Raw genomic sequence first — 71,039 nt, 5'->3', positions numbered from 1 at the left:
AACAGCAGCAAGTCGCGAAAAAGGAATGTTTGCTGAATGTTAAAATTAACTGTGATTGGCGTAGGCGTAGCCCATTTGGACATTTTCCTGGCTTTAATCAACTTCTCTTTATCCCTAGCAGTGCCATTATTTTTGCTGATATTAGAGGTCTTTTATTGATATCTGCAAAGCAACATAAAACGTAGCTGAACTAGATTCCTTTGCACGAGCAACGTAAGTTGTCTAATCAACCAATCCAGACAAACCTAAAGAAACCAAAACAATCACATCAAACCCATCTCGAAAGCTACCAGTAGTAGCCCTTAATTGTTACTACAAAAGAATGGACAGAGTAACACGCACAAACCAACATGCACTTCAAGAAACAAAACCAATCAAACCCAAACAAAATACGAACTGAACAAAACCTTAATTTAATAAAACCACTTAACTGCAGTTTGGGGGTTAATGTAGAAAGAGATAGAATCAAACCACTGGGGACGGGTAAGTTCAACCAACAGGAGTGGTTAAATCCTTCATTTTTGTCTGTTTGTTTTTATTTTGGTAACATTTGAACTATAGTCTTGTTTCGTGCCCAGCAAATTCGTAAAAAGTTGAACACAATTCAACTTAGGCGAAATTTCGAAGCAAAAAACTTTTGTGATGTCAAATTCGCTTCGTTTTTGCATTTACAAAAAGTACATATATATTACATGAACCGGCCTTTAGTAAAATGTGTGGGCATAACTCCTCCTAGTTGTATTGATTGCACTGAAACATGGCAGCGGCAAGAGAAAACCCTTTTATTGAAGGCGCAGACCACGAAAATGGAGCAATGATGAATTATATCAATAGAGTTATAGACCGAGGCTGCCATGGGCAGAGAGTGCCCTAACCCCGGAACACAAAGTGTGAAATTCTGTTCCTCGGACCGTTTGTATGCAGACGGCTTTTCCTCTGATAGCAAACCTTTTCAAAGTTGATATGTTTATTTAACTAAGACATTGGAAATTTTTATTAAAACTTCAAAACTGGGACCATGGAAATAATCGCAAACACAGCACCGGGACGATGGGGAGTAATTTGGGAGTGATTTCAATGCGACCTATTGCAATACCAGAATAACCTCCAATTAAAGGCCTCTTCAGACTACAGATGAATGTTAAAGCAAAGTAAATTTGACGTCCGGAAAGATTTGCAGAAAAAATTCGGCTGAGTTGAAATATGTTCTACGAATGTTTGATATGGCCTCACAATTTTGCATCCTTGTTAGCATTAGCGCCGAATATAAACCGGCCTTATCTTACTGGTGCCGCCTTGAAATTGGCCCCATTGCGAAATTGAACCCGGTCGCAAATTGAAGGAGACAAGATTCTTCGTGATAGCTGCATGTTTATTCGCCGCTGGCTTGTGCGACGGTACCCGGTGCTTCTTGCACTGATGAGTCACATATCAGCCACGCATCGATTGTATGAGAGGAAGGTTAACATCAAAGAGCTTTTTGCTACGTTTGCCCGACCAGTATTAAGTGTACTTGAGACTCCATGAGGAGTTTTAGGTCGGTCTCCATATACAAACATACAAACTCAACGACAGATCCAGAGACTGAGACCATAGGGGACCATGCACCCCCCATGAGATACGTTGGAAGACATGAAAAGGCATTTTTTATTAAGTGCTATTGGCGTGGAAAAGGTCCCCAAATGCAACCTCACCCTAGAGAAAAGCTGTGAAAGAAAAAGAAGTTGTCCCCCCCCCGAAACAATATGGAGCATAGGAAACAACTGTTACAGCAGCTATCTCTCCAATGATATTAGAGTGTTGCTGCAATTAGTTTTTAGCCCTGAGATTTTCTGCAATTTTATACTCTTCTTCAATGTCTGAAAATTACACACACGTCTAATTTAACTTATGCACGCTCGATCTCCTTGACAGCTGAGGGTGCTGATGCTGTGACGTCATCTTTGAAGACATTGTTCAGTGCACAGATTTTTCTGATCAGATTGTGAATACATATTGACTAAACATAAGTTTGAGAAAGGGTTGATCATTATTGCTTTCATTTTGTTTTATTCACAAGGATCCCCAAAGAAGAGAACATTCGACAGCAAAATCTTTAAAACATGTATCCTTGACCATCAGCTGAAAATTCTACCATTTACTTTCATCTTAACACCTAAAGGCAACCTGACTTTGGGTCTGCATGCAGATTTTCGCACACTGAAGCCGTCCTGTGAGTCCCCCCGTAACAAAAGTTTCACTCTTGCGAGAATTGGGTTCAAATTTTGAGCCTTCGCAGCGAAAATGAAACGCAGACTTAAACCTTGTACCAAGTATGAAGAAAATTTGCTCAAATCACCCAACCTTGTTTTCTCATAAGGTAATCACGATTGTTTCACGGTGAATCTAAGATCATTGCAATGAGGATTTCAACTAAAAAGAAAATGCAGGACCATCTACCGTACAAGACAATGACAACTGCCAACGCAAGATAGAGGAACTGGCATCGAGTTACGACAGCTTATACGCGTAGCTCCAAATAAATGCATCATGTTCTTGAAACTTAACTGGAGCAGAGGCCAGTTATCTGGCAGGTACAAATTAGAACGTCTGACTGCAAGTATGAAGCTGGTGAAGAGACTTTCTCTGTCCAAAATGTCATTGTTTTTAAAAGGAAACGCGCATAACAATGCTTCTTCGATTGACTGAACCGCTCTTGAATACGCTAATCACATTAATTCGTTCCACAATTATCTGCCTCAATGCATGCTTACTTTCATTGTTCCACTTTTGGACCCCCTTTCAAAAACAAATCTACCAAGAGAGCCATAGGGACTTGATATATTATTCGTTTAGATATATACATGTATGCATATTTTTGTTGTGGTCTTAAGTCGACTATTGAAAAAATCAAATCAGCTAGACCCTGGGTTAAAACAAATACACTGAAGGAAAAAAGCGCCCGTCCAAGTACCCGCCGCTACTTATGAAGTGACGCCTGCAAGAACTGTGATACTAATATATTATTGCATATAATGCAATACAGTGGCATACTTATAAGTGAGGCTAGTCGGTGTCAAACAATGTGCAAGCAGAAGGCTCGAGCAAGCCTCACTTATAAGTTTGCTTAATGTTGTTAGCATCGATCACCGTTAGAGCATGGCTGTTTTGCTGCACAGGCCTCACTTACAAGTAGCGGTGGGTAGTTGGAACGGGTGAAAAGAGAGACAAGGATTACAGGAACAGACGTTCAGAGCCGTAAAACATGCCACAAAAAGCATCATTTATCATTCTATTGCAATGAAACTAGAGGTGTGGAAAGGGATGCCGTATTTACCCACAGTTCACTTTCATCTTATTTCCACTTCGGTCTGCTTTGGGTTTTTTTTTTTCTTTAATAAAACCGTACCATATTAAGGTGGCAGCTTGTTTTGTTTTGTTTGTTTTAAAATAGTTGAAAAATGCATTTTGTTCCCATTTACAAACTTATGAAGCTGCAAGGGTAACCCTTGAAGCGTTAGAGCAGCATGACCCAATCCAAGCTTAAAAAAGTGACCACTACAGGTGAAGAGGGGGGTCTGGAAAGAAGGAGCTAAATGGAAACAGAGGAAAAGAGTTCACTCCTATAATCATGTACATGCACTTTATTAGGCAAAGTTGACAGTCGCTGGCCCCCAATCTGTGATGCTGCATTCTTATTTTTAATGACATTTTATTGAATGTGGTTCAACTTTTCGACAAACTCCATACTTCTATTTTAAAACTAGGGTCAAAGGTAAACTGTATTGTAAAAACATGCATATTAGGTGAAATATAACTGCTTTTGTACGTATTCGGTCAGATATGACGGCCATTTTGAACTCAGGAGTTCAAGGCATTTTCAGTCCAAAAGCACAATAGGTCTTCTTCAGAAATGGAAATGGGAAAGTTTTACCGTTATCCTTTTGAGGAATCTTGGAGATATTGTTTAATCACATCTGCTTAATAGCCTCACCCAAATATCATTAGAGTATACAGCTTTTTTTCAGAAATGTCCAAGACAGGATGTAACATGGGCCTTTTCCTAATGCTCCCCTTCTCCATGGTCATTTTTGCCCCTAGGTTTCACTTTCACAGATGTCTACGCCTAATTCACAGACCATGGAAATTTACACTGTTAGCTGCATAGCATATCATAGGTCAAGCTGACCATTTACTCTGCTCCTTCGTTTTTTTCTCTTCATTTATGTGAACATAAATACAACCACAGCTGCGTCATTGATTGGTACTACCTTTAATTCTGTCACAGCTTTGTCAAAAAAATTCAGACAGTCCTCATTAATTCTGCAATACGGTCGTTTCACAGTGGTTCGCCGCCGAGTGTTTGCAACACGTTGGCCAATCACAATGAGCGAAATTTGTCGACCCAATGCGCGTTTGGAGTGGGTCGACAAATTTCGCGCGTTATGATTGGCCAAAGTGCTGCAAACTCTTGGTAGTGCACTATTTTGAATCGCCCCATTTGGGCGATAGCTCCTACAACACCAAATATGGCAAATATTAAATGTCTCTAAAAACCTTTTATTACATCTTGCGGTGCAAATTCAATTGCTGTTATACACCTTTAATTTGCCGGCATAGCCCCACTAATTCTTTTCTTGTTCAGCGTTAACTTGTATTCCACCAAACACAGTAAAAATCAAATGCCCCTTCATTCTCGGGCAGTCTTTTGTTGCACCCTGCACCCTTAATTTGTACAGACACCTTTGATCTACTGGTATAATCTGTAGTGGCTTTTTGTTGTGACTAGAACATGGCCCCACGAATTATGTACAACTTTTACCCCACCAACAATGCATAAGATCAATGTCTCTTCAGTTCTCTAGGAAACTCTTTATTGATGCATCTTTGATTTTCTGGTACTGCCAATGAACCCCTCCCCAATAAATACATTTGAACATTGCTTTGTAAATACGAAATAAGTCACTGTATTTGCCTCGCTTTGAATGAATCTCTCATCTGACTTCATTGTGAAGCACGTAAACACTTCAAAATAATTGGAGCCGTGTTCACCTTTAAAGCCTGGGCTTCTACGTAGCTACAGCCAAAACGTACCGTACAAGTTTGGTGTCTGGGGGCACTCATATCTAGATTCAGAACCCTCGAATTATCTTATACTCTCTACTTTCAACTTGCCTAGAATTTTTAAAACGAAAGTCATTTTCTGGGCGTCCTAAAATTTTCGGCTGACAGCCTAATGAAATGGTTTGTGAACAAACCAATGTAGCACTGCTAGTGCATATATATACTCATTAGCATAAAAGCAAAAGGCAGTGTCCTTTGAAATAGTGAAAACGTTAAGTGAAAATGAGGTGACAACTGAGACACAAAACTGAATTTTGGGGTTTCATTGTTTTAGCTTCCCTTTAACATGCATAGAGCGAAATTTATGGGGAGATTTGCCATCGGTGTCCCCTCTCTGAGCTGAGCCTATATAATGTTGGAGCTTTTTCGTGGAGTGTAATTAAGATAGTCCTACACATTTTTTTTCTGAACAGACCGTGAACGCTAAATTTACATATCGAAAAAGGCTATCCACAGGCTTCATGTCATTGACTTTCACAAACTACAAGCTAAAAGAGATTAGGGTACAGAAACAAATCCTGTCGTTTTGGTGCACGAATCAGTACTGCAACATTAATTGACATTTCTCCCTAAGAAAAAAAATAAACAAGGTAAACTGAAGTACAAACGAGGGTTGTGGGACACAACGCACTGCTTGCACCGCAAGAATTTGAAATTTACATCGACTGGTCCATTTTAGCGTTGCCATCCATCACCTCCCTTCGTGCCGGCATGGATTTAAGCCGCGCCATGGGCCAAACAATTATGTTAATGTAGTGCTACCTAATGGTAGGCAATGGCGTCTGCTGCCAGGGTGGCCATTCGCTATACACACGCAGTAGCCCTGCACATTATTATGTTGCTATCACACTGAGGGTATAAACGCAAGCCTCGTGAGTAATTCGTGAATATTACTTTGCCTTCCTCGGAGAAAAAAAAAAGTCGCTTGTGAGCCTGCGTGTGATATTGATCTTGCACACGAAGGAAGCTGAACGGACAGGGTTTCTATCCGGTCAATAATCGCTCATAACGAGTGCAGTTCAACCCTTAAATACTTCATCAGTACGTAAAATGAAATAGGGATGGGCCGACTTACCCATTTCGGGATCTGAATTCCGCCAACGACGTCAGGAAAGTTAAATTTTGGGCACTGATTTTACGAACAATATCTTGCGTCCAGTAATTTCAGTCACAGCCAACGAATTGGGGTAGTCTGGCTCCCAGACTAAAAGATTCCGACTAATTGAGATACCTCTAGGACGGTGGACTTTTTCCTGACAGAATTTGACAAAGGCAAGCGTTTCAACCCAGTGTGGACATGCATGAGTCCTATTTTTTCTATATTTATAGCAATGACGTTACACTGTTGCCCATATGTCCGCTGCTTATGAGAAAAAGAGTAATCTAAAAAAGGGTAAAAATTAAACACACATCCCAGGACCGAGGTTCGTCTCCATTAGTCCAACCAGTGGCGTAAATCTGTGCCGGAATTTGGGGGATGGCGAAAGGTGGTGGGAATGACTTGCCCAGTCATGAAAAATAGAAAAGCGCGTGGGGGGGGTGACACCTTATGACCCTATGCGATCGATATCATAAAAGATATCATGTACGTTGTAAGATATTGATGTGCATCTGTACTATTTTATTGCTTTTAAAGATTGTTTTTCCATTTTTGAGTGATACAGAATGCATTTAGTAGTTGTCAGAAGTCTGAAACATTCTTCACAATCCGCTTTAACACTTCGAGGTGGCAGTGTGTCATTTTTGCTCACCACAAAAATGGGTCGATGATTCAATAGCCCATCCCTTCCCGCCCCCCAAAAAAGTGGGGGATATTGAACCCTATCCCAACCAGGATTTACGCCCGTCGATCTTGCTGCCGCCATTGGTTTCATACCAGGCCTAACGTAATTTTGCAGAATTTGATAAGGATTGTAACCAAATACTTTAAGGTAATACATTGCTCGTTCTTCGTGAAATGTTATGTTATTTCATGTTTTCTCTGCATATGCGAGAGTAAAATCATGAGTTTGCGCTAACATGTGACGTGCGCTACGTACATGGGCGTAAATCCCTGGGGAATGGGCGGGATTTATCCCCCACCATTTATTATTTTTTGGGGGGTGGCTATTTAATCATACCCAACTTTTTGTGGTGAGCAAAAAATTAAAGCGGATTGTGAAGACCTGTTCACACCTTCTACGACTAAAAATGCATTCAGTATCACTTATACAAAGGAAAATATTTTTTAAAGGCATAAATATGCCAATCTGAATGAACAGTCCAGATTTACATCAATATCGAGAACATTTACCATATAGAGTCATATGTTGTGACCCACCCCTCGCTTTTCATACTTTCAAAGCTTTTCAAAACTCTTTGGGGGCGATTTTCATGATAAAGATGCACATCAGGAAACGTGTATCAAATTCATGCAGAATCCTACATCAGAATGGCCCATTATGGCTTTTAAACTTGTTTTCCCTTTTTAGTGATATTGCAAACATTGAGAAATCCAAAAATAATCTTTAATCTTTTACTCATCACAAAAGGTAATGTCAACGATGAGTTCATTTCTTAAAACTAATTTTACAACATCTTAAAAGATAAACATTTTCGAAAATGATATTGTTACTGTCGGCACGAATTTGGAGATTCAGAAATGCGTACTCCATCATCCCGCACAAAACATCGGGCAAAAAACGCACGCGTTGGTCTAGTCACAGTTGTTTGATAAACATAGACAAGTTTCCCTGCCATAACAACTGTTTGTCATCCATCACACACGCTACATGTAGATCGTTTGGGTCTGGTAAGCAGACTTGTGTAGAGTACTGCGTGTAGTCTACACTACCACGTGCTGGGCCAATTTCAGGAAGCTGCTAAGCACAAAATTTGCTTAGCTACAGTATTGTCAAGCTCAGGCGGAAAGGTTACCAGCCAAAAATCTATGTCATTTTTATGATAAGCGAACATTAGCAATATACAAATGAACATTGGCATCCATGAACTGCAACAGAAGCTAACCATGTGTTGTTTCGAACATTGAGGTGGGAAATTGTGGAAATGAACGACATCTTCATCAAACTGCTCACCTGTAAATTCGGGCGCTGTCTTCCCATGTTTCCGCCATGAAGGTCCACCTTTGCTCCACCAACGTCGCTCTTTGCTGCTGCCGAGAAACCATCTTCGCCGTCGTCTGTACCGCTGGCTATCATCAGAGGACGACGTATCGTACTCGCTACCGGCAAACAATTCCTGCAAAATGTCTTCGTTTTCCATGTTTTGGCCGTGATTGCTAATTCAGTAGCTGTGTGCCACCCAGATGGGTGAAAAAAGTAGTAATGCATCGCGTATTTATACCGCAGCGAACGATGCCCCCCCCCCGCTCCGCGCAGTCGAGCAACGAATCAGAAGTGGGTGTTCAAATGAGGTCCTTACGCTTCAGACAACATGCTAGTCTTGGCTCAAGACGTTCTTTCGCGATACGGACTTAAATTGCCCGCTGCCAGCTCCCTATCTGCAAGCACAGATCAAACACTTAGTTTTCTGTACGTACGGTCAACGTACGGTCAACGAACCCGACCGATTTATTTATTGAGCAGCCGGTTGCCCAGAGCTGTAATATGGTGCGCATCTGGCGGGCACTGGCTAGTTGACTGCATACACTGTCCACAGACCCCACTTGCCACACAAACCTGACTTACCCAAGAACTGCTCCCCGCGAAGATGCACCGCCGGTGAAAGCCCTCTTTTGGTGGTTTGTGTACGTGCATGCGCGTTGTACAAACATCCCAACAACACCGTCTTGTACCAAGACTAACAACCTGCCGGTTAGATTGTTCCTGAATGGCACGTCGGTAACCAAAGGGGTTGCAGTTTTTTTGTGCTCGTCTGGCACTTTGGTATGCAAAGGATGTTTTATTTGTGCCTTTTTGGAATGGTGCTAAAAGTGTTAATTTATTGTCACAGGTTGGCACTCGATTGTCATAGTGGAGACCTGTGCCGGTTCAATAAATTGTTTTACAAGGAAAATCTGCTCGAAAGAATCCAAACCGACAGCTTCTTATGTTGATCCTCAAATAATCTTATTGCAAGAATACATTCAAAATACAATCACTCAAAGTACATGGCGACTATACAACAAAATACCAACAATGGATGGACAGGCAATTTAAAAGATACACTTGGATTGAAAACAGGATTCAAGCAACCCAATCAAAAGGAAAGGAACTAAAATGACTTATACAGAAAAAATGCAATCTCTTATACAATCAAGAAATTAAACAAAAAAAAACCTAAATCAGGCTTCGCGGTGATCTTGAGCTTGCTTGATCCAACTTGACCAGTGGATATGGGGGCAGCTCCAAATCCTTGGTAGTCCTTCGCTAGGTCAAGAGACTCACAGATCCAGCATGATGATGGGGAAAAGGGGCAAAGTGAAGACGGCAGAGAGACGAACCGGGTCGGCTCCCCAAAGCCACATGACCTATGGGCAAGTAGCCTGCACCAACACAGCACTGACACAGGTCAGTGATGAGAAGGAGTTTCAATAACTTTTGTCTAACAAGCAAAGTGCAGACAGCGCTTGGAGACAGCCTTCTCATTAGGTCTCAGATCGCTTCTTCTAATTAATTAATTAAAGATCAACAGTCTTGTTTAGTTACACCAAAACTAATATATAATCTTAACTACATAATAGGAATAAAACTAAGATACAATGAAACCAACCGAATAAGACATGCGAATGAATGAACAAGATTATGATTAAGTAACGCATAACTAATATGTTCACCCAGAACACCTTATTTAAAAATACACTAAATAATATCAGGGAAAGTTCGCTAAAACTTCATAGGCAATCATAGGCGAGCTGGTCAATGCCAAATACATGTAGAATAAGCTTAAGTTAAGCAACGTATAAATAGTTAAAGGTGGCTGGCCTTACTCAAGGTCAGTCTAGGGTAGAATTACACATGGGACACTTACTTCCATGCACATGGCAACAACAGGTGGCCAGGAGCCATGGCATGTGATAAGGCTTGAATGGACTAAATTGTGTGGGCCTACGTAACAGTGACTAATCTGGAATTCTCATTTTCCTTGAAGCACCAATGACGAAAAGTTGGCGAGTAGGGCAAGACGAATATAGCAATAAAAATACACGCTTATCAAGTTGCGCAAGTTCTTCAACAAAAAGCAGTGATGCAGTAAAATACTCCTAAAACACAAGTAAACTATTCCACAAAGATTCTTTCCTAATAGTAAGATAGTGAAACATAAAGAGTACAAAAATATCTCTACTAAATGATCTAAATGGAATATATTATAGGAACTGAAAAATTTTAAAAAGTGCGGATGTTACAGGATGATTAACGTCTGAACATTTATTCTTCGATCGTGATGTGTCCTACCAATTTACCTAGGCAAAGTACATCAAGATGTTTAATAAGAATCTATGTACAAGAAACAACAAGGATTCAAGCTTACTTGCACCAACAGAGCACACAGGTCAGTGAAGAGAACTTAAGGAGAAAAGTTTCAACAACTTTTGTCTAACAAGCAAAGGGCAGACAGCACTTGGACACAGCCTTCTCATCAGGTCTCAGATCGCTTCTGATGAAGACAGGGCGACCTGGGTCTCTTATAACGGATGGGGCATGTGCTCGGAACAATTGATGCAGTATGGTCTTTAGTCACTAAGTTTTCTTGGACAAGGAATGATCTCATCTTTCGTAATTAAGACTTTCTCAAGATCACGTACCAGGATGTGGTCTCAATTTTTATATTCAGTCTAAGGAAAACATATGGTCAGTCGGAAAAGGAAAAACCACGGGAAAGTGAAAGCATATAGATGACTAATTAGGCAGATGGTTTCTCCTACTCTACTTCCGTGGGAATGACACTTAGTCGGACCCACCATCTTCAAGTGGAATTCTAACAGGGTCCGACATTATTTTCTTCACTTGTTCTAACCAAGAGTGGATTATGCGCTAATGCGCATGGACAATTAGCATACCATAGCTGCATGCCATAGTACACACATTTCAATTCAAGTCAGAACTTTAACTCGCCCCATAGTACCCTAGTAAGGTCAATCGGAGGACGCCCCCGTGAGAATCTGAGAAGACAATGTACCACTCCTATAATGTTATTGTCTGGTGGCAAAGGAAATCTTGCAGGTAACGAATGACTACCAAATTGAATTTTACCTGACATTCGTGGTAACTTACGATTTTAGTCAAACACTTTGATCGGTAGCTTGTACATGCAGCTTCGTTTGTCTAAAAATAAAATCTGATTTTGCCCTTTTTTTAAAAGTGAAATCAGTAGCACTTGACAAAAACGAATATTAAAAACATTTCTGTTGAAGGAGTTTGATCAAATGGTGTATTTCTTGTTTTTATGCATGATGCACAGGAGGCACCTATGTCAATTTATTACACAGTTCGGCACCATGTGACCAAACTAGGTTCAAATCTGATTGCAGTTCAACGATCCCATGATTAAATGTCCTTTTCTGTTTCTTTCAAAATAAATCAGACGGAGGCCTTCCCAGGAAGACTTCTCAGTATGCTTTGTGGGGGAAGTATCCTTTTTGGGGTCGTGGTCTGCAGTGGGGGCGCTGAATTCAACAATGCGGAAATACACCGGCGATACTAAAAATACAAGGGAAATTCCCGCCATACACGCTTGATTCACCGTGACTCACTCATCCAGGGCCGTTTTATCAACTGCTGGGCCTCGACAGTGTAAAATAATTCCACGCGGCCAACCTCTCCAAACCCAGGCTTGGTCCTGTCAATCACAAGGGCTTATCCAGGACTCCAGGTCAACACATTATCTGTTTACAGTGCTGGCGCCAACCACAAGCTTCCAGACACATGGGCAAGTATGACAGACAGTGGCCGGATACATTTTTCAAAGGGGGGAGGAGTATTTTAGAGGGGAGTAGGTTTGCATGTATTAACATAATGCAGTAGTGTTTTGTGCACAAACATACGAGGGTGGATATCCCCCCCCCCGTTTCAGTCATTGCCAGGGCGATCCCATGATTGCCATCCTTTCAAAAGGTAGGTGGGGGGAAGTTAGGAAAAGTCATGAGAGTTCGGTCAGGTGATGCGTGGCAGTTGGTAGAAAATCTTGATCAGATCACGTGATTTCTGAGGCTGTTTGGTCAAACGCTCCCACCTCGAAGTGAAAAGCAGAAAACCCTTTTCAGACTACCTTCGAACCCCTTTATCGTTTAGCTCGTAGCCAAATTAAAGGTTTTTGTAATTGATATTTTCGACAAGATGTAGACATATTGCGTCCACGTCTTCTGAAAATGTACCTTGACCCACATCTGGGAATCTACCGTGTCTAGCCCAATACATAGGACCCTTTCAGACCGTCTAATACGCTTCATCTGAATACATTGAATTCGGTCTGGGTAATTCAACTTTACGAACATTATTAACCATACACAAAGATGAAATACGAAACTTAGCCAATACAAATACTTTCAGTAATAATTGCAGTTGCTATTTACACGCAGTTGTATGAAGTATATAGTACTGGGCTCGAGGGAGTACAGTCACCGTGTAATTTTTCTAAACAGTATCTTTTCATATGATTTATAGTTCAATTGTGAAGAACTTAGTCGCACGATTAAATCACTTATTACAAGCAAATAGCAAATCACATTTCAAGCTACATGTCATCACCAGACATGAATAATTCAAGATCTATGCGCATTACATCCCTGACAGACAACGATATTGAATTGAAAGCAGTTGATTCAGTCTTTGAATTCATAGTGGTATCAAAACTGAGTTCGTGTGACATAAAGATTGCTGAATCCTTAACTGTCAACATACCGTCTGTATTAAGAAGCCGGGCTTTCCGTGATGGATCCATCATCAGACTCGCTGTCTGATTCCTCCTCTAGCTGGCTAGATGCCCAACACTTTTTGTACTTGCTGTATCTTCTCTCTAAATGCTTGATCCACTCAAATCACCTTCCTTCAGTTTCTGGCACAATCTATTCACATCCTCTCGTGGATCGACACATTTGTACACCAACACATACACTATCCCTGTTTCGCGTTTTTCCCCGTGGAATGTACCATTGAGACACTGTTCCTGTTTCTCCTTCTTCCATTTCTTGATGAATGCGTCTTCGGTTAGGGTTCCATCCAGCTTGGTGAAGTATGTATGAATTTTGACCGGGGCCTGACCTGCGCCGCCGCACTGTTGCTCCCAGTTCTCACTTTTAGGGCACGTAGTCCACAGATAAGTTGAATCTTCAATGGCTTTGGTGTAGCCAATGTAGAAGAAGCAAGATTCCGGAAGACTACTGATTTTTTCCGAGAGTTCTTGGGGGCTTTTCAGTAGTTCCATGCTTTTGCATTGCAGAAAAAGCTCCACATACCTGTTAAGATCACTGCGGAGCATCTCTTTTAGGTTGTTCAGCAATTCATCACCTTCCGGGATTTCCCATTTCTCCACTTGTTTCACAAATGCCTCGATTTTGTCACTTTGTTCCTCGGCAGCCATTTCGATGTCTTCGTTAGGAAGATGGAAACTTGCAATTGTACCGGCGATATTCGGTTATCGACACACGCAATAGCAATGGTCCACAAACCTACCACCACGGCGCAATACTCTGGCGGGAATGACTGTGTATGCGAAGTTCTCCGACAAAACACCACCCTCTAGTCTACAGCAGGGATTTTGATGCAAAAGATAATGCCTCCTTCGTCTGCAGTCCTCTATATTTCTAAGGATTATACTTGCTGTCTTATTTTCCCCCGGAATAGGTTAAGGATATCGAGGTTTTCTCTTGGTGTCCCTCTGTATTATGCTGTAGTAGTTCTGTTTTTTCAATTGCCTACCCTTTGTAGTATTTCTCACGGGTGGCATTGCATCAGATGGGAATTTCCAGAGGCGTACGCAATCGACAAAAAGGGTACAGAGGCCAACTGTTGACTATGGTGTGCAAATTTTCTTCCCGATGTGTATATATCCGCATTACATTGTACCACAATGACAGCAAGAAGTAGATTTGTATAGTCTGGTTCCTGTCTCTTTCGATTAAGGGTCTGGTATCACCAGTGTCGCGTGACAAAACGGAGGTATTTCTTGATTTGATTTCCGAAGTCAACTGAAATATTCCGAAGTCGTTGTGGATAGTATTGTTGATGGTCGGTCATTTTTGGCCATTATTATTTTAGAGACTATTTGCATGGCTCCCATCTTGCAGGTGCGAGTGTTTTTGTTCCAACGACAACGTTGGTGAGTCTAGGGGAGGACTCCGCCACAATATTGTAATGTGTGAAGTACAGGTATATCGAGAAAATAAAATAACTCCCAAACCTGATGGAGCTTCCTTGAAACCGTGTTACCTCATAAATTATAGTCAATCATGGGCGATACCCGACCTTATTACTCACCACAGTGAATATGGGTTTATTTTTAGTTCCAGTCATGCATGTTTTAGTTGTTTTGGTCCAGTGATGGCAAGCAAATCAAATTAATAATTATCTGGTTCTTGAGTGTGAACTCACTTCAGTTTGAACCACGCCCACTGCACATGCACTGCGCATAGAGTTACCTGCATTGATCATAGGGTGCGTTCAATTAGCTTCCCTTAATATAGCAGTGTTGCACTCAAGGGAAGCCTCGAAATGAGAGTAATCGAACGCTGTAGTGTATTCGCCAAGGCATTCTGGGAAAAAGGTCAAGTCCCCGCCACATTCCATCATGTACGTCCATGCACGAACAGTCCCGTGACGTCATTACACTCTGGCAGCCTCCAGAGACCCGCTCACCAGCCGGGGTGATTGTGGCTGACACCAGGGCAGGCACGAAGATCCATTGTAAACTATGGGTGCGTTCGATTAGCTTACGCGTGGAAGTCAAACTTTCACTGAGCGTTCGCTTAGCCATTATGTGATCTTTGTGCCTGCCCTGGTGTCAGCCACCACGACCCTAGCTGGCGAGCGGTCTCTGGAGGCTGCCTGAGTGTAATGTCGTCACGGACGGACTGTCCGAGCGCTAGCATGGTCATGGACATGATGGAACGTGGCGGGGACTTGAACTTTTTCCCAGAATGCCTTTGCGAATACACTGCAGCGTTTGATTAGCCTCATTTCGAGGATTCCCTTGCGTGTAACACTGGTGTGTTCAGGGAAGCTAATCGAACGCACTCATCGTTTACAATGGGTGCGTTCGATTAGCTTATTAGCAAAATATTTTAATGGTATGTAAGATAAGGCCTTTTCCTAACGTGTTTTGTGAAAATAGTAGACCTACCAGAGTGGTCAAAACTAGTGATATTTGTGAAAAGCTCTTTTCTTAAGCGGTAGTTTAATTGATGCGATTACGTCGGATGCGATTTTTGAAGGCTCGAAACAAACTTTCGAAGTTTTCCTGAAGTTTTCAAAAGTGGGCTGTGGTAGAGGAAGGTGTGATGGTTTTAGATTTGCTGACGGTTTTGCGCTTTTTCTCTTCCCTATCGGACGCGTATGCATATCAGTCGACCTACTTGAACTCAGCACCGATTCCATTCATCCCACATAATTATAATCATACGAAGTTCCAGCCTTGTGAGCGTAAGAATTCAGTGACTCAGCAGGAACGAAAGACAAATACAAAAGTACAGTAAGTTAACATGAAGTTAATTACTGAAACAGAGGTCTATCAGTCATTAGAAAATTGCCAGGAAGATGTCGAAATTCACGGAATATTTCCCCACTTTTACATGTACTATACACGCATGAACAGTCGAAAATTTCCATGTACTTGTACATGCACATGCATAATTCATATACACGTCATTAGCCGCGGTACGCGTGTAGGGCGCAGTTTACCATACACAGTGGCCATGCAGGTGGCTTTGGATCGGTTCTGTGCATTTAAAACGCTTGTAGATCGCGCTCAGCTGCAGTGCAGTGTGCACAAGTGTCAAATGTAACTCATGGAAGTCGAACAATAACTCATAGAAAATGATCGTATTGTGAAGTTAGGATTCTGGCATGTCGTATGCAGTGTTTCACTGTTCTGGGATAACTTCTGAAACTGAGAAATTTAATGGAAAAAAAGACTAGTGATTGATTGAAAACGGAAATAATTTATCATCTTAGCAACCACTCTGAGGCTAAATTTCATATTTATCTAGCATTTCTTTTCATGATTCTGTAGTGCTTTATTCGGTTTATCCCATCATCTGACAAAGCACATACAAGAGTTTCAATGTGATCGTTTGTTAACTTTGTGGAAGGCTTCAAACCGAGAAGGCTCAACACGGAGGATCGGCATGTTGCTATAAGGACGTTTCCATATGGTTCAAGGGGTCCAGTCATGGTCCGGTCAAGTAATTCTGCCGCCAGCGCACTGTCACTGGTTGAAGTCGTTAATTTTCCAACAGTTGAATTGGGGTGAAACATGTTCGGTGTCTGAACCTTCGAAGTTTGACGCCGGGAGTCGAAATCGAGACTAACTTACAACAGATTGCAAAATTTGTTCCAAAACTCCCATTCTAGTTTCTAATTATTAGAAATGTTCATAAAGTTACACATTTTTGTTAATAGGCAATAGATTGGTTGCTGGATTTCCATTCAAACTCCCTTCTTTTGGAGTGAAAACAAAATTGTCCATCGACCGTTTTTGGACTCTTTGGTCTAGAGCTCGAGTGGAGAGCTCAGTTATCGCAAGCAGCCACGATACGTACAGCAAACCGAAGTTTGAAAAACACTACAATTTCAAGATGGCGGCGGCCATGCCAGAGAGCATTGAAAGGATGGAGAGTGTGGGGGGAACGGAATCGGCCGAATGTTCAACGACTCCAGCGGGAATGCATAACACGGATACAAAACCACCGTGCTTAATTGTGCTAGGAATGGCAGGCTCTGGAAAGACAACCTTTGTTCAGGTAATCACGTCCAAAAAAGGCGCGTGCAAGTTGATTCTGTCAGACTGGTCAACAAGCAACGACCATGATGAGTCGGTGTGAAGTTGGTTCCTCGTTCCTCGTTTGACGTTCGACATTCAACGTTGAACAAGTAACTGTTCCATATTCGAACGTTGAATAAGTAACCGTTTGACATTCAGGGTGCACTCGCCTAAATGGCTATGGAGTGCAACAGGGACAAAAAACAAACTGTTTCCAATATATGTTGATTTGAAGCTTTGCATGGTGAAGTCATGAGATGTATAGTACAATAGGCTTGCCGTTGCAGCATGGACTAAGTCTCTGAGAAGATGTGTGGTTATTAAAAGAACCAGTAAGTGCTGACTCGACTTTTCGGTCAGGATACTCTCGCTGTCCTTTGGAGAGGGTGCTAGACTCAAGACCTTAATTTCAAACAGGGAAAAACCTATTTCGACTCTGAATAGGGGTCTCACAACCTTTTGTCATGTTGGAGCATTTCTTTGTCTTTAAACCAGAGTAAAAAACGAATGAATTAAACCAAACTTTTGTACAATGAATATAAAACACCTAAACCCCATGCCCCGCCCAGAGATGATGTCATTGGTCTTTTGAATCGGGGAGGGACTCCTTCCATCTCGGCGTATGTGGTTCTTTGGTGTGGAACAATCCCCGGACACAAGACTTGCCGTTTAATAGATAGAACTAGAGGTTAATACTAAAAACGTCCTTTCTTTCATGAAACTATTTCACAGCATAGTGAAAACAGCTGTGATGAAAGTCTTGTCTCGGCGGTAGACTTCTCCGCTTGGAAACTACAGTGGAAAAATGAACGCCTCACACTAGACTTTTTGGCCATCGAAATAAAACACCCAATCCCGTGTTTTAGATGTGGAGGCTGTGGTTCATATGGAGGGTTGGTTTATAAAGGCATTCCGGATGGGTTGGGGTTTGAAACGGTATTCAATGCACAATGCACATTACCTCAAAGAATATCCAGTTGTCAACATTTATATAGCATACAAATATAAAAAAGTAATTTTGCACATCGAAGCATCATCACTTCTTGGACCCTGTGTGGGGTTGAATGGAATTGTTCCAGTGTCGTCCAGATGGCATAAACGCAGTACTTGGTCGCGGTTGCCTCCCATTTATCAAGGTCTAGGATTAAGCTCAATGGGAGGGAATGCATAAACGATTCGAGTCTGGATTCGTATACAAATGCCACATTGCACCCTGGGCCAATTTCATAGAGTTGCTTAAGCACAAAATTTGCTTAAATGCGAAAAAAACTTAATTGATAAATCAGGTAACCAGCCAAAACTCCATGTGATGTATATTATTTTGGCATCGTATTTAGCTGTTTTTTGGCTAGCATGACAATCAGGTAGAGTTTGAGCTGGTAACCTTTGTTTATTAAGCAAATCGTTTTTCCCGCTTAAGCAAATTTTGTGCTCAAGCAGCTCTGTGAAATTGGCCCTAGTGCACAAATACTATCCTGACTATAAGACTAGTCTGAAAAGAAGAGTTAACACCCTCCATATTTTCCCTGCAAAATTAGACTGTCCAGGATATGTTATTACTTTCAGATTGTTAATGGGTCACTGCAGGGAATAATATACATGTAGTGGTGTCTTTTCGTGGAATTCTTTCCAAAGTTTCATCAGGGCTTGATGGCTCCAATGGGAAAGAGAAAGTGCAACATTCCATACATATGTACCGGTAGGCCCTACATGTATCTCCCGCATTGACCTCTGACCTCTGTCAGTGCATTAACCAAGGATGTTTTTAACGTGGGGCCTTTGTGTGTTATGCCTACAGAGAATCACCGCACACTTGTATGCAAAGAAACAGCCACCGTATGTTATCAACTTGGATCCAGCCGTACACGAAGTGAGCTTTCCAGCAAACATAGGTGAGTTTCTTATAAAAACACTCAAGAGAGGGAGAATGGGCGCTAAAAAGAGTGAAAACCACTCCAAAAGTGTGAACTTTCCACTCTTCAAAGGAGCGGTATGAGAGACATCTCGAACAAAGAGTTGTCCTTTATGTGAGTCCTCTTTTAGACTGGTGTTCACTCGTTTGGAGTGGCTTTGAAAGAGACGCGCTCTTTTGGAGTGTGAGATTTTTGCCTTGAGAGACTTTCAAACTGACAGACAGGGTACTTGTACCTTATTGGAAGTTAGTGTCCTGATTGATTGGCAACAGAAAAAGAATAAAGTCTCCCAAACCTGTAATTACATACTTTCAGTGCGAGTGTATAACGTTTTAAGCACACTGTATGCACACACACACACAAATATTTTCCCTTTCAGTTATCGTACCTGTGCCAGACGCAGCAAAGTGCATCAGGAGAAAAAGTCTGATTCACTTTGATGCACTGGGCAATCAACGACAGTCATAGCAAACTAGCCATGTTGAGATAATGGGAGATACAATCCTGGACAAAACGGTTGGGACGCTTGGCAATAGACCCAGCATAGAAAGGGGGTCTGGGGGTTGGAGGCGTATCCTTGCAAGATGTGTCCAGCATTGTACATGTACTCTCATTGAACTATGCCACTGGTGGATTTTGTGGTGACTGGCAACCACAGACCCCCAGGCTGTCTGGCCTCTGGGAGAGTTGACCTGTTGGATCTTGTGGTGACTGGCAACCACAGACCCCCAGGCTGTCCGGCCTCTGGGAGAGTTGACCTGTTGGATGTTGTTGTGACTGGTAACCACAAACTCCCAGGCTGTCCGGCCTCGGGGAGAGTTGACCTGTTGGATCTTGTGGTGACTGGCAACCACAGACTCCCAGGCTGTTTTTCTGGGAGAGTTGACCTGTTGGAACTTGTGACACTGGACAGGCAAGCCACTTTGAGAAACGATGCAGACTGTTGGAGGGTTAGGGATAAGCCAGTTTCTGGGTGCTAATCAATCAGCGGGGGATTTTTTTACTTTGGAGCTGCCAACTACATGTTTTTCAAAAGAGGTGATTAGCAGTGGGCAAAAGAGGGCAGTCAAACTTTGATTGCATTCAAATTACCAGTAGGGAGCCATTCAGATGAAGCTAATTTATTCAGGATGTCATTGGCCATGAATATGAGGAGGGTTGCAGCCAATGGCAGCTTGTGAGTGATGATGAGATTTTGTAAAATAGACCCACAAGGACTGTTTGAGTGACTTATTTACATATTTGCATTGTTTAAAGCAAACTCCATATTCAAAGGGAGTTGACTAGCAGTTGAACTTTAGCTCACACCTCATCTTGCCCTATGTACAATGTAAAAAGTGGACTTGTTTTAGGGTTGATTTTAGTCTTCAACGTGATACACATGTATCTTTAGTGAATTTCGCTTCCCTTGTTTATTGGCTTAATTTTAATTTCTATTCTAAAGATATTCGGGACACCGTCAAGTACAAGGAGGTGATGAAGCAGTACGGATTGGGCCCCAACGGGGGAATCATGACATCCCTCAACCTGTTTGCCACACGCTTTGACCAGGTCATGGAGTATGTGGAAAAGCGCAGCCAAGAAACAAAGTAAGCCACATGACTTGAATGAACTCCTCGCACAGTCATGGTTTGTTGTCTGCTTCATGCAGAATAAAAGATGACGTGCTTGCACATTACAGGGGTGTGAGAATTCAGCTTTTTACCTTATTTCAGCTTTTTTTTGTTTAGATCATGACCCTGAATTTCAGCTGTTTTTATACACATGGTCTGTACAAACATTTGGGAACTTTTAACATTTCAGCTTGTTTAGCTGTTTTCAGCTTTAATTTAAGTGGCCACTCACACCCCTGACATGGATTATGCATGTACGGGTTCATATGCATTTTGGAGGGGACGGGCAGAGGACACATGACCAGTGTCCGTTTTACTACTGTCTTTACTGGAGAGTAACCCCTCCAGCAATAGAGTACCACAATAAGGAACAGAAGGAGCAGTTCAAAGGAACGGAGTACGTGCACATGTTGGTTCCCACGCTGGTTCTCACGATAATGCCTTTTACGCACATAATTGTGCGCGTGGTGTATGCACATGTATAGCTGATTGTTCGGGGCCCTCACAACAAAGATGACAAGGAAGAAAGGGGTGGGATGAAAACCCCGGATGAATTTATCCGGGAAAACACGCTGAATCAGGTGAGACCTGGAAACCGAATCTGCTCTCAGACCGAGGTTGAATTGGAACTCTGCCGGCACAGATGGGCTTAAGGCAAAGAGGGAGGCGCTGTGCCCATCAGATCCCGCGTAGGGGCCAGGTGCCAAGTTGAAACGATTCCCACCACCATCTCCGGCTGTTCTTTGCCAGCGAGGAGATACCCTCAAGTGTGGCGGGTAGAGCAAAGTTGCACGTACCAGTACCTTGTACCTTGAGTTACACACTATACATTGTACACGACCTCTGTGGTCTTTGATTTTGTTTATTTTCAGATACGTCATCGTTGACACTCCTGGGCAGATTGAGGTGTTTACATGGTCAGCCTCAGGAGCAATTATATCTGAGACAATGGTAAGTTTGGAGGAGGGGAGTGGTGCCTGTGGTAATGAGACACCTGTCTGAAGCAGCCTGTCATGAAGCTGAGTCAATTTCAATAAATATTTAATCTGGGACCGTCCGTTTGATAAAGTTTTGGCTATTTGGTTGTTGTAACAAACTCTTACCAGTACATGTACATGTACCTCTGAGTTTCTGGACAGGGGTGGTCCTGTCGGAGGAACAATCACAAAGAGAAATCTGTGGACCAAGAAATCCGCTAAGTGATCCTACACTGTGAATGTCACACTTTGTGTAAATTCACTGTCCGGAGACAATTTTTTTATGGGATAACTGTACGATTTCATATTTCCCATTGACGTTTTGTGTTCTCTGTTACATCTACAAGTTTATATACAGATATGTATGCAGTATTGTTTTCCAGTACTTTGGGTGAAGCACTTTGGGCAAAGTACTTTGGCGAAGTACTTTTGGGCGAAGTACTTTTGGGCGAAGTACTTTGGGCCAAGTACAGGTACTTTGGGGCGAAGTACTTTGGGCGAAGTACAGGTACTTTGGGCCGAAGTACTTGTGGCGAAGTACTTGGGGTGAAGTACTTTGTACTCAAGCACCTGAAACATACATGTATAAGCTAGGGAATTTTGTACTACCATTTAAAATGATTACTATTTTGTAGCTTGACATCACATCAGGTAATTTACGTGTAACCTGAGTCACCTCTTATACCCCTTGTACAAAATGCCCAAACGTCACAAAAACCTCCCAACTCCATCAAAAGAATTGTCTGCTTTACTGATGGTCAACCTGTTTTGTTCAGGCGGCGTCCTTCCCAACAGTAGTTGTGTATGTGATGGACACCGCACGAAGTGTCAACCCGGTCACGTTCATGTCCAATATGTTGTATGCCTGCAGGTGAGTTGACTTCGTATGATGAATGAATGTATGCTCTATCAGGAATGTAGTGGGTCATGCATACCTTGTAAACTCCCTCTGATCCTACGAACTCCATCTGGAGAATTCAGAGGATTTTGTAGGAGTTATGCAGGAATTATTTGATAAAGACCCCCCCATCTAGCTGTACAATGTGGAATCTGTTGCCTAAATCAAACAAACTTAGACTGCATGTATTTGAGTCACATGACCTACATGTAGGTGTGTAAATGACGGGAATTCCACTCATTTTCAAAACTGTTAAAAATTTTCCATTTCATTGTGATGCTTGTAAAGGCTACAATTCAAGAATTACCCCTTTCCTCATTTTTGTATTGCTTTTTGAAATGCCTATTGCCAAATGGACAGTGGTTTGCTGCAGTAGATGCCCGGACATCCATAATGGACACCGTGCATTATTTTAGATGGGTAGCTACATGTACCTAAACTTATGCAGTTCAATATTTTGTTTTCCTTTGCCAGCATTCTATATAAGTACAAACTCCCCCTGGTAGTAGCAATGAACAAGGTAGGCAAAGTGCATTAGGATTATTTCTATTGAACACTGCCGTTGGCATTGGACAAGGGTTGTCGTAAAAGAAAAGTGCATTGCACAGACCTTTTAACAGTGTGTAAAGACTGTAGCATTCGGCAAAGTGAGAGATTTCGTATTCTTAAAGAGCACCAAAGTCAATATGCCACGTGCACTGTTATGTGTAGAAAAGACATTAGCCTAAGAACCAGAATGTGAACCAACATGCTCGCACACTCTTGTTTGTTTGCACCTTAGGCGGTGTCCGAAACGGGCTTCCATAGCTACGGCTAGGTCTATTGTCTACGCGTCTCCACCCATTTCTAATGGAGTGAAGACCTAGACCTACATGTAGCTCTAGACAAGAGAGTCGGATGCAGCCTTACTTTCCGGTTCAAATGACGTATTGCCTCTATACTCTCTTGCCCACAATTCGACCTGCATTCAGCCAGGGGTTCCAAAACCATGAGCCGAAGAGCCAGACATAGATTCGTTAAATTGGGGATTGAAAACTGTTTATATCATACAGTGGCATTACAATTTACCTGGTTTAATACATGTACATTGGACTGCACTCTGCCGGACAGGTGGACATCGTGGACAGCGAGTTTGCCTTGGAGTGGATGCGAGACTTTGAAGCCTTCCAGGATGCTTTGAATCAGGAGACATCCTACACCTCCAACCTGACGCGGTCCATGAGCCTGGTCTTGGATGAGTTCTATCAGAATCTGAGAGTCCGTAAACCTCAAATTCCTCGTTTGATGACTGACTCGGTGTCAGTGTGTAGCTTATGCCCTCTGCTTGGCTATTGAAAAGTCAGTAAATTCAGAGACACTGTTGCCGATGCAGCCAAGAGAGATAATCATATGTCTTAATTGAAGCAATATGGTACATCCATACATATACACCCCTCAAATATGATATTTATTGACACTTTTATACTCTTACACCCTTCGTGACACTCGTGCAGTTTGTGTGGAGGTACATAAGACCAAAATTTGCACAGGACAAAACGATTGAAGTAAAACTTACTTCTATTCAATCTTACATCTATTTAAACATACATGTTTTCTGGCAAAAGCCTGATCTCTGGCTTTATCATGGAAAATGCCAGTTTAATCCGGGCGATTCACAGTAGTGCGCCTTCAAGAGTTTGCAACGCGTGGCCAGTCATGATGCACGCAATCTGTCAGCCAAATGCGTGTTTGAAAAGGGTCAACAGATTTTGCGCATTGTGATTGGCCGAGGCGTTGCATACTCCCGGAGGCGCACAATTATGAATCGCCCGTATTTCAGGCTTAAACGGGCTACTGGCACTTTCAGGCTTCTCTGATGGGATTTGCAGGATCTGGACAAGACCCTGACTACATACCATCCATGATTCTATGCCCTGCTGAGAAGTATCCACTATCGGCAAAACATGAAACGTGCTTATCTGTATGCCCTCATGGACTTGAGCATTGCATAGTATTGCCATTTTGTAATTTTTTTTTTCCTTCTGCAAACCAGCGGCAGTTGGCCTAAAGTTCCATAAAGTTTCCATAAAGATGAGTTCATACTCCAAGCAAAAATGAAATGAGTTTGAAATCACAAAATATCTGCGTTGAAATTCGTCTGAATTGAATGCGATCAATTTTTGTGAGTTTGCAGCACAAAAAAGTTGCCTTGTCCAAACCATGCTCATGTTCATTTTTTTGTTAAGCATGAATCAGCCTTCTTGAGCGTGATTTCCCATTTCTGGTTTCATGCACCGAGTTTAGAGTCTTTATAAATACACGTCAGTGCAGGGCACGACACCTGACATAAAAGTGTGGTTTTCTTTGTCCTACACTTGTTGCCAGGCTGTGGGCGTGTCTGCTGTCACTGGCCAGGGACTTGACGAGTTCTTCAAGGCCGTCCAAGAAGCAGTCAGTGAATACGAAACGTGAGTAAAAACTATCCATTCCAGGTGGGACCAAAAGAGGGCGTCATACCGGGTCCCTCAGTGGCAACCCAGTATGCGCGCACAGGTTTACATGTATGTGCATTTTGTGCGGAATGCACTGAGCAAGCAAAACCAAATTTCTTTCTGAGTATCCGCCCCGAGCTGAAGTGCACCCCCATCGGCGAAAGAAAGACAGGTGGTCACAAGCGGGTTCTTGCACACGTTCTGTGTGTGGGCAAAGACCATACATGCAGGAATAAATTAGTTTAGCGTACTCAGCGTGCTTCGCGTCAAACGCGTATATACTTGCGCGCCTCATGGCGTGCCTATGCAGTGAGCACTAAAAAAAGCCCTCTTTTGTTCCGCTCGGAGCAGATACACTCTTGCCGTGCGCATCAAGCGCATTGAGCGCGTGCACATGGGTGGTTGAGAAAACGTCCCACCATTCTCATTTCTTCCTTGCCAGTGTGGGTGCACTGCAGCTTCAGGTGGATAGGGTCCGATCAAAAGAGGTTCAAGTACCGTTTGATCACATTGTTTTCCCAAGATCTGCGACTGTCCCCTCGGCCCCTCCCTCACTGTGCTTCCACAAATCCACATAGTGAAAATGACAGGTTCCCTTCAAAATCCTATGATGCGCCCTTTGGACTGGTTTGCTATGTTTGCCTGAAATTCTCATGTGGTTTTTTTAATCTTGATTGCAGGGAGTACAAGCCGGAATATGAAAGAATTAAGAAAGAACAGGTGAAACTTCCAAATTATCTGTGAAAACAAAACAGCAATGAAGGAAGATGTGCTGCAGATTGTACAATTTGCCACAAAAATCTCTACTTTTTTGAGCTAACTTGAAATTCTTCATCAGCATAAATGAAATGAGCCTTTAACCCCTTCACGACTGAATTATTTTGACCACGACTGCTGGCCTGTGGCATGCCCTGAATGGAGGGCTTTGTCCAGCAGCAGGCCCCATTGAACCAGCAGCTGCATGGTGAATAGACTGTATGTAGCAGTCATCCATAGCGAAGGGATTAATGTACCTGTTTTCATTGCTGTCATCTCTGGTCTTAGGTTTCCAAAATTTAGAACATTAACCTCCCTTTCAGATCAGTTTGACTGACATCTGATAAAGGTCGGCTGAAATGTTTACTCTATTTCTGTTGCAGAGGGAAGCAGAAGAAAAGAAGAAACAAAAGCAGTTACAAAGGTTACAGAGGGATAAGGGCAAAGGTCAAAGTATCACACTGCCTGGGTCTCCAGCTGCCATGGCAACAGGTATACTCTTTGTGACTTCTATTTCTTTATCAAAGCTTTCAAGGCAGAAGGCCTGATGGTCCCAATCATCTGGTACAGTGTGTGTGTGTAGACTGTTAACATTGGGACTTTGCAACTTGCATGTCTTGAATGATTTGGTCATTTCAGATGGTAAGTAGGTGGAACCAGTTTGTGATCGTTTTGTACTCCATATTATATCCAAGTATGTCGTTAATGTCAGCAGAAAGATTCTGTTAGGATCGAAATGTCAGGCGCTCCATATTTGTGATTTGTTTTTTAGGTCACTGTAGTCAGCAAGCAGTTTGCAGCAGTTTTGTATTACATACCTGTATCTCTGGAATGTCATTTTTAATACGGTTTAAAATAAGCATGAATCAATTTACGCATATTTGCTCTGACTGAAAGTTGTAGGTTTAAATGGTATGTTAATATGCAGTTATGGCATATGTGTGGGTCATTCTATAATTTCAGGGTCCAAAAGTTTGACATTTTTGTGTCCTTGTTACACCTGACCTGTGTAATCAGACATGGAAATATCACTGAAATTGATTTCAAACTATTTTCATTCGTTTGGCAGGTAATTTGCATTAATTCATCACTCTTGGAAATTAAAGAATTTGTTCTAAACGTACAAAATTGTGTGTCAGATATGACCGAGACACAAATAAAAATTGGACCCCTAATTTATAGAATGACCCACGTCCTCCTTTTTGAGCAGGTAACTATCCATGAAGAGAAGACTTAATCAGGAAGAGGTCGCTGAGCCTAATAAGCTCAAGCTTGTGACTGGCTTGCTGATCGTAACTAAACTACACCATATAATAAAAAATGATTGATGTTTAATGGATGAATATATGTCATAAGATCCATGTAGTCTGAATCAGGAAAGAGGAAAATACGGTGTAATTTTGGGGCAGACAAATGAAAATCGTCTTGAGATATAAAGCAAGATGGAATAGTCATGACATTAAGTTGGATGTTTCTGAAAATGGAAATTGCCCTTCTTCATCACTCTGTCCATTTTCCTTCAGATGCAGGTGAAGTAGAGAGGACTTCCATCGCTCTTGGCTTGGGCATCAAGGAGGATGAAGATGACGGTACCGACGAAGACGACAAAGATGGTAATGCTGTGTGTACATGCCGTGCGTAGAGTGAGCACTAGGGTTAGAGGTGTCTGTCCCCGGGAACGATCCAGACATCATCCATGCCAGCAAGGTTACGTCTGGGTAAAGCTATTCTCCCTGTTGGCGGGACAGATGTATCCCCATACATGCGGTTTGGGTACTAGCACAGACGTTCATTCGTTCATTACTTACATGTAAATATCCATTTATTTCTGTACGTTGTACCTGTACTGGACCGTTGATCATTTTTTATGGTCACAGCACATGATGAATATTCAGTTATCATTTTTATTCAACATTATTATTGCAGAAAATACGCATCATCAGGGCCTCAAGAATCTAAAAACGGAGTAATAGCAGAGCAGCCTACTTGCCCCTGGCCACTTCTCTGTCACGCAATGCTTCTTTGGCTCTTTAAAGATGTGCGGCTAGCAAATATATTCTGCCCTAGATCAAGCCTCTATTGCCCCTCCCCTCCGGAAGTGGAGATGAATCACAGTACTAGCTTTGGAATTTCAGGCTATTCATGGTGAAAGACAGCAATAGGTGGAAAGGCTTGCCCTAGCACCATGCGGAGGAATATATCTCTTTTGAGTATGAGTGGTTCTGAAAAGAACCGGAAGTATACTCGCGCATTCCTTCACAAGGTGCTACCACAAGCCTTTCCACCTAGTACTAACGTTATCAGAAGGGTGCATCTGGTGATGCAGTTCTTTCCCATCTAGAGGGGAGTCTAGAATGGAAATATCTTTGGCTCTTTTTGCCAAGAAACTTAGATTATCCCGTCAAATGAGCCATTCACTCTCAATACTGTCTCACCCACAGTGTCATTTTTCATAAGGACGCCAAACGGAGAGATGCTTTGAAAGAACTTAAACAGCTGGCCCTTCAGAATGCAAACTGAAACCACAAAACTGGTTAAAATATTCATATTGCAGGAAATGGTCACAAATGTCCATCAATAAAAAGCATATACCTGAAAGATTTGTTGGTGTGGTGGGGGAAAAGTCCTCTGCTTGCCTCATGGTTACATTTTAAATTTCTTGTTTTCGTCTATGGGAACAGAAGAGGAAGAGCTGAGAGAGGCGGAATCCTTCCGGAGGTTTCTACAGAGCCAGGGAGCGCACCCAACCAGCCAGAGTGCAGGAGATGTCAAGCCGGGGACATGACAGACAGAGAGCGTAAGTTCATTCATGGGGAGAACAGGACACCGAGGAAGGGGTGTACCCTCCTAGGGCTTCCTCTAGGGAGCGGTCACAGAAAAAATTCTTTTATAGCATTAGTTGAGTCTGTTTCTAGTCACCCGAAGGACGGGTGTTGCATTTGACCTCAGGTGATTACCCGGGCTGTGATTGGTTATGTGTAACAGCTGATGTCCATCAAAGGATCTATCTATGGTACACTGCAACTTAACGTCCATAAGACCAGTTACACAGTTTCTTTATATTCTGTCTTTGGAGATGGTTTCTAATACCCATCCTTTACAGGGTGCAAACATAACGCATCCAAATGCCAGTCAAAAGTCCTTGTTGAAGTGGTCCCTAGGACCAGTCGAGGCATATTTCCTAACAATGTGGAATATTTCTACATGTATTTATTCCACCACTGTGTTTTAACTTCGACGCAAAGAATTGGAACTCAGTAGTAAGCCAGTGGGTAGATTTTAAAAGAGACATTTCTTATTCCAACAGTTGACAACTCTTTTTATAATTAGCAGCGTTGTATTACAGTCCATCATTAGTCCATCACAAGTCATTGAGTTTTAAGCCAATTCGCAAGAAATTCAAAGGAGCTGTAACAAAAGTATTCTGTTGTCATCGCTCACCCTGTTACTTGTGACTGGCCTTGTGAAGGGACTTGTGACGGACTCGAATACAACACTGGTAATTGGCTTGTATACGCAAGAGAAGGAAATCAGACAGCGTCCTAATATTGACCCTTAAATTGCCAAAATGGCCAATTTTTTCAGTGAAAAGCAGCTGACTGTCTTTCGCATTGACCTTCTGCAGACAGAAAACCCATGTGTGAAGCAGACCCTTTATTAATTCAATTCAGTACTGCTTGGTGGTAAATATTATGCTAGCTTTACACTTATGAAGGTTTTTGATTATGTGTAAAAAGTGTTGCAACATCAAAGTTTGTTCATCAGTGCAAAGTCAGTGCTAACTACATGTACCTGAAATAAGGGTGTAACCAATTTCTTCACAATCGAGTACATGATGCTTGCTCTGCCATATTCCCGTAATATAATCAACCGTTCATCAACCAGTTGTACATCGCTACATGAAACACATCGCCAAAATGAAAATAAACCTTTTTCACTCATTGATGCACTAACCAGATTGAGATTATTCTAAACCGATGTACAGACGTGTAGATGTGTGAACCTTACTTATACATGCATTGATTTTATAGTGGATGTTTAGACCTTCACCACCGCGCATTTATGAACACGGTACACTCAGCGTTGTCCGAAGGATTGTGAAAAAAGTCACAAGTTTACGGGCATTTCCACAGTGACTTGCGTCCATTTTGAAAGTTTTATTACCAGACATGTACTGAAATAAAGCAGTTGAAAATCCTTTTACTGTGTACAGCAACCTGTACCTACTGACACTTGCTATAAAACAACAAATTATTTCAATAGATAATAAGGCGTTTATTACATTTTAATAACAACATGACTCGCTTTACAAAAAATGGAAAGCAGCAAAATCAGCGTGACTCGCGTTGCCATGACTTGCGTGATCTCAAACTTGGCAGAGATTATGCACACATTAACATGAATGTGTGCTTTCTTATAGCAGTGACTGACATGGGGCATGGTTTATTGATGCCCCCAATGGAGAGTAAACATGTAACAAAATGTCACATGAAATGTTACATTTTAGGTCTGTAAATTGCTGCAACAGTCACTCATGCTAAGAGGCTCTTTGAACAGTGCACCCCTTAGGCCTTTTGAGTAGGAACCATCCTCAACCCTCTAAAATCCTCCAAAATTTCTTGAAAATAATTTTTGGAGGTGTGCCTACTGCCTCATAATCCTTCCAAATCCTCCGGCAATTCCTGTCGTTATGCTGAAGCAGTGTTAATGGCATTCTTGAGCTGGTGCGGTTAATTCAAAAGAAATATCAGGCTACATTAGTGCTTGACTAAGCACAAACAACATAAGGTCAAATCCACGACCTTCAAGCATGGGATCCTTCACAATCAGCCATGCACTTTTGTCATTCACCCTCAATCCTCCAAAATCCTCCAAAACTGCCGGAAGGATTTTGGAGGATTGAGGAGGGTTAGGGTTAATAACAGCTCTCTTGAGCAGCACAAACAGCTCCGTTTTTATTCCGGCTCTGTTGCACAGTGTAAAGCCTTTCTTTACAGTTAAATAGCTCTCTCGAAGAATAAACAATGCTGTTCAAAAGTACAGCTAGTATTCAGCTCTCTCAAAGAATAAACAACTACAACCTGTATGTTATTATCAAAAGCGCAGCTACTGTACAGCTCGCTCCCACAGTACAGACCTCTTGTCAGAAGTATAAAGTTCTATTTGACAGTTTTAAGTTCCGCACATTGACAGCTCTCTCAACTCCATTGATTATCAAATGCACAGCTCTTTTAAGTTGTGTAAATCACAGCTCTCTTCAAAAGTATGCAGCTCTCAAAGTTAAGTTTATAATAGTTACAAGTCACAACAGTGTACAGCTTTGTTGATTATTAAGTACACTGCTCATCTTTTTAAAAGTATACAGGAAATTCCAGAAGTTACGGGTCCATTCTTTTCAAGTCCCCGTCGCAGCTGACATTTGATTTTGTAAGTTCACAACACTTGTTCTAATTTCCAAGAGTGATGAATTAATGCAAAGTACCTGCCAAACAAATAGTAATGGTTTGAAGTCGATTCCGGTGATATTTCCATGTCAAATAACAAAAGTCAGATGTAACAAGGACACAAAAATGTCACACTTTAATGTCTGGAATTACCCGTACAGCTTTGCTTGACTGCATTGTACGTGTATGCCAACAGTTCATACGCCTCCTCAATATATACATCTAGTGTGCAGCTCTCTTGAATAGTTCTTTACATGTATTCAGCTCTCTTTAAAGGAAACATGCAGTGAAAATCCAGCGCAGCTTATTTTCACCCAAATCATTTTGAGCTACAAAAATACAGGCAAGATTTAAATACTTTCATTTGACGTATTAAACATGAATGTGGTATTTTTCCATTCAAGAAAATCCTTCTATCAATAGTTTTGCTAGGGCATTAGTTTGCTTTATCACACAAGGCACTTTTTGTCAAAAAGTATTTTAAAAAATGCAAGAAGATTGTCCTTAAAAATTACTTACTAACAAAATTTGAAGAAATATCTGCCATTTCTATTGTCCAGACAGGTTGCTATACATGGTCAAATAATAATCAAAAAGTGTCACTAAATGTACATTGTACCCGGTAACTCCAAGAACAAATGTAGAAAAATGATATACATGTACATTTGTGTAAACAGCTATGAAGGCACTATATGGATGACATCCGCTTTGGCCCATAAATTTTCATCTGCGCAGAACAAAAATGTTGACATTTCCCTGCTTCAAAGAAGGTGAAAATTCATACATTGCAACAACTTGTACAGCCCATAATCAAATGCATATCCCCATTTTAGTAGTGCAAAGGTCTCTTCGGAAATACATGTATTCAGCATATGAAGAATTCTCTGTGCGAAACGCGCAGTCAGAATTACACAAAAATATAAAGAAGTCAGACAAGAACTTGCACCTCCTTTTCCAGGTATGTCAGCCTTCTTGAATACAGTCGACTCTCATTATTACGAAATCCCCAGGTCCATGTAAAAACATTCGTTGTATCCTAAATTCGTGTAGATCTCTTCAGAAATATTCAGCTTTCCCACTTTGTCTTCTTTCGACTGTGTGCAACTCTATTAATAGTGCCCAGCCTTCTTGAATAGTGCCCAGCCTTCTTGAATAGTGCCCAGCCTTCTTGAATAGTGCCCAGCCGTCTTGAATAGTGCCCAGCCGTCTTGAATAGTGCCCAGCCGTCTTGAATAGTGCCCAGCCTTTTTTAATCCACTTGCTGATTTAAATCAGCCTTTTTCAATCCACTATTCATGATTTTTACCTTTAACAACAGGAGAATGTCAAATGACTTTAAGCATGAAGCAAAACAATAAAAAACTGTATATTTACAGCAAAACATTTGACAAAGTGGAAGGATAAGACTTCTCTTCTGCATGCATTTACAATCATACATGTACACGTATAGGTACTTGTCTCCTTTATTTAATAGTATTCAAGTTGCATTTGTAATCAGTCCTTATTGCTTATTCATTTTAGCCATTTTTGTCTACCATCTTCACATAGTTACATGTACATGCGCACACACCATAACTGTGTGCTTGGTAATGCAGCAGTCATTGGTAGTCTGAATTAGAGGAAAGGCACGGGGCATTAAGCAACGTTGCATTACTCCTCAAAACACTTTAGTCTGTGTGTCTGCTTACTTTCCAGTTAGAAATGTTTTTAAAATAGCACTTTCACTTCGCAGAAGTCTTCATGTTATTCAAATTGTCAGTACAATTTCATATCAGCCACGGTGGGTGTTCTGGTGTTCTTCCATTCAGCATGTTCACTTGGATCCCCAGTCTCCTGAGACTGCTGCTTTAAGTCTCCTTCGTTTTGCTCTGTAGAATGGAAAGGAAGGAAAGAAGCAACAGACTCCTTTAAGTCACATCTCCAGTATTTTTCAATTTTTGAAACTCTATGGTCTACATGTAGTCTTTGTTGAACTTTTGTTGGAACTTTGTAATAGATTAGGAAATCATTTGAGGATTGAAGGCAATACAAAACATTTCAAATTCATCTTTGATTTCACTTCCCCGATAATTGACACCGGAAATTAAAATGGCAGTGATTCACTAGGGAAAGAAAACTGATTCCTTACTTTTTGTCTGTGCTTCTTTCCTCCATGGCTTCTGCTCCTGCTCCTGCTCGACCTCTGACCTTTGCCCTTTCTCCCAGAATGCCTCTCCTTGGTGGCATCGTCCTTGTAGTCATCACCCTCGGAGCTCCTGTTGCTGTGCTGCGAATCAATGCTATCGCCTCGTGGACTATATCCAGATGGACCGGGATTGCTCTCATTTGCTTCACTTGCCCAGTTTCCACGGCTACCATCTCTTCTGTGGTAACTGCCACGTGAACTCTGACCTCCAAACCCAGCCCTTGACCTATCCATAGCTTGATGCTGTACCTCATAGAAGCCATCTCGGAGACTTCTCCTCTCACTGCCATAGTAACCATCACTTCTTTCAAAGCCACCTAGGTCCCTTCTCAAGTCTCTTGTTTCTGGAATAGAAATAGGCCCCCTCCCTATTGAGGGGGCGGGGCCTGGCAGGGCACGGTGAGGTTGGGCCGAGAAGCCAGCCATCCTGGGGTGAATGTACTGAGGTTGGTACATGTCCTGGCTATAATTCATGGAGTAGGGGAGCTCATCCAGTGGCATGGGATGCACCCTGGAGCCCCTGTAATCCCTCCAGTCCATCTGAGACAAAAAATAGGATGCAAAATATTGAGGATGTAGTTGTGAAGACCATACTAGTAACCTTGTCTGAGGATTTACCGGTTCACTTGTCAAATTTTCCTTTCGACATTTGGATTTGAAGTTCTACTGTTCACATAAATGAATTCAGATTTCCTTTCCTAATGATATGGAAAATGTTAACTTTCTCTGGCTTTATTCTTTGCCTACTCCTAAAAAACAGTATTTAGCATCTCATGTCTTAAACGACAGCCCTGTCCAGTTCATTGCACTAAATATTTTGTTCAGCTGATCTAAAAATTTGCTTTGGGACAAAGCTCTACATCTTACTTTCTTTGCCATTTTAATTTCTCTTACTATATCCAGTATCACAAAAGCTTGTGAAACGTCTTTACACACATGTTAACTTTGTAGTCCTCAGACCACGTGAGTTGCTCCAAATGAGGTTAAATTTTCACTTGTTGATGATACCTTTAAGTTTGATATTTGATAATTATTATTACAAAGTGTGGCACAATTTTTCTTTTACAAGATGATATATTGTTACATGCATATTAAAGTGCCAGTATTTGATAAAGTACATGAACATGTACCCTACCTGTGGTTGGTGCTACAGAGGCATGGCATGGGGTCATCTTTATAATGTCTTGTCATAGCCAAAGCCACAGCCACTAAGTATTAGCCACAGGAATGGCCTTCGTCATCCATATACAGTACTATCAGCTGTGGGTATAGCCGTTGACACGAGTGGATGTCGCAACATTTGAGGGACTTGTCTTACCATGAATGGCATGCATGTCATGTCTACACTGGGACTGCTCCCACTGACGGTTGAGACGTGGCGTTTCTTCCGTCGTTTCTCTTGAGAATCTTCCTCTGTGGACCTTCTTTCTTCCGAGTCCCTGATAATCTGTAAGGGAATGATGAGCTTTTTTATCTGGTTCAATTTTTGGCAATAGTAACATTTCCTTAAAAAAATTTGTGTACATGTGTATTGGTGTCCAGTTACTCAGAGTCACGTCCAGGCTATGGTATGTTGGGGATATAGTCCTGTCAGAATCATGTGTCTGTAGGCTTTCCTATTTACATACACATATGCACATGTAGCGGGGGAACTCTGCTACTTCATGTACAGCCCATTTTTGGAAGATCTGTTTGACCCCTCTCTGGGATGCGTTTGTTTCTCCCGGATCCATGGTGTGATTTCTTCGAGCCCTTACTACGGTAGATGGAATTTATTTGAACAATAGCAGGAGTCAACACCCTGCTAACCCGTGTAGACCTAGATGTATTATGTGCATTAATTATTAATGCCCCAGCAATCCATAATTCTTGGTGTACCTGCCACTGTGATCCATGTCCACAATCATGTACTGTACCAAATTTTATGAATAGGATTATCCCATCTCATCACCCTGCCAAGGGGAGCTGGATGGCCGGGAAATTGTGCAGGTACAATTGTGCAATCTTGCCCAAAAAGCCATCCTTTAAAAGGTGTTTGAAGGAGGGTATCCCTACTGGAGGCCAAGAGAACAAAATGATGGCATGTATTGACCCGTGCTGTAAGGAGCCCAAATGGGGTTTTACGTGTTGGAACTGCAACAGTTCCATTGTAGTGGCCTGACATGCCTGAAGCATGAATGGTGCATGTGTTGTACGGACAAATATACAGTCCACTCTCAAAACGAAGAACACTGCAAATCAGTATTCTAAAGAGCATTTTTCTGCGAATCCTAATATAGATTGAATTCTGCTGTTTTTCATTATTTTTCCACTCCTTTCATAACAAATTCCTGGTTATATAAACAAAGCAAGTTTTCTGGTCCCCGCAACTTTGGTATAACGAGAGTCAAGTGTAGTGAAGCAGGACAGGGTCTTCTGCTTGCTCCGAGTTTACCACTCACAGATAAGGTGCAGAAGGTTCCCTGGGCCTGTTGGTTTTACTTTGAACCGGATCTCAATCTGATATCGTTGGTTCACTGACACCAGAACCGACCCACTAATGGATAGAATAAACCAGCAGTTTGACCTCTGATCGAGATACATATCTCTGTGAAACAAACGGGCCCCAAGTGGCACTTTCCTCAGCTGACGATTCAGCGAGCTCTGAATTGAGTGCTCAACTTTTGCAGGCAAAATGTGCTCAGGATAATTGTGATTCAGTTTCAAGGTGTTTATAAACGAGATTACATGAGTAATAATCATGCGGGGTTTTTTTTAATGTGCACTGCACACCTGTGAACATTAGAAAGTCAAGAATCAGTACTCATTTTACAAGCCCTTAGCAAAACAAGCAGTTGCACAAGAGAAGCTATTTCCCTGTACATGGCAAATAGCGCCCTCTGATTCAGAGAGTTGCAACATGAGCGTCTCCGTTGTTAAAACCAATATGGTGGACTGTGCGTCAGTGCACATGGACAGTTAGCACAGAATAGTTGCATGCTGTACTGCACACATAACGAACAGCCATTTTGAGTCCGAGGTCTAAAATTGGGACTACTCTCTCCCTACTGTATAGAGCTCTGCTCTGATTTGTGCTAGAATGCCCTCGTTTGCCAAGATATTTTTATTTTTCTCAGATTTTTAACTGTTCTGATTGAATCTGAAAGTTGGAAGGTATGGTACAGGTCTGCGTTAGCTTTACCCTGTGATTAAGGACAATGTTCCCACTCCTCTTCACCGGTGAGGATTCTCTCCTTCCCCTTCTCACCACGTCTAGGGACTGGTCACCGCCTTTCACCTTCTGGGGAGACCTGTCACCAAAACGCTCAGGACCCGGCCTGGCCAGCCCAAGGTTGCTCCATGGTATCATCCGCTGGTCATAGCCAATGTTCCCAGGATCCGTTGGCCTAGCACAAACACTAAGGAATTATTCTTTGAACAAGTGCTCCCTTGTCCGTTTTAGTCATAGTGGAATCACCTTTCCGGGCTTAGTATTTTCTGATTTTTTAAATTTCAGTATTGTCTTATAGTCATTTTGACCAACAAAATTGTGGCAATTGAACACACACGTACAGTTCTCACAAAATGGCCACTTTTCTGAGAGTGGTTTTGCTGAGAGTGGTTCGTATGTGTTCACCATGCTTTATACAAAACAACCAGGGCGTGGAACTTCATGTGTACTGCCATTGTGATGTACCTGTACATACTTGTACATAAACAGTCAACGTGAACCGCCATCTTTACATTATCTCATGTCTGTTGGCTTTGATTTTGGGTGTCACAGGATTTGACCTAGTGTTGCCATTAATCCTATCTCTGAAAATGTACAGGAAGTGGAGTTGGAATTGGAAGAATGGAGGATCCAGGTGAAGAAAAATTGCATCCTTCTTCTGGCATCTCTTATTTTGACCAGAAAACTGCATCAGGGCCCAATTTCACGGCGCTGCTTAGCACATTATTTCATACTGACGAAGACTCCACATATTTCATGGAGACCGTAAGCAGTAATCACAGCCAACTGGAAGCCAACCTTGTAGGAAAGGTTTGCTTAAATTTAGTGACATAACAACATAAATCTGTATGTGTGCCTAGCTGTTGGCACAACCACGCCAAGCACCACCATGAAGTAGTGCTTAAGAGTAGCAAATTTTTCTGCTTAAGTTAGCATAACTTTTATGCTAAGCATAACTATGCTAGCATAACTTATGCTAAGCATAACTATGCTAGCATAACTTTTATGCTAACTGACAATTAGTAGTTCCGTGAAATTGGGCCTAGAGAGGTTCAGGGTGCCATGATTAAATCCCTTCACAGGCGATATTACATGTCTTGGAAGCCCCTCCTGTAGGGTCCATAAGCCTCTTCATGTATGGGGTCATTGGCAAGGTCGGTGCAGTTGGTTGTGACGGAGTGGGTGTTGTGCTGCGACAGAGCCGTTGAAGTTGAGCCCATCGACTGCTCGTTCCTGCTTGGTGGCTGGTGAAACAATAAATTCATGTACGTGTATTGTACTACACATCATCACGTGGCCCTCATAGTGGCAACAGAGCTCAACGGTGGCTCTGTGCTGGCTTGCATCAGGCCACAAACAGAATTCCAAAGGGAGTGTTCTTGACACACCACGGTACTCAACATACATTGCTAAGCAATAGCTAGGGAAGACAGGGCCAGGCTGCAACTAAAATGTGGGCATCACGAATGATCCATTTTGAGGTATACACATCCAACCTGAACACTGACCAGTTGTCTTGCGTCCATCGGCTCAGGATTCGTTGAGCTTGTCAGTGAATCACTGGATTTCCTCTTTCGAAGCTGTACAAATCGAAATACACCAACTGGTCATTCAGATTTGTTGTTCGTTTTTTGCAGGGACCAGCAGGGTTTTCTCCCCCTCTTTTTTGTAAATGCTGGACCCACCACCGCCTTGATCACAGCAACTCGTCTCCCAGGCATTTTAGTTTTGGTCACACCTCCACGAAATGGCCCCCTGCCTACATCCTCTACTGTGATGACCACAATATTTGTGCTTCAACTTCCAAGGGACATCAAGCCCCAACAGTGAATACATGTGGTTAATTATATTGGTTCTACTTTCCCCTTTCCATCAAATCATCTTAATCCTTTTTTGGTTGATTCTAAAGAGCTGTGAAGGTTGTGGGTAAATTGGATATGGGATTTGAAACTTTTGGTCTTGTTACGTTCATCCTGGTTCTGCTTCTCCGTCGGCGGCTCTTCCGACCATGCAGAATAGCTCTCCTAACATCATGACTGAGCACTAGATACATCATGAAGAAGCACAAGCCCTGGTGAGGGGTGAAAGGAAGAAACGGCCAGTAAATGAAAACTCACACTCTTGTTGAAAGTGTTAATTTATTGCTGGCATTTTCCCACTATCCGAAGTTTCATGATACTCCAGAATATGCTTTCTGCTGGGTGGGATGTATTGCTTTTTGGAAGTTACAAGTCGAGTCAAATGTCTTTTCTTTAGACCAGTCATAATTAGCAGGCTGAACAGTACCAAAGGAAAGTGTTTGTCCTATTTTCTTTGATCAACTTGGTTGGGACCTGGTTTAAGACTGGAAAACTTGTGATGGACTTGCAGTGGCCTGGACATCTAGCCACCAGCACCTGTCAACATCATGAAGATGCCAAGTGAGCTTGCTAATACCCACACCTCTGAAAGAAACCTTACCAGGAGAAGAGCCGAGATGGCAAAGGCCTGCTGCAGGAAGTCGTCTTGCAGCTGGAAGGCAGCGATGCCAAAACCCCAGCAGACACAGAGCAGCACCAGGACCAGTATGTTGGATCTCAATCCATCACTGTCACACACCGACAAATCTCATGTTGTAAATACTTCCAGAGACCCTACGATTGCCTGTTTTTAAACATTAACTTCTTTGGATGTTTTCATTCTTGTGTGTTTTCATGATCCTTAGTACTAGTGGTGGCCGTCAAGTCTCTACCATGGATTCTATTTTCTTATCAATGTCCACAATTTAAATGTACATGTATGTACATGTACAATTACAGACACACTTACATGTACACCAGTGTTGAACCTGCCCAGGTTCAACTGAGATTTCAGACCAATCAACATATGATGTGGACTGTGTCAGTTTCCTGGCATTATTTCTGACTTGAACCACCCGACTGACCCTGCCAGGCTTGGTGATGTAGCGGTCAAATCATGCACACTGTTAAACAGGTCATGGAGTTGTGGCTTACCAGGGCAAACTTGAGTTTAGTTTTCTCAATCAGCAAGCACTGCTTGGACATGTACTTGAATTACTCAGATATGAGCAGAATACGATTATCCAACAGCTCCCAGAGAGTTCGACCTACAGTCTACTACTTTCTATCAAAGTACCTTCACACTTGAAAAAAATAGTAAAGCACCAGTTTTCCCAAAACTCAGTATTCCTTCATAAAATGTCCTGTCTTGTTTTAGGAGAAACCTTTGTGCGAATATTAATCCATTCCACTGAGGGATTGAGTAGTCCAGGAACTACATAGATACAGTTTAAACTCTGATACATGTACATGTGCACTTACACTGCTCTCTGCCTGGTAGTCTGGTCATCGTCGGTGCCACTCTGCATCACTGTGCCGATTGGGACATTCTTTCCCGAGACGTAAACCAGAACCAGAACATTGATCTGAGTAGAAGATGATACGAGCCGAAGTAATCTTTTTGCTAGACAAAAAGGTCAGATTTTCAAACTGCAGAGTTTGAGGCACATAATATTGTGGATCAATGTAATTTTTTGTTCTACTCACTGCATATACTCCTGAATTAAAATTGTAATTTGATGTAGTCATTCTGCAATTTGTAAGGCAACCTGTTGAGACTCATTTGTAAAAGGTGCATTTCATGTTAAAATATTTTGTTTGTCCACATTTTAAGCACTGACATTGTACAAGATTGTCAACTGCGAGAAATATACCATGCAATGTTTGACATTATCTGTGGAGTACTTGGCTGCAGAATCATTCAAAGTGTAAACAATTTTTGTGGTAATATCATGATAAGTTACAGTTTGTGAAAACAAAACAAACTTGTACAGAGTGCGCACTTGAAAATCGCAATCGCGCCTTACTGCATGGTGTGGGCATTCAGGTTATGCCACCAAGTATCGATGTGTGGTGTCAGTGGCGAATTGTGAGTATTTTGTTGAGCCTTCTTTCCTTCCAGACAGCAGAACGTAAGTGGTAAAGTGAACTTACCAAAGCTGGCACTGCCAGAGAACATATCAGGCCGACCACAGCATTGTTGCTAACCCAACACCTGGGAGGAAAAGAAAGCCTTAAATTTGGTTGTTCCGTTCAACAGATCTTAGTGAAAGCATAAAGATGCCTTGGTTTTGTTGTTGGATTCTTCTAACTTCTATTAGTTTCATTTACACTTTGTTTACCGTAGAGTTTTTCCACGTGGTGACAAACAGCTGTGGCCAGAAGTGTACATGTACATGCACTTGGACTGACTATGTTTAAATTCCAAATTCAAGACTTTTCCAATTTTTGGCAGCCATTAGTTTTCTGTTGCTAATCAGCCAGCACAATCACTTTAATACACATTAACCTGAAAATAACATATTAAAAGTGCAGTGGATTTTCTAATTAATGAGCTATAGAAGAGGAATGGTTGCCAGGAGTAGATCAAGTCTTCAAGCCAGCACCGTCGCTCGCTTTCTTCATTAAGAGGGATACAGTATCAGCTAGGAGGGCCACATTACAGGAACAAACATATTTGTCATGCTTATGCTTTAAACTGATGGGGTTGGGCAGCTTCACGCCAGGGGGCGGCCCCTTCGCCTCCCCCATTGGCGACAGGCCTGCTTCAAGCTTGTCATTAAACACTTGCAGTCAAGTACATTGTATATATGCAAACTATCGACCACAACTGTATTGGACTATTGACCATTTTCAAACCTAACATAGTTTTAGCATTCATATTCTTTGGCACTTTCATTTGTTCCAGTTTGTACCTTTAGTAATTATATTTTTCTTGGGTTTGTTCTTTATCCTTATGTAGGATTCTTCTCTGTGTGTTCTGCAAGGCGTACATACACGTCTTTCCTTGATCAGTTTGTTAAAGGCAAATCAAAGCAATGGCTGGTAGAGTCACAGTTTACTACCCAGAATACCTGTCTGCTCCGCCATACTCATCCAGCCAAAGTGCCATGCATATGCCGACGGGAAGTACAGGTCCACCTGGAAATAGAATAGCCCTTAACCTTTAACAACCACATTGAGATAAAAAGTGCACACAGAGCAATGTAAATTGTGTCAGTGTATAGATTAATGACCTGCTGGCGTAGTTTGTGGTTTGTACTTTCTAATGGCATTTCTTAATCTCTGAGCCATTGAGGTCACAACCTCTGTTAAGAAAGAGCGGGGCTAAAGGAAAAGTAAACACACTCGGGTAACATGGATTGCTCAGGGACACCATTATTGTGGCTGGAATCAGCAACACACAATGCTTCTTCATGAAAGTATCAGAGAGTGCCTTGTTAAGACTAGAACCTTGAGGCTCCATCATGTGCCAATTTGAGGCACGTCCTGAGACTGGCAGTACAGTGGCAACATCAATCTGCTACTTGACAGCACATTTGGCCATACTCACACCAGCCAATGACGTGGTAGATCCAGAGCTGAAACGCCCTCTGCTCCTGCCGCTCCGAACTGGCCGCGAAACAGACCTGAAGGGCTCCCTCCAGTGACCACACAAACTGTGTTGTCAAGACGTAATGCGTAGCTACTGCAAGGACCCTGCACACCACCTACAGAGCAAGTGGAATGTTGGCTCATTGTCACATTAAATAAGAATTTTTCAGTTATATTTATACTTATTTATAATTGAGAGAAAGTCTGAACATTGTCACAGAGCAAGTATCATATGTTGAAAAAAAAGCTGTTCATAGATAGGACCAGTTCATTATCTTTTGTCTCTAGCATTTTTTGTTTAGATGGCCATTTTAGTATACATCTCTGTAATATTCCTCACTTTTTCATTCGCCTCGTTTGTATGCTTCATCTGTGTAGTTGTGAATCCGTCATAACAAGCCCATTGCCTGTCTTGAATTCTTCCAAACAGGTCGCTGTTATTTTCATATTGTACAATGCTTCAGGTTTCTTCTTTTTTTTTTGCCTTATACCTTATCGAAACGTTTGTCAACTTCCCTATGTTGTTTTAAGTACTGTTGTGTACAAGACAGTTTTAAGGTTTATTTACTGTATCAGAAGTATACATTTCCATGTCCAATATTTAATATCAATTTTCAAACAGTATTTGAGCTAGACGACAGAAATTCCACGAACGCAATTTGCACGTTACAAAATTGCGATTTTATCATGGGGGGCGGGCTCTGCGAGCACAAACGATTGTCGCATGACTCTTACCTGATTGGTTGTTCTCTCGATACCTGCCATGACAACGACGAAGCTGAGGATGATTGACAGCGCTAGAGATACGTGCATGGTTAGAGAAGCGGCACTCAAATGCCTGAACAAAAACAAACTCAGACAAATGTGAACCTTTTAGTTGCACAAGGAAAACTGACCCAAGTGGAATGCAAATAGCCAGCTGTACAGTGTGTATTAATAACATAGCATTGGAAAGAGGAAATAGGTGGCTTTAAGGTGCTACTACTTACTTTGGTGTAAAGCTAACACAATTTTAACAAACTTGAACAGAAATCTTGTTGCGTTTTTTTTATACACACTGTATATTAGTAGAACCCTTCTAATCGGTCAATGTTTTTTTCTTTACTGTACCAAATGTAATGGTTGAAAATGTTCTGTAGATAAATCTGATATTACATGTATCAACCCGTCGGAATATGACTAAAACATTCGTCTGTGGTCTATTTCTTTCTTTTGTGGGGTTGTTACGATTTTCACACTGTCACTTTTGGGGGATGGCCCTGCCGTTATCTCATTAAGAATTGAAGCTATTTCTGTAATCCCTTTCAAAGTCAAAATGTCCGCAATGTTTTTTTTAATCCGTCCTTGCTTTGATGAACGATCTTGCCGGTAATACTTGTATTATAAAGCGGAAAGATACGACTTTGTTACTAGCTGTGTTATGAGAGTCTGCAAATGACGTAGGAATTGTACAACCTCTTCTTCTGTCATCTGCATTACTTCAATTCAATTCGTTTCTGCGTATTTCATAGTCTTACCTGACTGAGAACAGAATCAGAGTAGACAGGAAGATGATGAAGCAAGAGGCGGAGCATAAGACGTAGGTCAGTAGCAGGAGATGGTACGGCTCGATCGTCTGGAAGAGACAAAGTGGCAAATGACAGATGAGCACTGTCGGACCAAAAGTTCTCTTCTGTGCAAAATATTTGTTGGTGAAGCTGTCGCACACGGTTCATTTTGTAATTAGAATGGGAGCAAAGGGGAGTGGGTTTCTGGAGTCGCGTGTGCACTGGGACCCCTTTACTATTACATGTACATGATAGGTAGGGGTCTACGCGACCCACTGTCACGTCGAGGTTTAGGAAGTGGATGCTCAGTGCGATTCTGGGCTGTTAAGGGACAACATGAAAAACTGCCCCTGACAGTAACATCTACCTCAAGGTCAGTGAAAACTTGAGCTCATTTCGACTGAAGCAAATTTCACTGCAAAATGTTTCCCGATGTCCTATTTCGCTTCACACTGGTGTTCGCCTGAAGTATGAATCAGACTCCATATCAGCCGTTATTCACATTCCAAAGTCGGTTTGGGGGACTTCCGTAGTGAGAGCATTTGCCTACGTTAAGTTCTTCACTTTCCTCATGAACAAAATATCAGCCTTATGGGGTTTAGGAGTAACAGGAATTTTATGACCATACCATAAAACAGAGTGCGCAAAGTGATCTCTTTGAATTAGAAGTTAATTGAATTAGAAATGTACGTATCGGGTAATCTATAGAAATGTAGCATTTGGAAAGGTGTAAGGTATGAACTCATTAGTTGCCTGGGTGAAAAAGCTCGCTCAAAGCATATTTTGTGCTTCCTCCCGTCTTTTGTCCATTCTAAGATTCTTAAAAGGATCTGTGATCTTGTGATCTTTTTTCACCTCAACGGCACTGAGTAAAGCGAATGACGTCATGTGGTTGCAGCAGCAGTGGACTGATCCATTCCTCTGTTCGTTGATCCAACAGCCGTCGGTTAACCACTGACTTTCACCGCTGAACGAAGTAAAGAGGATGAAGAAAATAAGTATTTTTTGTTTCTTTGGTTAGGCTTCAGTTTGACATGAAACAAAACGGGATGGTGTTGAAGTTCCCTTCACTTGTAATGTGCTTTTGACTGGTAGTTTTTATGAACACCAAACGTAAGCTTTATAAAAGTGCATCACAGCCTTTTCTCTGTGGACCCAGGGGGACAGTACCTTTCGGTTCGGCTGAGGTAGACGCAGCTTTCCTCCTTCCCGAAAGTCGGAACTTTCTGCAATGAAATACACCCAGCAAGAAATGAGACCGAGGGGTACCCCCCAACATGTCCAATCCCTCTACACATTCCAGACTATTGTTACTTAACACATCCCCCCCCCAAGATGTCTGAAAGGAATTCCCGAAATTCCTGCGAGACAATGACCAACACAAAGCAGGGGGGGGGTTCTCTCCATCTCATACCTTGCTGCTTATGTACGGTTGTGCTGGACGAGTATAATGTGTTGTGATGGTAATGAGTGCATAATGTCGTGATGGTAATCTTCCTATTCAATATAAACTAGTCAAGCATGCAGCGTTCGCACGTTCGCTTAGTCGTGGTTGAAGCTGCCCGTATATGCGGTCACCGTGGCCAAGGCGGTCCACACGTAGTTATATTGTTTACATTTAGTCACATGGATGAAAAGGGTCTATATAGCTCGATACAAAATGAAATAATACCTTCGTAAAGTTGATGCAGAGTGGCACCGAGAGCTTCTGAAAGGCCTGTCCTGATTGGTGGACTCCCGATGATGTCACTATCGCCGACATAACCTTCAAAGTGCTTCCAGAGCTATGCGATATAAGAAATGGTTCAGAGAAGTAAACGCGCACTAAAAAAGTCCCTCTTCCGAAAGTAAAACAGATGTCCAATTTTGTTCCACGATTTGATTCCAGATTTGTTCAATTTCAGCATTCGCACTAAACAAAACGTTCTTTACAGATGAAACCAGATGTGTAACGATTTCGGAGGTGCTTTCCCCATAATGAGGGCGGCATCGATCATTTTAATTCGGTGGCTTTATGTTTTAGGGATTCACCTTTTATTCGCGGGAATTTTCTAAATTACTTCAGTAAAACTCTGGATTTTCTTCAACCGATAACTGGTATTAGCTATTCTATTTACTCTGGAAACATTATGGCAACTAAACCATCGCCACGCTGTACGCTGTCGTCGGTCTCTGTCTTTTTTTTGCAAATGGTCTGTGTTAACCAACATTTTTGAAAATTGCTCTAACCTTTTGCGCGTTGGTAACGCGCGTATTCACCGCGAGTAGCATGCACCACGTTACCATTTGCCCTCTTTTTGGATTACAATTATTTCGTCTCACCGATAATGACCGCTATATCACTACTGAGATGTACGCGCTCGCGGGACAAACTAAACATAACATAACATAACTGTGCTGTAGAGGTACTTGGTGGCTTCATCCTTTTCTCAAAATGACTACTTCCACAGTTCCAGCTTTTCAGAAAGAGCGGGAAGGATGCCAAGTTTAAGTAATGCATAATTGTGGGACTTCAGACTGCAGATTCTAATCCGGCCTACATGTACATTGAACTTACCTTGGTTTGATAGTAGAGGGTACAGAATCGAGCAAGTCACCGATAGTAGGATACAACACAACCAGAAGTGTCACTAAACACAAGACAGCAGAAAAGAAGAGCTCATTTTTTTACCCACTGTCAAAATGACTACCGCAATCCAGCACATTTCAGGTTTAATTGTTGAATCAGATTCACAAAACCAGATCAAAGTGCCCCCCTTACACGCTACGCGCTTTGATTGTGTTCCACGTCGGTGTATAGCATCACGTGCGGACATTCCTGTCGTCTAAAGCTCACGTAAATTGTACGAAACGACGCGCCTAACTCTTACACCTGCATTCTGGATAGCAGAAACGCAGGCCACAAGTATCCTAGCGAAATGGAGATCTTATAAATAGGAATTGGATTGTCATACTGGGTCTTGCGAGTGGTCACAATAGTTGTACATATGGTATGACGACTTGGGAAAAAAAGAGAGTATAGGCCTAGTGTTGAACATGGCGTGGACATTTGACGCCACACCGGTCCGCTACAGGCAGTGGCGTGGCTGCCGAACCCGAAGGACGATTGCTTTGCCTTTTTCGGTTTAAAGTGTCAAAATCTTAAAATGGTAGCAGCACTTTTCAGGAGATTTCCTACGAATGAAAAAAACATTAATTGAGAGGAAAAACAATCCCAGCTTTCCCCCTCCCCTCCGGACTCAAAACCTTGACATGCTGCAGGCTTGTGTGAACCTCTCACAGGGTGTGGGGCTTTGAACTTACATGGGGCAACCCTGACATGGGGATGGCCGTGAGTGCAATGTCAAACAAGTGAGACGATGGGTACGAGGCTAAACCTGAGTCAACTCGTGTACGCTTAGCGAACGCGCCCAGTGAAAGAGAGGCTGGTGGTTTTGTTTGGGTAAACGTCACCGTTCGGGTCAATGGCAAGGCAGGTGTCATTGTCTCATGACATTTGGGTTCCCTTAAATTCTGCTTTTTGTCTCTTGTGATAACCCAGCCTCTATACAAGCGCTTAAAATGCCACTTCTCTGTGCTGTGCGCCTTTTGGTAAAACTGTGTGCAAATGGTATCGTATGGAGTCCCAGTTTTTATCGGGTACACAACTTGTCCAGTTTGTCTGCATTAGGGCTGACAGCCTTATTCAGTTGAAATCCTGCTTCTGTAGACGGTGCAACTTGGCCTTTATGTAGGGCTCCGACACGTACTTTGACACACCGTACCTATTTCGTAACGGTCCCCACCTGCTCACTTTCTGGTCATTAATCCTAGCGGCAGTCTACCCCTTCGGCTAAGCCTCTGTGAGCAGGGATGATTTATGATGTAAAGGGAAACATTAAAGAAGGGCACACACCTTGTTCGTCTGTCACGCCCTGGAAGACCTCAGGCGGCAGGGTGATGGATGCACGGGGCGAGGAAGCCGTGTAAGAAAGGCCGCCAAAACTTCCTGCCGTTTCCCTCGATTTCCTGAAAACTGCGATACAATTCATCATCTACATGAATAGACTACAATAGACTGCACTTGTTCTAACAACGCACGTTTTCAGAATCTCTTACATTCATCTCGTAATAAAGACTGCAATGTTTAAATCGTAGGTATTATGTATAGGCCCTAACTATTCAATTTCCGGAGATGATGAAAACAAAAACAGCTGGAAGCCAATGCTTTGAATATTTAGCTTTGTGGTGGCAACTGGTATTTATCGTCTTATCAAGGGAGATCTACACTCGCATTATCTGTTATGATGCAAGATGCAAATCCAATTTGTTCCCATTACCCACGAGCAAGGTTTAGCCAGCACACAACAAGAACATAAGAAAGGTGGTAAGATGTTTACCTTTGAGTCCTAGTACAGAAAGTGCAACCTATTGAGTTTTTTTCCAGCTCTGTAACTTTTTCATATTTTGCCAATCGACTGCACGTTATATTGCTACCTATGTTGTCGTATTTGCCTTCAAAGAAGGCCGCCGTGTCCTCCTGCAATGCCAGACTCAGTTCGCAGGTTTCCGTTGCCGTCTGCGCGGTGAAGCTCTCCACAGCGTCCATAATGCGCACAGTGTCAGCTGCAACCTGAGAATGTGGAATATGACATAGAGCACTATAGCTTTCACTGGTAGATGATACCCCAAGAAAATGTTTTGTCTATTTTTGCTTACTGTTGGAAGAAAATGTACGCAAACGTAGCAGGTCAAGCACAGAAGAGGCCGGGTTTTTCATTTTTATTTTTTTTTTACACATCTTGGCCGCGGAATAACCAAGATCAAATCTCACTTTTTCGCATGAACATAACAAGACTCTTGTTCAAATTAAACTGTTTAAATTAGAAATTAAAGCACAGCCGAATTAAAACATTCCTAATCCAGGATATTACTATTTCTGATTTTTGTGCAATCCCCCATTGAAGTGACTTTCACCGCTTTTTCGGCAGTTCGGCATTTTTCTTGCAAATTAAAATTGTACAAATCCAGTGCTCCATCGTGTATAAGTCCCCACCCAACAAAATTACTCACACTTGGCAAGGAAAACAGAGAACGCCGTCGACAATGCGAGGGAAATGTAGGCCTGTAATGTGTAAATTTTCCAGCATGGACGTGCGCAAGTTCCACATTGAATTCCTCTCTATATACTGACACATTCTGGTGTTTGAACGAAGAGGTTCAAACCGATTTTCTGCAAAACTGATTGCTAAGTCTTACACTGTTTGCAGTAACAAACAATCTGGTCGAGTCACTTAAGAGCTTAATAATACTGTTCAGCCCCAGACCATCTTAGAGCTTCGAGGAAAGTAGTTATATAACATTATACCTCTTGATTTTCCTTCCAGATGTCGATGTTGCTGGGGTGAAGGATATTATCCGTTGCTTGTAGAAAAGACTGAAGATGAAATAAAGGAATTTTGACATTTAAAATAAAAATGGTTGTATCAAAATATCTTCTATGAAAAATAATGGTAAGGTTTGGTTTGCTCCACCCCTTGTCAACTGCCTCATCACTACGTAACCATTACAGTTCCAATGAAATGTTAACTCGTTTAGTAAATTGCTTGCAATAGTGAATCAGATGGATTCAGAGAAAACAGAGGGTTTCGCTTGACTGACAGCAACCGTGATAGATAAGTTGTGCTTCACTCCCTCGACTTTTTACAACACAACTACTGTCACCAACCGTCGATCCATAAAGAATCCTACATAATCAGAAGATGTCTTGCTTGCTATTTTCACCACACGGGGGCGCTTGGTCACCGCTCTTTATACCTACATTAGCGAAGTCATCCATGTCCACCTGTCGACACTCGGTGAACTTGTCCGGTAGAGCTGCCAGCATCTCCAGCAGCTCAACGAAGGCGGAATACTCGTCGGCTGAGCTAGCCTTGCCATCAGCCGAAGGAGGTGCTAGCATCTGCGAAAGTTGAAAGGTCGCTTTGATGACCTCACCAGGGTTGACGCTCGAAAAGTGGGACAGCAGGGTCAACTGGATGTGTAATACAATCATGAAGAGATGTGTTCCATCGAACTGGTCTAGAGAAATTGTTACCTATGTTAAATATCTGAACCTCTTCTCGTGCACGTACCGATAAGTGTCTAAAGGTCTTTCAAGCACGCTATTGTGCGTGGTAGTAAATAAAGTGTACAGATTACTAGGATGGTACTCTTCATTTTAAAGAGATTTGTGTTGTGTTACAAGACTTCTTTAATCAAAGGGTCCATCAGTTCAAAAAAAGGTTTATCGGATGTACTTTTTTTCTTCGTGAGGAAAAAAATGTGGCAGAGTGTGGAGAACTTTTGGGGCTTCCTTACAAACAAAATGTATTTATCAGCAATGAAATAGGAGAACTACTTTAAGCCATTATATTATGCAGGAATGTAACATATATTGTACACCTGTATCACGAATATCGCCCAAGTGTCATATGGTGTCAGCACCCCCCCACGCCTTTCAAATTCCCAAAGTTGGGTAATGTCCCCACTACACCTAGCCCCCCCCCCCCCATTCTCAGAACAAATTGATTTGTCATTTACCCTGTCCAGTAATTCTCCAGGAGTGGGTACCCGACAGTCAGTGTAGTCAGGCTGTCTCCACGCTGCAGTCATGATGGCCACCGGTACACATTCCCGCCTCACCGTAGCTAGATAGAACAGAATGAGATACCTAGAAATGAAGTACGTGCAGCACGTCTAGAAGAGCGCGAAAGACAACGCGCGTAAATGGCGTATCCGTGCATTATCACACTTATAAGCACTGGTTTGGAGAGGAATACTTTACGGCATGTGATTTCTGTCTTGACCCATCTTACCATTATTACACCGTTTACTGTAGGGAATTCTGTAATTTACATGATTGGACCATCCAAATACCAAATGCCCTACAGCAAATAAAGCCCAACACGCCCATGGTTTTATGCCATAAGTGACAGTGTGTTATAAGGGATATGCGTTGTTTGAGATCGGGTAGCTGATATTTTATTCACCAAACGCTACGTGTCACCCTAGTTATTTTGAACCTGCTCATTGCGCAGGTAGAAGGGTCCTTAAGAGCCTGCCACATCAAACGAAGTTAAGAACATATTTCATGATATTTTTAAGTACATGGGACATGACAGGTAATACATGATACCCATTTCATAGTTCAGTTTAATAACAAGTAAGGTTATACCCTGGCAATATACAAAGTCTTATACTTAATCACATTGGTTTTTCATTGATTTTTAAGTCAATTATCGGCACACTCTTTTCAAGACGTACCAATAATTGTCTTTGAAATCAGAAAACTTTTCTCAATGATAATTATGAAGTCAACGCAGAGGAAACTTCTGGGATTTGAATACTGACGTACCAAAGGGGTTTTCCGGGCAAGTCTGAGTGGCCGCCGTGTTTTGCGGCGTCTCTGCCCACTGCAGCCCATCTAGAATCTCGGCACGGCACACCACCGGAACGGGAGTTGTCCCTGACAGGTTTATGAAAATGAAGTCGCTCACAATGAGAAAATCATCAGTGCATGCAACCAGTCAAAACATAGCATGCCAATTAAAACTAACCACTATCATTACACCATGGGCTTTCACTCTACGTGGGGGCGCTAGGTAGGAGCTCCATATGGCTTCCTCTGCGCGCCTTTTTCTTTGAAAGTACGGCGAACGTGCGATTAGACACATTTGAAAAGCGAGTGTCCAACACGTTCCCCGCAAGAAAGTAATATAGAAACTAGTATTATAATATTACGCAATTACCTGCTACACAAATTGCAGTTATCAGCAAACATGTTATTTTGCATGCAATTTCAAACGAAAAGTCACAATCAACCATGCACGACAGTGATTTCTTGAAATTCGCAGACATGCAAAAATTAACGTGGTTGTGCAGTTTACTTTTAAATAAAATACCTATGGGTGAAGCTAAGAAATCTTTGGTATCCAACAAAGAAAATGCATAAATAATAAAGAAAGCTCCGCCTTGTAAAATTCATGCCGATTAAAAAAAGGTGTTCTGCTCAAGGAGTTGTCTGAAAATGTTTCACTTCTGGTTTGGCTTCACGTCTTTGGTCCAAAATTACCTTAAAGTGGATCCAAATTGTAAAAAAAAAAGTTTCTCACGGACATCACCCTGGTAAGCGGCAAACTGGTTTCAACGTATCCGTTGGAATTGCTTTGAGCCGAAGAGTCTCGTGACCAAAACTGGAAGCCAAACTGGGGACAAATCTGAGGTTTGGAAACGCCACTTACGCAATTGGGCCTACTCCATACAAGGTTTTGACTTTGACGGATTCCGGTGTGCACCGGAATCCACCGGTCTTGGACTTGTGGCGAGATTGTGTAACGATTCATTCTCAGACAAGAATAAGACTTTAACACTGGTGCATTCAGTTGTGCAAAGAAGAGTTGCAGTTACAGACATAAACAAGAACAAAGGAAACCCGTTTATAATTCCGAAAGCTACCCACGTATTTCTGTATCATGCAAGAGAGTCATTCATGCAGGGTTTGCAGGTACGTTTTGTACAGTATTATAATAGTCGTCTTTCTTACGTTAAACTACGGTAATCATGCAGTGAACGTGCAGCACTCTGTATGCGTTTCTTTCTGTTAACGACACCACCTCCTTTCATGCAAACATGTACGTTGCCAGCACAAGACGCATGCTCATTGGTCAAATGCTGAAACTCACCGTGTGAGGCATCATGGCTTGCCGTTTCCGATTGGTCGGTGATGGCAGTTGTTGATGACGTAGTATCCGTTGTTACGGATTCGTCATCGTGATTAGCCGTGGTGGGTTTAGATGTAACTTTGGCAGACCATTGCTGAGTTGTTTGTGTTTGGGATGTTGTAGCAATAGGCAAGCTTTGGGACGGGGTTATTGTATTCAAGTTTTTAGAGGAGGTTTTCACACTCTGCCGAGTTTGTGAATTTACAATTTCATTTAAAAGAGACGCGTGGGAAGGAGAAGCGGTTTGCGTTGCGAGGAAAGGGTGCATTAAAGGTAAGGAACGGTAAGCTTGTTTGGATGACACTGGTGTTTCTAGCATGGATTGATGGTACATATTTGAAATTGATGATGCTGCAAGAGACGGTGGGCTGGACAGAGAAATGGAGTCGTAAGATGATGTTGCATCAGCGTCATATGAAAAAGGATAAAGAGAAGAAGCTGCGAACACGGAGGAGGAAAGAAAATCACTTCCAAACGAACTGCCAGACGAAGTGACGACAGATTCGTAAGGTATGAGCGAAGACGACACTTTACCCGGAGCAGCGCGCGAAGGTTGGAGTGTGATGTCACTTCTGACTGGAGGAAGGGAAGCTCGGGCAGACAAACCTGGCAACGGTGTGGGGACGGAACTGCTGCTTGGAAACGGGGTGAATTCGCTGAAAGAAGGGGAAGGCGTGGGCTGCGGTAGGCTGGACGACGCAATACCTGACGAAAGAGAGTGGAATATTGACTACAATCATTATTTATGTATTCTATCAACTTATGTCATATAATATACTAGCGAGACAGTGCTAGATGCAGGGTTATCCAGCTCAGCCTGTCAGAATTCTGTTACAGTATCAGAGATTGATATAAAATATATGTTTGGGATACCATTCGGAGGTATAGCCGCGTTTTACATGTATTTAGTCATTGATATGGTAATTTTAATTTTGTCAGCAGAACGTTACAACTGAGCCGAGGACTCCACCACACTTTTGTGAGTGGAGGTGGTCTTTTTTTTTTTTTTGAAGAGTTTCGGCATCAGCACAAATCTCGCCGCACTCAAATGAATAGAAAATGAGGAATCCTTTTATTGAACATCGATTGTCATTTACCACACAATGCCTTTGCACTGGACTTAATGTTGCTTTACTACATGTTAGTGAAAGTCTCAAAAGCAGTTTGTCTACTTGAGTATAGCTGGATAGCGGTCGTCAAATACAGAACTGTCGACGAGACTGTTTGAACTTCCATGACAGTGCTTGTCTCTGGAGGGCGCTCGAGGGATGGGGATGGCGATGGCGATGGCTCCTCTACGGGTGGATCTGTAGGGAAATACAGTAAGTGATTTAGAATGTATTGAAGCCATAATGAGTGGCAATAATTGATACTTGGTGAAGGACAAACATTGTTTTCTTTTACTTTTATTCCTCTTTTAGTCTCCAGAGAGAAGTCGCATGCTTGCCAGATGGCATGAACTGTCCTTAAGAGATATATTGTTACATATTTGCAGCTACCAAAAACAAATGGCAGTCCGGGATTAGGACTATCACTGAGTGTTTATGTTTTTCCAGCAGATTTTGCCTGTACACTGTAAAAATAGCTTTTAGAGTTTAAAATCTTTACCCCCTTTTTAGACACTTGTAACGCATGGTATGTTTATTATTGCGTTCATGAATATTTTCAAAAGCTCTGTGGAGTCCGCTTAGCATTTAAACACATTCTCCAACGTGTAACAGTAAACGTGTCGCGGTTTAACATGTTTGAAAACAGTGGGTACAATAAAAAGTGTTCAGAAATGCGTTAAACTCAAGGCGCTTCTTTTTTCTTTTTTTTTCTTTTTTTAAGTGTTGATACATTTTCATTTCACGTGTGGGCAAATGCAATGGCTATACTTCGCTTATTCAAAGCGTGGTCTCCGGGCGGTGTCTTTTCTGCATGGAATACCTAAAAGGTTCTGTTTCATTTTTGTTTTCATTGATGACATATTGTTTACCTTTGGGTGCTTCACAGATGTATCCCTGAAGTTTAACACACTGTTCGTCTCTGAAGATACCAGGTTTCTTACGGTTTCCAGCCCGCAAGTCAACACAGCATTCACTATCTGGGCAGGAATTGACCCGTGAAGCTATTATCAATGTGTTTGTACTCCATGACAGCTAGCCCCAGTGACAGTTTGTCCAATGGGCACAATAGGGACCTGTTCCCACCCCTATCAAAATAGGGTCTAAGAAAAAATGAAATTGAGGGGCCGGTATGAAAATAACGCCAGTGCGCCAAATTGAACGCACGCAGTTTCATAAGGGCGCCACCTATCGTTCTTTCAGAGAGCTTCAACAAGCTAATACAGCTCACATTTTGCAAAGTTCCAGCGACTATCGGCTGTGTGAAATTGCTGCGGTGCCATGGGGCGGATCGGGCCTATGCAAGGCTGGATTTAAAGACCCATACGATACATTACAATCTGACCGTGGCTGGGCTGCGTTATGATTATGAAGAATACATGCGCCTCTCCCCATTCCTGAAAACGCAAAAAGTGGTCCGGATTTTATCTTTTCTCGATGGGAATAGATTTAATTATTTTGATTAGTATTTAAAGGGATGGGCAGTTTCAGTTATCACAATGGAGGCATAGTGTCAAACAAGTTTCAAATAAATGAGTGTAAATCTTCAACTTAATAACATTTGAGGAACTCTTTTTTTCCATTTTTGAAAATTGGTAGTTTGCTACCGGGACATGAAAACATATTTTGGACCTTCTGCATGGAGCATAACTGGGGAAAAGCAGTGGGATCAGTTATAATTGCCGTTATCGTTGGTGTTTTAGGAAACACGAAGACATTATCACAATATTTAAAATGGAAATAGGCAAGTAGAATAAGAGAATGGAGAAATGCAGAAACGACAAAGTTAAAAATGCATACTGTAATTCTGAGAGGAAATAATCTTCTCAAAGGTTAGGTGAAAAACTGAAAATCACTGCAATGCTACAAGCTAAAAGTATTCAAAACAGTTAATGTGTGTTAGTGAAATGTGCATGGCAAAATAACAATCAACAGCTTAAAACAAAGGAAAAAACTCAATATTTATCGGTGCAGTAAATTAAAATGAAGTCGTAAAAAGTAAATGAGGGGAAAATGGGATCCTTTCACCTAAATCTTGACTTGAAAGTCAAATGATTTTCTTATTAATATGTTTCTCACATGTTTTCCTTCTTCTATTTCACGGTCGGACTTTTTTTTTTTCGTTTCTATGTAATTTTCCTGAAGGTTTGCAATGCAAACATAAATAATTGCATTACTCTTGACTGTATCTAATCTTAGCAACATGTCACGCATCCAAATCCAACTCGCCAGTGTGTTTATTTAATAATTGTTATGGCACATTCTGTTTAAACTTGATATTTAATTTTTGATATTCCATTGTTATTTGAACTATAGGATTTTTGAGAAAACAAGGGATTGTGTTACCAAAGAATTCATTCTCTTCACTGCCAAACGTTAATGCATGTTAAAGGGACAACGTCCATTCTTAATTGAGAAACCCAATGCAACGTTACCTAAAATCGCAACTATTGCGTGGATTTTCGAAAAACACACAAAAACACACAGAGTAAAAAGTTACTTGAAACGGTGATGAAACAGAATCCAAACAGAGGGTTAAAGGTCGAAAATGATTCAAATATGGAGCGTCAGTTTAATACCAGTTTCATTTGTATCGCCTCTGTTGGGCCACTGTGGACAATCACAACCTGTAAGGAATTTATACAATCGTGTAGGATGTTAAGACAAAAATATTTTTAACATTAGTGCATCGTCCTTGCAGTCTTAAAAACAGCTGACAACTTTGTCAAATCAAAATTGTTTTCGACACCTGTTGAAAAATTCATCCCTGTCACCGTTAATGGGTTCTTTTTTCGCAGTACTTTTTATATAATGAACCTCATGAAACTTATCTAACTGAACCTCAACTCAACGTAAGTAATGCAAGTGCGTGAGGTGCTGAGTGAAATTTTTTTGTCACTGTGAGCCTACAGGGCTTGTCAAGCACCCAGAAGTATTCGTGAGGTGGGTGAGTTGTGTACATAGTTCTGAGGACATACATATCGGCCTCGAGCAGAATCCCCCCCCCATCCGTTGATAGCCATAGTGGTCGGGAGTGTTCATTTTGTTGGTGGCGATGCGACCGTAGCATGTGCATTTCATAGTCGTTCGTGAATCAGCGAAGTTCAGTTCCGACCAAAGGAGCCTCCGTTGCTACGAAATTTGCGCCCTCTTTTGATCCAGCTCGAAGCTCATGGCCTAGGTGACGACCATCTATCAGACTGTTTTCAGGGATGAACTCATCCTGAATCAATGTTGTCAACATATTGAGATAAATTAATCCCTGGATGCCGAAATCCCGAAAGTAACATGTCTGGGATCGAATAAACTGTATGCGGATGGGCATATCATTAACATCGTGCACGCCTCTGAAGCACTTCATAATTATAACAGTTGAAGTGAGGTGTGCAAATCCGTGCACAAAGGGTGAGGTGGCATCGGCTACCCGTAGCTATCGTGGGAACTGAATTATTATAGACATGCACGCTGGTTTCTGATGCAAATAAAATGAAAGGTACGGCGTGTACAGCATGGCACGTGCGTGCATTGTATTTTCATTAATTGAGAAACTGACCTGCAATGACGTGTGGTGAGATCTCATGCATACGTTGATGCTTTTCATGCAGTGAACAAATCATTTTTTTAAAAAGTGATGTTCTCATTTCTCTCTATTAATGATAACAGACAGAGAAGGGGGTCCAGATAGAACTCTGAAAATGAGGCCTACTCATTTTTGATCGTCTTTTCCCTGATGTTTACTTTTTTGTATGTCAAGAGGTGGAGCTTCTTGCGTTAAACCTTATCCTTTCTACATGTTAAGGCACATTTTGATAAATCGTTAACTTAAGTAAAGGTCATCTGGGGATAGAATACTACACGAATCATTTTTCTTTTACATGTAGGCTCGAGTGAAAAAAAGAAAGACCATAACCCCACCTCTAATATGTTCAATTTACTGACTCACTGTAGAAATCGTTTGGTTGACCAGACTCCCAATTTTTTACTTCTTCGCTGAGGCCTACTCCATCGATCCAAGTGAAGTTGTGGTTGCTGTTTGAGCAATCTCTGCGGAGCCCGATCCACAGGTTAGCGGTGCCGTTGAATATGCCGTAGCTGACTGAGCGGTCGATAAAACTGACGGGTAAAAAAATGGAGTCAAGTGAGCAGCTTTTTTCCCACTGGACTGCTCTACTCGCGAATGCTTGTTGCCCGTAATTTCACATAGGTGTTTTTTTATTTTTCCCCTTTTTACGGTTGTTGTAGCTATTGCTGTTCATGAGAAGCCAGGACCAAATATGGTGAAGGGTAAGCCTGTCTTGAGAGCAAACATTTCCAATGTCCTCATGTAGGCGTATTACGACCTTTCAGAGGTTGAAAGCTAAATTTTGCGGGTATTTTTAACACTTTGGAGGGAGGGGGACTTCGAAATAAAAACGTCTAAATTCGCTTTTTCTTTATCAGAAACAAAACCAAAGTGCTCCTTGTGGGTACGAAGTGGACCCTTGTCCGCTCCCCTTGCGAGCGCCAGTGCTATTGTAGAATACAAGAGTTGTATAATGCAGTAGGGCCTACGTAGTAGGGGAAACATTGATCTCAGTACTGCCATTCAGTGCCGTGTGCTTAATAATAATGTTGAGTGTAAAGGGAAAAAGTGAGTAAAAAGATGTCACGTGGCTGTTATTTTTGTCCTTTTTGCTTCTTTGGTGCTTGTTGCTGCTCTCAAATCTGTGGTTGCTGCCGATTCTGTGATATACTCTTATCACCTTGGCATTTTTATGATTGTGCCTACGCTAAAATTTGCCTCCGTAGTTACTTGGCGCGGACGCAGAAAGCGCAACAGACGTCCTCTTCATTGGACAACTCAATTCAAATTAACTGATTCCCGATCTTTGTTAATAAATCATTCATAAACATTTGCAAGTCGTTGCAGTTTTCACAATGAACGGCAATCCCGGGGACGGGACATGGGGGCTTAAAGCCCCCACCCCCATATTCGTCATTTGTTTGCACGTCTCAAAGATTGGGTCAGTCTTTCAACCTTTTTCTCAGCGTCATGACCTAAAGACATCAAAACACCGAGCATCCGATGCCCGATTCACACCTGGTTGATATAGTCTTCTGGTTGATAACAATAATTATTATTATCACATTGCCTGGTCAAATGTTTAGTACAATATCGCATAGCGCTTCACAGTTACTTTTTTCTTTTTGGTTGTGTGATCCCCCCCCCCACCTCAGTGACAAGAACTCGTCATCCCTGGTTTCAAATCTCCCTTGGGTTTAGAATTTAGCTCAAGCAAATTGTCAGTCTGAGAGCATTTTGATTAAGTCCAATCACCACCGTACCACCAAAAAGGAGCTGCATATTTTACACATTCCCCAAACGCCATTAGGCCTAATGCGTTCTAAGCACTCCAACTCACTTCTTTTCCTCAGTGCTGTTCAGTACAAGCAGGTCCCCACCAGGCCTCTGTTGGCATGCCAGCTGGGCGTCGTGCCAAGTTACCTCACGGTCCCGTACAAGATCGTAACAGCGCTCTAGGTGCTCGAGCCAGCCCTGCGGACACTGGACGGCCGCGGGGGTGGCTCCTGGGATCGAGATGGTTGTGTCGGACGGGGCAGCGGGAATCGTGGTGAGCTCAGAGCCCGTGTTGGTCACTGAAGTGAACCCCTCCTGACCTGATTCCGTTGCTGACGATGCTGTAGCGGGGTGCGAGTATGACGCTAATGTGGGGTCCGTGGAGTTCTCACTCGGCCCTGTTAAAATAAAGTCCCCGGCATTTGCGTGCAAAGTTGCATCAGGTGAAACTGTATGGACCTTCAAGTTAGAAAACCGAACTAATCCAACCTAAATGCACCCCTGATTAACCCAACCCAGTAAAGCCGGAAGCAACCCAAATTGCAGCCGGGTATTGAGGCCTGCATCTAGCTTTAGAAACTAAACTTCGATTGGCTTGGTGACAATCCACACGAGCATCGCTTGACCATCTTAAAGGGGGAGTGTCATCATGAAATATGTGGACGGGCAAAAAGTGTAGTAGTGATCTGATTTCCTGACCTGACAGTCACCTGACCCCCCCCCACACACAGTGACCCAAGTGTGTAAACGCCTTCAATCGTGGACTCCCTATTGTTCCTCTTTTGTTCATACTTCAACTTTTTCGGAAGACCTCCCATATTTTTTGTACACATTTTCCAACCGTGGACTCTTTGGCAACCGTGGACCCTATTGTCCCCTATTGTAATAGGTCCATGATTGAAGGCGTTTACACACTCATCCACACACTCTAAAAACTCCCGTGTCAGAATGACCCCGAGTTGGGTCCCGTTCGGTGTGACCCCTTTCTGGGTCAAAATACGATCCCCTTTGGGGTTATACTTGTATTTTACCCTTTCTGGGTCAAATTTTACCCTTTCTGGGTCATATTTCATCCTTTCTGGGTCATAATATGACCCGGAAAAGGGTTATGCCGAATTGCCGAATGGAACCCAATTCTGGGTCAATCTGACCCGGTGTGGCGGTCTCAGTTGTCTCCTGGTCTCAGCGGTCCCCCTTACCAAATATGGTAAAAATACGTCATGCCATCTCTGCGCACAACAACGGCAAAGTCGTCCGTTTAAGTGGCGTGCTGAGCTGCAGTACTGCAGTCCATGCACGTGTCACGTTGTACGTGACGTGACTGTACATAGGCCGACACCAAAGATAATAGCACCGGTTATAGTATCGTACCTTTGACCTACACGTAGTAACTTCGCTGCCATGCAGACATCTCAGTACGGAAGACCACGAGGCTGTGTTTGTATCGTGCTGAAATGTCCGGCTACGTCATGGGGGGGACCGCTGAGACCGGGAGACAGCTGAGACCGGCAAACCGGAAGGTTTTAGAGTGTATTTCTTTCCCTTTCATTCCCCATTCTTGCCAACAGCACCATGATTTTGCCGACAAAAACGCACTAATGGGGTTAAAGTTTACAATATAAAGAGATAAACAGCTCTGATTGTGACATCCCCTGGGCCACAACTGCTCTAACCACGCCCCTTACAATCCGGCATCGCAATCTAATTTCTGGCATCTTTTGTGTTTTCCTTTGAACAGTTATGGCATTAACCAGAATGTTAGAATGGGCAGAATTGGTAAATTATTGGATAGGGTTAAATTAAGCAACTAAGCATATTACGTCTAGGAATCGGACAGGAATGTTTAGTGCCTAGCTATGTTTACAAATGGATAGCCGGCATGTGTTTCATATAATTGCTTTACATAGTTTGTAGGGGGTGTTTGTAAGGGCACATGCGTTTATTTTAACTCGGTGTCAATTAACATTTACTGACTTAATAGCAAATAATGTATAAAGCAGAAAAACAACGTGCCCGCTGTGGTATTCGTTATGCAACCTTGGCAGATGTTTCAAATGTACAGTCTACGGTCTTCGTCGCCTAAGTGTCCGGTTCAATGCTATATTTAACTCCGAAGCGTCATCACCCTACGAACTGATTTCTCCCTTTGGGGGTTCATTTTTGTGATATAATCAGACATTTTTTCCTTAGGGAAACAATTTCTATTCCGTGTTTCCATGTTGTCTGGCACTTTATTTTTTTAACCTCCTATGTTAATTTTTGAACTTGCTACGCATTTTAACGGTTCACCGGTTATGTGCGACAGATTTCAGATTTTTAGATTTTCAAATCATGCAACAGCAAACTCGATATTTCAAGAGCAGCACAAAATATCTAAGTAATAAAAACTACAACATGCTCGATGCATGTCATCAGACAGACGAGTCAGCATATAACCTTCGACAATTCATCTTGGCTTCTTGCACCAAGTGGTGACAGTTGGAACTCATCAGTATTGGTCTCACGACCAGAGTCTTTACAGTTGATTTTCATGCGCACCATGAACCAGTAAACGAACAGTGTTAAGCAAAAGAAAGAAAAGATTGTTGTCTTCAAAGTCACGTCTTCATAATATTTGAAGTTATACTCGAAACTTCAATTTCAGAGACATATACGTCAAAAGGTTGCCCATACTCTATTAATTAGACTTTGTTACACATTTGTCTGCTGTATGTTATTGTTTTGCCTGTTCTTTGTCCATGTAGCTTGCTCATTTCCTGTCTGTCTGTAGCTTTGCGGTATTAAAGCATTGCTTAGCCCTGCGCTTAAATGTTGTTATTTAATTTTACTTTGGAACCTATGTACATATATCTACCAGTATACTACTATATTTTACAGAGGAATATATATAATCTCTACTCGTTGGTACAACTTTGTTCTAAGAACGACAGCATTGGATGAATGTCTCATCTCATCACAATGCTAACCGCACACGACACTTTTTCCCGCAACTTTTGAGAATACATCCAAGATTAAAGGAAATATTCAAAATCGGAGAGACATCGGCCTGTATTCTTAATCTCGGTTTTGATATTTTGCATTGCTCACAAGTCGTTTTTTAGTTCATTATTTTATGCGTTTTTTTGGGATTTCATGCCTTGGGAATGTTTCAGCACGATTTAGCACGGATTAACACCGGCCAGAAAAGGTATGCTTTAAAACAAAACTGATTTTATGTTAACTTATTTAAAGAAAGAATGATGACATTATCATTCAATTTCTAATCCTTTAATGTTGGGAGATTAAGATGTGATTTTTACAACTGAATTAAATCAAAGTATGATCGATAAGGGCTTTCCTAATAAATCACACTTCTTCATTGTCCGATGTGTCTATTTCACCAAAGCCTACTGCACAGTAGTTGAATAAATGTGATCCACTCTGTGAAAATGAGTCTTAAGTCGCACATGTGAAGAACCCTCTACAAATTAAATTAATCTCGAAATGTTACTGAGCAGAGCAAAATCGTCTTACCTGTGGTGGGTATTCTTGCGAGGAGCGTCAGTAGACACAGCCCGACAGTTTGTGTCCATCTGCTTCTCCTAGTGTTCGGCGGCATTGTCGTGTCTTGTTCGTCTTGGCAACAGCTTACCTCATGACGCTCCAACTCCAACCATCCGGACAAGAAGAATTGGAAAAGTGCAAACCGTTCTACCTTTTGTCCTCTGCCTCGAACACTCTTGGTTGGACTCGACGGGACAATGGAGCTTCCAAATGAACAGCCAGGGGCGTTAATTAGTGGAAGGAAATCCAGCCAGATTTTGGATTTGAAATTACTGCATTGCTGGGAAGAGATGGCGTCGCCCGATGTGGTTCTGGCTTGTTTTCGTCGTGCAATAATTGCACAGTGCGCTTGTGCTCTCCCAGTCAGGGGCGGTACACGCATTGTGAGTTGACGCCAACACGGCCTTCGTGCGAGCGTTTCCGTAGATCGTTCAACGTGCACAAAAAGGCATGTGGTGCGGACCACCTGCCCTGGTTTTTGTCTCCATTAATAATCGATGGCTTTATTATTCAAAGATATTCCTCCATCACACACAAAGAGTGCGATGAGGTTTCCCCATTTCGTTTATTTTTATTTTTTGACTTTTTGTTCACTTATTTGTCTAGTTTTCTTAAATTCGAGCTTCACAACTTAGGCATTCTCAGACATAAACAAAATATGCTGTAGAGTTCAAATTAAGTGTAAAGATTCAAGGGTGATGTGTCAGTGAAGATCTCTTCTCACCTGAATAAATTAAAAATCCTTAATTTGTGAAGGTCAACTCACGGTGAAACGACTGGTTATGATTTCTTATATTTCATGTCCTCTACACCAGTCATATGACTCCACGAAGCGTAATATTGTTCCGAAAACATCCTGAGTGCACCACACAGTCAATACCGGAATGCACAAATTTGAATGGGTCATGTAATAATATTGTTAACTATAACCCTTGAATTTGCACCTCGGTGTGTTTCAATTAACCTAATTTCAGTTTCTGTTTTGTTATTCCAGTCTTTATTTTTGAGCCCTTTTGGTTTTTATGCTGAAAACAATTGGCATATTAATGAGCAGAACTATATATTGTGCCAAAAACTGCTCGACTGTTTTATAATTTCATTTATTCCGATCTAAATTTACATTTTTGGCAAGCTACTTGTACTTCTGTAGAAATAATGGTAGTACACCAGCGAGCAACCTTTTCTCAAGAAATTTATCAAGGAGGAATTTTGAAGTTCAAAAAATATCACCATGAAAACGTGAACTAAACAGTGTCTTTTTATATGCACTATATCAACAGCGCCCTCACTTGTCCGGTAGATCCAGGAAAATTGTTAATGTTCGAAACAATGCACTTTTCGGTACAATTATCTACGCGAGGATCTCAAACAGTTTCAGGAAATTGAAAGCAAAATAAAGATTCACAAAATTGAAATGAAGAAAAACGTCTTAGCATGAATCTTTTAATGCTAAAAGGTACATTTTTAACAGGCTTTTAAACGTTAAGGAGAAGGTGCGCTATCGGGCCTTGAGAGTTGTCAGTATTTGATTCAACGAAAAGTAAATTAATGACTGCTCTAGTCAATATTCCAAGGGCTTTCTCTGAGCAGGTGTTTGTCTACTTTTTGTCTCTCTTCTTGTGAGTCTTGATGTCTGCCCAATTGATGATGCAACTCTTAAGCCTTTCCTTTTAATTTAATTTACCTGTTGCGATGGTTACAACAGAGGAACAAACAATAGTTAGTGGGAACCAGCTGAATTTCGGCATCTCAAAGTGTCATCCACCTGGCATTCCGGCATTACAACACCCTTGCCGACGCATTCATGTTTCCCCATTTGCCGCATCTCCAACAGTTTCATGATCCTATCGCCAGTGTCCGCCAGTCAGGCGTTGCGCTGTCACTCAACTGTTCTGTGTCGGCTCTTCCAGATGACTCTGCAAGCCCTGATTGGTCGCTGGGTGTCGGAGTTAACGCACTGTCAGAGCCAAAACGCGTGGTATAAAGAAGCTCTACACTTACACCAGGCAGAGGGCGTGCAGGTCAAAACAGAAATCAGATTTCTGCTTTGATGAACTCAACCGCGCCTCGCAGCAGTAGCGAAGCACCCACTACGCTTCCTGCAAGAGAACACGAAGACTTCCCACACAACGTTGGTGCACGCGTACTTAAGCTTGAGAGCACGTGCATTTTCAGCAACCTCACGATGTCAAACGAGTGCACACCACCTGTACCCGAGCACGATCGCGTGTCATTCAAGTACCGGCTTCAGAAATAGTGTGTAGTCTTATCACAAGAAACAGTTAACATTGAATGTACTATCCGCGCTCGAACTCAAAACAAAACCACAAAAACACAAAATTGGGGGACTGCTTTCAAGTTGTCTGCGCACTAACCAAAGTTCCCTTCCTCGTTATGCACTTTTTAAAGACAGAAAAAGCAGAATGCTAGAGTACAGAAATTGGTAAACAACCATTCATTCTTGGCAGTTCTGGTTAATTGCAATGCAACACATAAACGCAATGCCTTCTAACTGTATAAAATTCTGTCACAGCGATATTACTGAAGCTCAGGTTGCCAGCCTAATGCCGGTGTGAACAGAGATTTTGCTCTCCCACGTTTTCCGTCCCTAAGGACTTTTTTCATACCACATATTCGATATTGGCGAAAAGCGGGTGATGTGCCCCGGAGATCATGAATGCAGGTAACATAATTCACAATTAATACCTTGATACAAAATACGCAGTTCTTGTTACCTCTGGTATAGGCATATCAGTCTGCATATGCAGCTCAGCATAGCTTCGTTGTCTGGGCGAAGATCAGCAGTTTGAATCCCTCCAAGACTATGTTTGTTGCAGATTGTAATCTTTTTCTTTCAAAGTGTCAGCAAGATGTTGGAGTTTGTGTATGTTTCACAATTGTGATAAAGTGTACACGACTAAACAAGACACTTGGTTGAGCGAACATGTGGTTAGGAAAAATATCGCCCCCACCCCCATAATATATTACTTTTGTCATATTAAGTCCCTCCTCCACGGGATTCTCCTGGAAAATCCTTTGTCGTAGGATTATCGTAGTCTACCCCTGCAGCAATGGTGAATCCACCGCCTGGCATGTCTGTCCCCGTGTACCGTTTAGCCCACTTAAACCCCACATTTGGCTGCAGGTGTTTTGACCGGATCAATCATGACCGCGCATGCGCATGGTGGAGAGCTAGCCGAAAGGAGAAGCCATTTCATTTCATACCGACCGAGTGCGACAGAACCGAGATGTACAGTTTGTTAAGCGCACGAAAACACAGTTCTCTTTTGCAACGACGTCCACACATCTAGACCACCTAAGTAAACCAATCGCCGGCGTTCTTAACAAGAACAGGCTGTAACATCTCGAACAAAGGCCAGGCAGGTATTTGACGTAAATAGGTGTAGGAATGTGGACAAAAAAACTGAAATGAGAAGACGATAACTAAGCCTCCTGGCCGGAGAGTTTGTGCATGGGACAGTATCGGCAACTCGTTTCTCAACGGCATTTGATGTGTAGATGGCGAATTGCGCCACACAGCGGTTTTCTAAATCTGCGATCCATGGTATGGTCATGCATTTGAGGACACTGGGAGCGTTTTTGAAACGTGGATTCGGCTCATGCTTAAATTTCGCTGGTTCCAGTCAGAGCTTGAAAATGTTGTTTCGAAAGCTGTTTCAAATGACTGGAACCACCGACACCAAAGTCGAAGCCGAATACACTCATTTAGAAACGTTTTATATTAATTTATTAGCATTGATTTCTTCCTGTACTGTTTTCAGCGAGAAAATAATACAAAATGAAATTTCTTTTCAATATCGGTACAGTCTACATTTGATAGGAGTTGAAAGGGGATCCACGAGTGGGAGGAGCAGTTTCCCCGCCCATCAGCCGCCTGAAAGAAGTAAAACAAACACACACATAAAACCACTTGAAACTAAAATGGGCAAAGTACACAAAAACAGTTGGAATAAAGACTGAACAAAATTAATGAATTTGGTTTCTTCATTAATTGACAATTGTCGTGCATAAACTATTAAAATAGGTAACAGCAGCGTGGACATTTGAACAGCACCACCAAGGCCCATTTCCGACCTGCCATCCCTACCTCAAGCCTTTTTCTGATTTCGTACTGACCGGTCAGTGTCTTTCCCTCTTGTAAGAAAAACCCTGACACTGAAAGTGGAAATAAACTCAATATCATCTGAGACATAATTATGCATATGATCTTACACCGAAGTTTATAGTTGAGTTCATACTTTGGTTGAGAGAGATGCGCAATGCTTCTGCATTCACATCCGCTCAAACAAAAGCAACAACCTCAGTATTCAGCAATTAAACGAAATTAAAGTCTTTAAAGATGCAATCTTTAAAGACTGTATATATCATCGCCCCCCTTTCTTCACTTTCCAATGTGAGGGAAGCACGATCAAAGAATTCGCCTGGCGAATTGAGGCCAGGAAACTTTGTATAGCGCCCCCTTTTTCTCAATCTCTCCCAAACGGACTTGAGGCAGGCTGAACCGAATGCGCCATTTAAACTAATAGAAGAGAATCATGCTCAGGTATGTAATTAAAAGCCGCGATCTCAGCGGAGGACCCTATTAGGACTATTGCCGGCACTAAAAGCCGCACATGAGATGTTGCAACACCGAGCAATGGCGCACACAATTAACTGTGTGTTTGCTGAACGAGTGTTACAGATGTGACTGAAGTCAGTTTTCATGAGCACCCCATGGAAGCGACATGGTTCATTGAAATGGTAACTGATTTTTAAACAGAGCGTGCAAAGATACTATGAACTGCAATACTTTATCTCGATTCTTTTTTTAGCCGTGGAATCGAATACGATCCCACAGTTCACCCTCATCTTCATTAGAAATCAGTTTTACGTAACGAGATCAAAACTTGGGGTCTATAATTAACCCCAACCAGACCTTAGCTCAAGAAACACGCACATTTTTAAACTCAAGGTATTTCTCTCTCTTCGCCCCGTTGTGCTGCACAATTTCAAACCAACACCGATCCACCATACCCGCCGTCGACTGAAACATCTTCGCAATACAGTACTTCCGAACAGAGTTTTGTTTAATTGGGTTCTCAAAATTGAAAGGCGTGCTAAAAACGCACCCAATACAAAGACACAGGAAACAAGAACGAAAAGGCCCGACAAGGTTTTAATTCCCCGGTAATTTACTCCGAAAAGGTCACATGTAACCTGATCGCTTCGCACAGGGATGTCTATACGAATCCAAAAAAAAAATAAACGTAGGCATCATCGATATACAGCAAGTAAAGGCGAAAATAGACGAATTGGATTGAGCCAGATTATTCAGTAAATGTCAATCCCTTGCCAACTGGTAATCGAATCTAAATATACACACTTCAAAACGCTCGTATCAATGTGTTCAGCGAAGTCCCGTCGAGTGTCAGCGTAGGCGTTCACCGCTGCACAATTGAAATGGAGTAGCTCAACGCACACTTTCTCATTGATTTGTCCACGCGTTAATTGCGTGGCAGGATCTCTTTTATATATTGACTAAGAATGACGCTTTTACGGAGTGAATGACAACTCCATCTTTTGAAATACACCGTCCGGAAATTCGTAATGTTTCGTGCGATGGCCTTTGGTAATAACACTTCAAGTTGGTTCACCGAGTAATATTAAATGATCGTAGTAATCATTTTTATCCCTGGAAGAGCTTTACCTTATACATAGGCATTATAATGGAAGTCATGTAATAACCTTCAAGTTAGAATTTTTGCGTCATTCCTAAGCATACATGACTGTTTCATTTGTACATTATTTTGATCCATTGATGTGATGATGGGATTTCACTGAGAATGTGTTTTTGTCGCAGATGAAGGATTTCCATTTTGGTTTGACCGACATTTGCGTGACATGCAACTCTGTTAATGATTTTCCGCGGCATCTTTGACCAAAATTGAATTAAGTCCGTGGCAGGATATTAGCCTAGGTATGCATCCATCGGCGGTGCCTGGTCCCCACTCTGCGCCCAGACATCATGCACACCTTGACCCGGAACCACCGTTGCACACCCAGAAAAAGACGGGATGGAAACAAGCAGGAATTGAAATGTCACGGTTTGTTTAGCTGGGGTACGATTTGACATTTGGGAGTGGGTAAGTTCCTAATCAAATTGAGAGATTTATTTTCTTTATGCATGGGAACAGGGTGAAATGGTATCAAAAACATCTGAGGCAATCTTTGAAAATGTGCTGACAGACATTGTAAAGATTTTTTTCCTAAAAGAGCCGCCTTTTAAACTCTTAGAGTTGGGGTCAGACTCTGTTCCGTCGTCCTCATAATTACTCACGGAAAGCTCTCCTGCAATTGACAGAGTACATTCTGCAAAACGTTGGTCTGTTCTGTATTTTTTTGTCATTTGTAATTTCAAGCAGCCTCTTTCTTTTTTTAAAAATTATTACACAGCTTTCTGGGGATAGAGCATGTGATATCCTAAGGAAATGGTTTCTTGCCAGTCTTGAGAGGAGACTAGTCCTCACGCCTTGTGGAAGCTTCCCATGTCGAAGTGTCGGACAATATACCTCCCTTCGAAAAAAAGAAACATCTGCAGTCGTGATTATAGCCTTTATTCAAGCGGTCCCTAGCTTGTTGTGTACAGAAAAAAGCACCACTGAGGTTCTTTTTCCATGTCCTGAAAAGTAATGATATAATTTGTTATTTCTTTCAGAAGAAAGAGAAATTAGTAAAGAAAAAGTAATAACAAAGGAAATTTGTTGTACATTAGCCAGAGTTTCAGTCAGGTACTTTGAGACTATTTTCCAGGAGTTGTTAATTTTATTGATGAGTTTTGCCCTCAGTTTGTGCCAGCTCTATAAATATATATACATTTGGTAAGGGCACAAACCATATTTAAAATTATACTTGGATACTTGTACACAAATCAAAAATTTGAGTTCAAGTAACTTTCAAAAACGGTGAGTTCAGGCTCAAGTCTGGATTCCTTATCTGCAGATGAATGCAAATAACCACCCAGCAGAGACGGGCGACTAATTTTAAACACCCCACTTCAATTCCTGTTGGCCGTCGAAGTCGGCAGCATTCCTTGTACGGATCCCCGTCCCCTGGGACCATCATGCAATGCGACCCGCCATCTTTGAAAACACCAGCCCGCTGCAGCCACGTGAGACTTGCACCAGAACAACCGCCGGTACTTGACGGTGCCTGGAGTGTTTTGTTATTTCACAGTTCAGTAGGTTGTTCCCCTTCCCTCATGCTCATCTGACATTTTCTGAATTGATGCCGAGCGGACTGTATTTGAACTTTGTAATGTTTACCTTTGTCAGTTGTTAGGTAGAGACTGTCCGCTGTGCATTTTAAGCCTTTTTAGTTTGGGCATGTATGGCATTAAAATATACAAATTAAATCTGTAAATTTTTTTCTGGCGAACCAGACTTTCTCTACTGGACTAAATCTGGTTTACTTTTGGACATATAAAATTAGGAATATGCAAGATGTATTGGTACTAGTCACGATAGATATTTATTTCAAATCAAGCAAAAGTTGTTTGGCTTCACATGCAACGTCAGAGGATTTCACATTTCCTGCTCAAGGCCAGAATTTACACAAACAACTTAGGTATTAAACGCACAAACATAACGGGGAAATCGGCAAACCATAGGTGAAAAACATAAACGACCAATATTCTGTCCACCTAGCCCATTTTGCAATTAGCAACTTCCAAACACGTACTAATGGACTAGTAAAAAAATGAGCGTGCATTTATATCTAATCCAATACCTATGTATACATCATTACAAATGCTTTTCCGTTAACATAGTTATACGGTGGATACTACAAAGAAAGCGTACGAATGAATGTCTTGCCTGACGGCTTCAGTTGAGTCGATGCACCACTCAAAAGAATCAACTCGACATTAAAATTGAAAGCAATCTTATTAAATATTGATTATGTTTCAGATTACGTGATTATTATCAATTATTGGAAACGACGTTACCATCACAAAACATAACCTTACTGTTCCATTTTTCCGATACATTGAAAGATATACGAATCACAACACTCAAAGATAGCAACCAAGACAAAACAATTTCAATAATTAGTATATGCACATAGTATACGATTACACAAGGCAAATATTAAAATGTTTGAAAATACTTGACATAATAAATACAGTTGGCTTTATACACCATTACTCCAACTAGCATTGGATCTAATTGCATGACATCCCAGAATTTGTCTATCTCACATGTCTGTATCAATTAATTTTTAATAATCAATATAGTTTTATGGCAATGGTTCCATTAAACTAACTGTGCGTTGCGACGATTGATAAATTGCAAACACACCACAAAACACTAAAAGAAAATCCAAAGATTATTACAACGATGTCAGAGAGTGGTCTTCTCCAAATAGATACAATCAAGACCGGTTTATGTTGACTCAAAAAAGAACTGGTGAGCGAAATTGTGACCTCAGATATTTTCGTTTTGCAAAGTTGCAAAAGTTGAGATCTTAGCTCAAGCGAATTTGGCTGAAAGTGTTTGCTGACGTCAAATTCGCCTCGCTTCCACTTTAGTATGGAGTATAAACCAGCCTAGCCGCCTTGAGCCGAAGCATCCCTCATCGGTTGAAAAGAGCCTTGTTGATAGAGAGTGCTCAGTTTGTTGGTAGTAATGCAACTGTAACGCGTGTATTTTCTATTCGTTCACGACCCAGCTAAGTCAAATCCCGACCAAAGGAGCATCCAATGCTAAGAAAATAGCGCCCTCTCTTGGTCCAGCTCGAGGCCCATACAATGGTGTCATCACCGCAGTCATACTAGCTTTCAGCACGTTCTTGG

The 71,039-nt window shown here is 41.9% G+C and overlaps 5 protein-coding genes across 10 annotated transcripts in view; 1 reads left to right on the top strand and 4 right to left on the bottom strand.

Annotated features, from left to right (window-relative positions):
• Positions 1-8,480, bottom strand: part of LOC110985024 (uncharacterized) — a 14,571-nt gene extending 6,091 nt beyond the window's left edge. Inside the window, exon 1 of one of the 2 annotated variants that reach the window (XM_087141839.1) lies at positions 8,178-8,480. In XM_087141839.1, the coding sequence (XP_086997965.1) occupies positions 8,178-8,364 (187 nt within the window). In that variant the 5' untranslated portion in view covers positions 8,365-8,480. Of the gene's footprint in view, positions 1-6,178; positions 6,310-8,177 lie in introns of those variants that run through there. The other variant, XM_022245715.2, reaches the window with a different exon arrangement.
• Positions 8,481-16,789: 8,309 nt separating this feature from the next.
• On the top strand, positions 16,790-43,101 carry gpn1 (GPN-loop GTPase 1). Of its 3 annotated transcripts, XM_087141837.1 has the most exons (13): positions 16,794-16,996; positions 18,815-18,908; positions 20,374-20,518; positions 21,415-21,493; positions 22,296-22,390; positions 22,892-22,937; positions 23,528-23,674; positions 24,782-24,864; positions 25,569-25,608; positions 26,028-26,136; positions 27,168-27,257; positions 28,326-28,441; positions 41,285-43,101. In XM_087141837.1, exons 1-12 carry the CDS (start codon positions 16,832-16,834, stop codon positions 28,427-28,429), a joined length of 1,197 nt encoding a protein of 398 aa, XP_086997963.1. In that variant the 5' UTR covers positions 16,794-16,831; the 3' UTR covers positions 28,430-28,441; positions 41,285-43,101. The 3 variants fall into 3 exon arrangements, with proteins under 3 accessions (XP_086997964.1, XP_086997963.1, XP_086997962.1); XM_087141838.1 differs by lacking the exons at positions 28,326-28,441; positions 41,285-43,101 and adding an exon at positions 27,571-27,811 and having other exon boundaries at positions 16,790-16,996; XM_087141836.1 differs by lacking the exon at positions 41,285-43,101 and having other exon boundaries at positions 16,795-16,996; positions 28,326-33,208.
• On the bottom strand, positions 28,918-42,729 carry LOC110984923 (uncharacterized). The gene is made up of 12 exons (XM_087142474.1): positions 42,652-42,729; positions 41,850-42,032; positions 41,397-41,463; positions 39,805-39,946; positions 38,945-39,071; positions 38,451-38,555; positions 37,981-38,064; positions 37,577-37,728; positions 36,455-36,659; positions 34,592-34,720; positions 33,217-33,813; positions 28,918-32,956 (listed from the first exon to the last, which is right to left on the bottom strand). The coding sequence occupies exons 1-12, from the start codon at positions 42,727-42,729 to the stop codon at positions 32,936-32,938; spliced, it is 1,890 nt and encodes a 629-aa protein (XP_086998600.1). The 3' UTR covers positions 28,918-32,935.
• On the bottom strand, positions 43,097-62,539 carry LOC110984926 (uncharacterized). 3 transcript variants are annotated; one of them, XM_087141834.1, is made up of 18 exons: positions 62,162-62,539; positions 58,713-59,046; positions 57,254-57,423; positions 55,890-55,937; positions 54,183-54,290; positions 53,377-53,511; positions 52,166-52,909; positions 50,839-50,949; positions 50,025-50,131; positions 49,264-49,476; positions 48,811-48,879; positions 47,940-48,075; positions 47,359-47,478; positions 46,021-46,093; positions 45,136-45,247; positions 44,634-44,689; positions 44,319-44,430; positions 43,097-43,531 (listed from the first exon to the last, which is right to left on the bottom strand). In XM_087141834.1, the coding sequence occupies exons 1-18, from the start codon at positions 62,244-62,246 to the stop codon at positions 43,430-43,432; spliced, it is 2,835 nt and encodes a 944-aa protein (XP_086997960.1). In that variant the 5' UTR covers positions 62,247-62,539; the 3' UTR covers positions 43,097-43,429. The 3 variants fall into 3 exon arrangements, with proteins under 3 accessions (XP_086997960.1, XP_022101260.2, XP_086997961.1); XM_087141835.1 differs by having other exon boundaries at positions 43,098-43,531; positions 52,739-52,909; XM_022245568.2 differs by lacking the exon at positions 55,890-55,937.
• A 7,154-nt stretch (positions 62,540-69,693) lies between these two features.
• Positions 69,694-71,039, bottom strand: part of LOC110985019 (uncharacterized) — a 14,655-nt gene continuing 13,309 nt past the window's right edge. The window contains exon 3 of the mRNA XM_087142585.1: positions 69,694-71,039. This exon is cut by the window's right edge and continues 1,060 nt beyond it. The gene's annotated coding sequence lies outside the window, so the exon portion shown is untranslated.

Source organism: Acanthaster planci, linkage group LG10 (genome assembly GCF_054643075.1).
Source record: "Acanthaster planci isolate LZ-2023a linkage group LG10, COTS_SCS, whole genome shotgun sequence".
In the NCBI taxonomy this organism is placed as follows: Eukaryota; Metazoa; Echinodermata; class Asteroidea; order Valvatida; family Acanthasteridae; genus Acanthaster; species Acanthaster planci.
Note: the sequence above shows the minus strand (reverse complement) of the source record. Positions and strands in the feature narration are given on the sequence as shown.

Bases quoted from the DNA above. Each gene is read 5' to 3' on its own strand.
- gpn1 (XM_087141837.1), top strand. From the start codon at position 16,832: ATGGCGGCGGCCATGCCAGAGAGCATTGAAAGGATGGAGAGTGTGGGG. The intron at 25,609-26,027 runs GTGAAACTTCCA...TTTCTGTTGCAG, and splicing joins AAAGAATTAAGAAAGAACAG to AGGGAAGCAGAAGAAAAGAA. The intron at 27,258-28,325 runs GTAATGCTGTGT...CTATGGGAACAG, and splicing joins CGACGAAGACGACAAAGATG to AAGAGGAAGAGCTGAGAGAG.
- LOC110984923 (XM_087142474.1), bottom strand. From the start codon at position 42,729: ATGCACGTATCTCTAGCGCTGTCAATCATCCTCAGCTTCGTCGTTGTC. The intron at 38,556-38,944 runs GTAAGGTTTCTT...ACCCCTCACCAG, and splicing joins CCATCTCGGCTCTTCTCCTG to GGCTTGTGCTTCTTCATGAT. The intron at 37,729-37,980 runs GTTGGATGTGTA...TTGTTTCACCAG, and splicing joins GACAACTGGTCAGTGTTCAG to CCACCAAGCAGGAACGAGCA.
- LOC110984926 (XM_087141834.1), bottom strand. From the start codon at position 62,246: ATGCCGCCGAACACTAGGAGAAGCAGATGGACACAAACTGTCGGGCTG. The intron at 52,910-53,376 runs GTAGACAAACTG...CTCTTTCGTCAG, and splicing joins CGCTATCCAGCTATACTCAA to GTATTGCGTCGTCCAGCCTA. The intron at 47,479-47,939 runs GTAGCAATATAA...ATTGTATCGCAG, and splicing joins AGGCAAATACGACAACATAG to TTTTCAGGAAATCGAGGGAA.